Here is a 72,089-nt window from a genome sequence, read left to right as displayed (position 1 = left end):
ATCCTGCTGGAAGGAACGACATTCCATGTGATTTTAATGTGGCTTACAGTATTTGCCATTTCTCGCACGATTGCTCCCACTGAGACTTGAGCTTCCTATGACAGAATTAACAACAAAATCTTGCTCGAAATGATGCACTGTAGGTGGGAACGCTCAGTGGATCTGTGCAACTGTCAGCTGTAACAAAAAGAATCACTCTTCTCTACAAGAGGCAGAAGCAATGAATGTTTACTTTGTTGATTTCTGATCACCAGTTACTCTCAATCTTCTTATAAAATGGGCCTTTCTTAAAAACTGCACAGAAGCATTGCTTTGGACGTCTGCACTTTGTGGGTCAGTCTAATGACAGGTTCATTCATCAAGCTCAACTGAATTTATATCTGTGAATTGGAAAGAGATGCTAGATTATCTGGGTGTTAGTTCGACTTGAAAGAAATGGATTTACAAACGAAAGAGGAGAAAAAGAACCAAAAAAAGCAGCTAACCCTAACATGTAGACAGCATTTCAAGTAAATGAGTTTATCGAACTTGTAACTGTAATAATCAGTTATTTTATGTCATGCTGAATCTAACAATTGGTCTGTGAACAGGATAGAATTCGAAAGTAACTCTGCATCTGTCGGAGTTGGAGCATTTAAAAAAAGAAAACGCTACAAAATCTTTCCATTTTCACTTTAAAACTTTGTGTAAACAGGGGCTGAAGAAGAGGTCAATTAAAAAAAAATGTTTTCAATGGAATTGTCATATTTTTTGTACTCAGAGCAAAGGAAGGTTCACCGTAACTTGTATGTGAAGAAAATCCAGTGTGCCCAGCATGGCCTTCTGCTGTGAGTCAGAGGTATTACTGACCAAACCTTCTGTTTTAACATATCAAATCAGCAACATTAAATATCTAATTGAGGCACATAAAATATGTGACCCTCTTGCGGGAAGTGACAGTATTAATATAAGTAACTACAAATGTTACAATCAGTTCGTATAGCAGACAAATATCAAGACTTACTGATTTATGTAAAAGGGTCTTATGATAATTTGTTTTTCACGGTAAGAAGTGAGTCGTCACAGTGGTGGCAGGTCGCCACAGCAGAATGTGTTTTTTCGTTTGACGATCAGCTATGACAAATATGAATGAAACACTCTTTAACCAAAGCTTTTATCATTCCTATCCCTTTCCGGCAAATCAATTCTCATTCATATTATTATTGTATATTTGTGCTGTATTATCAGGAGATCTGAATGATCCATGTTTGAAACAACAGTCCGATTTTTTTTCTCCATATGCAACGCTGAGTTGAAGAAATCTAATTGTCCTCGACTTGATGGAAATCGTTGGAGAGAGCTTATCAGCTCTATTTGCCTGAAGCCACGAGCAGTGTTACGTTTTATAGCTCCTCGTCTGTATTTGTATTAGCAGGCATGGCACTTGTTCAGCCCAACAGTTAAGACGGGCAAGACAGGGCTGAACATGTGACTGTGTGCACGATTCCCCATGCAATTCATGTGGCACAATGGCAGGATTAGCTCGTTTCCATTCACCGCAGGGATTACATGGAGGGGGCGGCACAGACTATATCTGTCTGCGGTGCAGATGAGTCTTTCTCGCACACTTAAAATGATTTATGGGATGGAAAAGGCCGGGATACAAGCGAGCCAGTCAGAGGAGAAGGCACGTGGTGGAGCGCCTTGGGAATGAGAAGGAAGCTGGAAATGAGGTTGGTGTGAGTGACGGGCGGCTGAGAAGTCTGCGGAGAAAGAGTGAGGTCCATGTGGTACAATGCCTCTGAATGCGTGCAGTCCGGCTGTAATTACATCCCGACAAGTCGGCCGCTTTCTGAAAGATTTAAATTCATGAAGTGAATAATTGCGTTTGAATTGATATTCACACATGAGCATATTCATGGTCAGGACATTTTCAGGACTAATTTTGTACAGTCGACACTGAAGTCTCTGTAAAAAGGAGAAGACACAACTGTGCTGAGAGTGTCATATGTAGATGTTTGGGCAAATCTTGCTCTAAATCACAGACAAAGCCCTAAAGATGGAAGACTGTTTGCACTGGATTAGAGCTGTACATCCTGACGGGTGGTGTCCCCTCTCCTCACAGCAAGAAAATCACCCAGGTTTGCTTTTTTGTGAGGAGTTTGTATGTTCTCTCTTTACTTGGATCGGCTTTCTCCAGTTTCATTCCACCTAAAAAAAAAAAAAAGAATATGCTAAAAGGTCAATTGGTACCTGTAAACTTCCTGTAGGTATGAATGTGTCTGTATTTATTCTGTGATGGACATGTGACCTGACTTTGGGTGGATCCTCTTGTCTCTGGTCAAATAGGATTTTTTCCCCACTCAGTTCTAAGCACGCTGCAACAATGTATCACTATTAACAACATGAGAATAGATGAATCTGAGCTATGAGTAATGTGTTTATCTTAAATATCTCACATCATTTATGTTGTATTTTTCATACCAACCCAAACTGAAAAGAAGCGAATCGGAACATTTTGTTTGTTTTGTTTGTTATTAAAGCATCTAACTGTTTTCAAATAATTTTGTGTGTAAACTGGAAAAGCGGAAGGCAGGAAATGATGTAGTAGAGCGGACCAATCACAGCTCCAGTTACAAATATAGGAAGCTGTATACAAGGGTCCTTCATGGATCGACAAAAATGATTTTACTATTCTAAAACAAATCCATCCATCCATCCATCTATCCATCCATACATCCATTGATGGTTTTTCAAGATTTTTTGGCGCAGGAAAAACTTACTTGAGCTGACATTAGAGGATGGGGGTGGCCATTCAGTTCCATTCCAAATGATTTCACTCATTTCTCACAGGCTGTTCCTATGTAACTTCCAGTTCATACACACAATTCTCACAAACAACCTCCGATCATAGCCGATAATAGTAATATGTTGGAGTTAAAACCTGCTAGAAGGATTACCAGTCCATCACAAGGGAAACTTAGACAAACATAAAGTCACACACAAACATTAGCATCGGTGATCAACTGTCACCAAATTAATCAAAAGAATCTTGACATTTAATTGTGGGAAAGAAGTTGAAGTACGTGGAGAAAACCTACAAACGGGTCGATCATTCAATCTTCAGGCAAAAAGATTCAGGCAACATGGACCCTCCTTGCTTCTCACCACCTTGCTGTGACACCTTTGTAGACATGTAAGAGACATTCAATACAAATGAAATATAACTGTTCAAAAAATGATGTATAAACCTATGAATGCTTTTGGACAAAAGGTCAGTCAATCGTTTGATATCCTGTAAGTACTTTGCTATAGGAACCCTGTGCTTCTTGCTTCCCTGTGCTGAAGAGTGGCAGGTGACACAGAGACGTTTGTCACTGATAGATGAGCCTCCTCTTGAGCATGTCAAAAGGCCACTGGGCCAGATGGAGGCCTGATGGGTGGTTCTTTATTGATGGGCTCCACACATCAGGCGAACAGATCGATGGCGAGGAAAAATGACCTCGCCTGCGAATTTAGAGCGGCTTCGCCAACAAATCAAATGGCACCCACAGGACTGGCTACCGTGTACATTATCTGAATAAATATCAGAGAGTGATTGTAAGGTCTGGCTTCTGACTTTTCAAAACTCCTATAGGCCTGTACTGAACCCTCGCCAGCTTTTGTCTTGCAGCTGTAAAGCCCACAGCATTTTGCTGAGAGAGCCCTGATGACAGATTAGCAATTAGAGAAAAGCACATTTAATGATTCCAACAGGCCTGCAGCTCGGCCCAATTGCAGTCCAGAGGAGGGCAGTGGAGTGATGACACAAAGCCAATAGACCACAGCCGGACGGAGAATGCCGCTGTTGATGGAATTTAAACACAGAGGTGCCAGTAGGACTCAAAGAACGTTCAATTGCATTTGCTCATGATGACAGTCAATGAACAAACAGAAGCGGTAGCTTTTTACAAACTGGATTATTCTCAGTCAACAGAATTTTTGTATGTGAAATAAAGATGGGTGATAACAGCATATCAGATTTGTATCTGATTTATTGCAAGATAATAACTGTCAGATCTCATTTGGGGCTCTGCGTCTCAAAACAGAGGTCTAAACTTGTCTGTATTTAAGTTGAGCAATGGAACTGTAATAACCTTTGTGGTTTCTTTTCGCCAGGTCTGTTTTACCCAAAGTACTAGGAATATCGATTAAATGTGTCTCTGCATTTGTTTTGGCTATCTTCGAAGAGCAAAATAATGCATTTTAGTTCCAGTGGGCTTCAGCAGATCTTACATGGTGGTTCAACAGCTGGAGACATTTGCCCACCAGGTCTCCCAGCTTAGTGTAAAGATTCAAACTGATGGGAAGCGGCCAGTCAGCCCCAGTTCAAGGGGCTGACTGGGCATCGAGGGCACATCGAGGGCACAGAAATATACTTCTATGTTTATTTGTATTCATCCCATGATCAATTCAACATGTGTGGGAATTACATCTATTGATGCACTTCTAATTAAGCCAGCAAGTTCATCAACTGGGTTTGAAGTCAGTGCTTTGGTGAGGGAACCTTGCTATAATGCAAATGATGCTTGGCTGAGGTGATGCACCAGCTGTGATCTTGCTTTCAAAATGGATAATGTTGGCTTAATGTTGCAAATGAGGATTATATGAGCTGCCACCCACTACAATGCCAGACCTCTATCTTTTCCACCATCATAGACTGTATAATTCAATGAAACATGGACGTACAGAATGTATACGTTTACAGGATGAGATCAATAATGCTTTCATTAGTTATTGATTCTTTGAAGTCACAAAATGCATTAACACGGCTACATATCCATTTTTAAGAGTTAGTTATGTTCCCAATTCATCAAATAACCTGAATTCATGCCACCTCAGGACTACAGGAGGACTACTTAGGAGTTCTAATATTCCTCTCAGCAGCAGTGGAGACTAGTCGAATGTGTTTATAACAAATCAATCAAGCAAGCAAGCAAGCAAGCCAACAACTAACCAACCAAGCAAGCAAGCAACAAAGCAAGCAAGTAACCAATAAACCAATCAAACAAGCAGCCAAGCAATCTCTTTTATTCAACCATGCCAAAAACTGAATGTATGGTATCTGTATGGTATCTTGAAACAGCAGGCTTAAATAGCTGAGGTTTTTACGTGTGTAAATATAGACATGTATGTAAAAGATGTTGATTTAAAAGCATCAGCCAGCAAGACAGTCTCTGGACAAATAATAATGGACAATTACAGTGATGCACATGATTGCTTCCCCCACTCAGAACCTGCAAAGTGCAAAATGCAGTGGCACATGGCTTTCACTTTATTGAAACATTCATAAAACACTGATCTCCAGGGGTGGAAGAGTTTTAGTAATAAAATGTTTCCGACTTTGAAATGCAAAACATGATATATTTCTGAATACATTTTCAGATTCTACAATCTAGGAAGCACTTGCGTCTGACATCTTTCTACCAGAACCAGCTGTAAAGTCAGCTGACCCAGTAATGACACGTGACAAAATGTTCCCACTCTTGTTTTGTCACATTTGATTTGACCCATCTGAGATTAAAAATGTTTGGTTTAATTTAACATGACATGCTCACTGAAAACAACTGAGGCTTTATTTTTCCATTCACCAAAAAGAGTTGACACCAACGCGCACTCTCACACATGCTCAAGGGATGAATTCTTAATATTAATTCCTGCTTTATCCACAGAATGTGATTTTCTGCTCGCGCTGTTAGGGATTATTAGCAAAAGTGTATTATCCCACTCAGATTTATGCTCAGAGGTGAACTCACTTTAAACCCCTCAAACATAGAAAATACATCAGAATCCAAGTTTAACATGCAGAGAGGATGTATTCAATATATTATTAATGGTTCTTAATAATCAAGAGGACATTAAATGCAATTGGCTGTGCCACAACTGACATAATCTTATATGTTATGATTAAAAATATAAGGGAAAAAAAAGTATTTTTAAGCAGCAGCTACAGAATTATGTTAATGTAAACGATGATTCGTTTTGGTACAATATGTAGTTTCTAGTCCCCAGGCTTCAGATTTTAATCACAGCTGTGCAGACTGAGTCAAAGCAAAAAGAAAAAAAAAAACAAGCCTATGCTCATACGCAGGATTTAACAATTATAGAAGCTGATTTGCCAAACTGAATGTCTGCATAAAAACCAATAATTAAATTGTAATTTGCAAAATGTTAATGCTTCGGGTTAAAAACTGCGCAGCTTGAAAAATGCTATAGAGATATTCCACCAAATATATACCAGCCAGAGAGAAATCTCCTCTGTTTTCGGTCTTAAACATATCGTGTTTTTTATTAACATAAAACAGCTGCTTTCTACCATGAGTGGATCAAAACATTAAGTCTGTAGAGTTGTACAATGCCCATGGCACCACATTTGGCTGATTTATTGCCCTGAATTATTTTGACATCAGATTGTGTTTCACCTCATTATTTTGATATTAAATCACAACATGTCAGAAGTAAGAAGCACAAAAATGAAGGAAAGGTGACAAAAAAAATGCTGCTGGTGAGAATTGCATACAGGGATGGGATCTAAGAAATAAAAACAAAACAAAACATTGCATTCAAGAAGAAAAAAACAACATTATTTCAAGTTACTCCTCCAAAGGACTAAGACATTGACTTCATTTCCTAAAGTTTTTTTTGTTCTATCACAAATCATGCCAAAAACATTTTCACATATTTCACGTTTATGATGTAGCCCTTATAGAACCTCATATAAAGTAGCGACAAAACCACATTTAAATAGGGCTTAGAGATTAACAGATAAATAATACATCGCATTTTAATTCAAGTGACCTTCACACCAATCAGTCACAACATAATGACCACTACCACTTATAAGTGAACTGAATGGCACTGATTATCTCTTTCACATGGCTCCTGATCGTCGGTGGATATTATTAAGCTCCAAGTCTGGATCTTGTACTTAAAGTTTATGTATTACATGCACAAAAACAGGAAAGCATGGTTCAAGGATCTAAGTGAGTTTGACAAGAACTGTTGTTCTTGTGCTGTGTTCAGTCTGTAGAGTTAACTATTAATAAAAAGTGGACAGAACAAGGAAAAGTTGGCCAAGGGCGAGTCATCGGTAGCAAAGGCTTATTGATGCTATTGGTACCTGAGGGGTTCCATCTCACAACTCCCAGGACGTGAAGGATCAGCTGTTATTATCTGCCGCTAACAAACACCTTCTGAGGTCCAGTGGAGTTCAAGCTTTGACTAGTCAAACAGCTACACAACATGAGGCATGTGGTCATAATATTATGGTTGTTGATATATTTGTTGGATCCATTTACAATTAATGTAACTCAATTACGTCTACTATAGTATCGATCAATTTGTAGGACGAGACTGCTCCCTTAAATAATAGGTATCCAGTAATTCTTAAATGTGACATTTGACAAGTTAACATATTTAAACAGCAGTAATCACCCTTTCGTCCTTCCACACACACACACACACACACACACACACACACACACACACACACACACACACACACACACACACACACACACACACACACACACACACACACACACACACACACACACACACACACACACACACACACACACACACACACACACCTTTCGCAGCCCCCTGTGTTGGTTTAAAAGCGCGACGCGTCTACCTGATGTCATCATGTTTGGCCTTCGTCCCAGAGCTTCTGTCAGCTAAAGTTGTCGTTCCTTCATCACCAGCTGTAAGTCAGCACCCATTACCTCTCAGAGGCACCCTTCCATTTTCCCCAGCCACCCTCTCACCCATCTCTAATCACTGCCAAGCACAGCACAGGAATGCTAATGGTGCCCTGCTCGCGGGAGGACCAAGCTGACTGCTACGGGAAAAAAACTAAATAAGCGACTCCCACGTTCCCTGGCAACAACTCACACAGCATCGCCACCAGCGCTCATCTCGATATATACACTTATTACAGCCACTGCAATAATGGTGCTTTAGCTGGAATGTGAAAGGAATGGTCAAGGGGGCATTTGTGGTGATGGGTGAGTTGTTGTCATTAACCCTTGGGGCAAAAACTATGAGCCAGTCTTTTATTGCACACTAATAAGAGGCACCACAGTGTATACGGAGCTCTGTATCACCCATGTGGCTATTTATCCAGATTAATATTACTGTATTCCTGTGCCACTGCCCTCACTGTGGGAGTGTTGCAGCTTCAGACAAAGACAGCTCGCTGCTGGAATTAAAACCCATCGATCTGAGTCGAGGAACTGCAAGTAAAGGAAAAAAAAAACAGAAAAAGAGAGAATAAATTACCTTTTTTTTTTTTACACCAGCACATTATTGATCAGGAATGTTTGGGGCTTTTCCTTAAAGGCGCCATAGAATGAGCGAGAACTCAAGTAACAGAAGAACAAGAGAAAGAAGGATGGACACTTTCAAAAATAGACAGCAGTGGAAAAGGTTTCAATAAGATTCACTTTAAAAAGTTGAAATGGAAAAATAAATCCTCTCCGTGTTTCCGGTAATTCCTTCCTCTTGCCTGAGTTATTAATGTCTCAACCTTAATTACTTTGTGGACTGCGTTGAGTCAAGGCTTTTATCCCGAGAAGAACTCTTTCTGCGTCTTTTCAGTCGAACATGAAGAAGCTCTTCACATGCAAGCTTGTTTTTTGAGCGTAATTAATGGTCGGAGAAAAAAAAAAAAAACATGAATAGCAATGCAGCGCATATGTCATTCTCCCAAACGCCCTCCACTCCACTCCCTCCTTCATCCTTCTTGAGGGAGCACTTACACTGTTCGACGGTCGACGTATAATTCATTTGTAGGGAGGCTGTTAAGAAAAAAGTGGTTATATGTTTAATCATGAGGCTGGTGTTAAAGTGTGAGAGGTTTGTTAATCTCAATTCTGACCCCTATGATGTGTTGCCAGAGGCAGGACAGCTCCTCCACCGGATGTTCAGACATGGTTTGATTAAAAACGCGTACGACTGCCCCAAGCCCGCTGCCAATGTCAATCGTTTCCGATTAATGCTGCATTTAAGCTGTCCCTCAACCCATTTGTCCGGATGACAGAAATTTCTTGAAAAAAACAAAAACAAAACAAAACGAGAAAAAAAGGTGTCGCTTTCTAATTGTCCCCACCATTCTCAGCTGGAAAAGCTATGCTTTTTTGTTGCATAAATTGGCAAGCACGTCTCTTTACAAAGAAATGACGATAACAAAAGTGAATACGTGAAAAATACATCTGATAAATATATGTTATGAAAAATTTTTTATTTGAGCTGAAAATTCTTGAAACATTCTGACATTAAAAAATACAGAAAAACAAACTTTACACAACAATGTTTTCAACGTAATGCAGGAAACTTTTGTTGCATTTTGGGTGTCTGTTTGAAAATGGTGCCCAAGATGGAACAAGGAGGAACTTTTGAAATACAACAAAGACATACGGCATAAGGCATAACAACGTTTGTGTGACAGACTGATGGTCATGTGGGGGACTTTGGAAATAGTCAGTCACCTCTCATGGGAAATAATTCATTCTGTCCTTTTCCCTTTAGAGGGGTGTTTCTGTGTGTGTTTTCCTTATTTATTCACATGACAAAGTCATGACAGATACATTTCCATTTAATGAAATGGATTGGGTGTTATTAACAAGGGCAGGCCGATATTATTTGGCCCGATAATGGTACGGGCTGTGACGGCTTTGCCTATCGCATTACCACACAGCAACGGACCCTGTAATCATCACAATTCTTCAATCGATGAGGCGTCCATTCACTGCTCCAATTGACAAATTGACTCCTTCGCCTCCATCTCTCTCTCGCTCTCTCTCTCTCTCTCTCTCTCTCTCTCCCTCCCATGATTTCAATTGCTTCAATGTATTCAGCCATTAGACATGAAACAGAATGGGATTGTTCAAGCTAAGCAGTGATACTGTGGCTGTCCATTACTCTTTGAGGGCATCGATCACAATAATTCCAGTAAGTGTTCGGCTGCATATCAGCAAAGAGGCCAACGTTTGCTTTCTTTTCTTGCATTGGTGTGCATCTATTCATTAGATCCCCCCCCTCCTCCCCACCTTCTGAAAATATATTTACTTCTGCCTTGGTGCACACACAAAGCAATGATGCCCAAGTGTTTCCGCGCTGATGCTGCGATAATTAAGATGCTTTGGGACAATGCAGTGCGACAGCATCAGTGTGAAAACAACAGTTGACCAGCCTGCTGAGGTGCATATATATATATATATATATATATATATATATATATATATATATATATATATATATATATATATATATATATATATATATGTGTGTGTATGTGTGCATGTAACACCCTCTCATAGTCAAGAAGTTTGAAAAAAAAAAAAAGGCTCCGTTGAGTCTTGTTCTTGAAGAATAAATAAAGGAAAATAAAAAAAAGAAAGAAAATGTATGCAACCCCCTCCACGCCCACACCCACCACCAGTTTTTTCTATTGTTTACTTCCTTCAATTGTTTCTCAAAGCTTCCGTTTTCTAATCTGTAGCCTGGTTAACCAGCTGTTGTCATGGTAACATGACAGTACTCCAGTGCTGTAACGTTTTAAGTTCAGTTAGTTTTTATTGATCTCCTTGGGGAAATTATTTCTCTGCACTCAACCCATCTGAATTATAGTAAACCTTAACTGCGCATGCAGTGGGAGCTGTTAGGGGTCGAGGGTCTTGCTCGGGGATCCACAATAATAAATCAGCAAGCAACTGGTCACAAGACATTTCCCCTATATAAGATTTGCTGTAAAACATCTTGACTTTACAGAACGATTATGTTTTTGATTTGCATAAGTACATATACATGACCCACACTAACTACACTTCATCTAATTTAAGATCGTTGTTGCCTTCCAGCTCGAACATAAGAAAAGCAGTACGATATATTTTTTGTGAACATTTATCAAATTGTATTAATCCACTACAGTCCAATTCTCTCATCAATGCCCTCAGTGGCTGACACTGTGCCTCAACAGGAAACTCAGCACACTTGAGAGGCGTTGAGAGCCAACTGTCTTTCAGTCTGTATCATGATGTGTCAGTTTAATGCTCCGGAGTGTGATTACAGAGAACTTAATGGGAGAATGATTCTTTGGCTGAGTTGTAACCCTGCTTCGTTTAAGCTGATGGATGTATGTGGCGCTATATGAGGGGGTGGAGAAGATAGTAAATGATGGAGGTAATTTAGAAACAATGGCAGGTCCTCAGTCATCTGTCGCCATGTAGTCCCATTTCCATACGGTGTTATAAAACATCAGTTTCAACATTTGACTAATGCAAACTTACATGTTTGAGTTGTGCCTGCATCCATGGGACATTATGTTGACAAAAGATGACAGCAAATGGCGCTTTTGCTATCACTGTCATCACTTAGACAATTTTTTAAAGGAGCGAGTACATTGCTATGAGCAATAATTTGAATTTCCATTTAAATATTTTCCATTTTAGAGGCCACATTGAGTTGTAAATGTAAATCATTTATCATGAATTCATAATAAATGGCTCAAACGGTCCTTTTTTGCCGGATATTAAAGACATAAATGTTACTGGAGAGTTGCACAGCGATGTAGTGGTCAGCATTATCACCTCACATCAAGTAGACGCTGATTTGGATTTTTTAATGGGAATTATATGTCCTAATTAATAAGCATGCAGGATCAATGCCACACTTCTCAAAAATACAGTGAAATCTTTTGATGGTTGGGTTACTAACAAATGCAAACACAGACTCCTGTGCTACACACAGCATTTATTCTGCATGTAGCCACTAGCTTGCATTCACTTACACAGTCACACACTGTTTCAATGCTTTTAACTTGGTGCAAAATTCCCATGAACCCTGTGGTATTAAGTTAAAAAGTTAGTTGAAAGTGAAGCTGCTTTTATTATCCCTCTTGGGGCGGCCATAGTGGGCGATCTCTCGAAAGTATAACAGTTGTCGTACCTTGAAAATCCTTCACAAGCCCAAGAAGCACAAACAATGGAATTGTGGACACACAACAGCTGACAAACCAAATCTTCACGTATTTCATATTTACTGATTAGCCCAGGCCCTCATCTAAGAAGAAAACTTACAATCACAATCACAAACAAACATTTAGACATTGCGTTCGATATAGTAACATCCATTCACCGAATACGCACGTGTTTGGACTGTGAAGAAAGCAGAATACCTGAAGAATATCCATGCATGCACAGGGAGAACATGCAAACTTTATAGTGAGATTATTATTCTTGATTTTATTTCACCACAGTTCCAACTTCAGAAATGTGTTATTGTTACAAAACAACTCATTTTCCACTTACATTTCTTTTAATCTTGATTTCTTCATCCACCCCACACTTTGACAGGCACTGCTTCAACAGATATCAGTTTGTAAACAGGTTGCAGGTTCATTTGGGTCTCCCTATTAAATATTCAGCCACTCATACGAGCTGATCATCTTAAGTTCTGACTTATTTTTGTTGTGGTCTTCTCCTACAGGCATATTTAAAAACTGTCAGACATGTCAAGGACATAAAAGGGCCAGAAACTTCTGATTCTTGACCTCAATGATTTTCTCGTTGCAGAAGCCAAAAGCTTTATTTTCAGTTTCTTGACTAACTGCATGACATTTGCCTTCAGCTAAATCAAATTTTATTCTTTGCTCAAGCTGTTCCATGTGTCTTGTTTCACTGCTTGCACTGATAAAAGCAGAATATTTCCACCTGTTTAACAGCTGGCAAGGTGTTGTTTTCATCAAAAGTTGCTCTGTTTCATCTTCTATAAATGTGCATTTGATGATTGCGGCCCAAAAGCTTAATTTGATCTTCATCTGTCGTCAGCATGTATTTCCAAAAGGACACGGACTCAGTCAGATATTGCATTTTAAGTAGAAAACAAAGAGAACTCACCTTTGAGGTTTTAGTCAGATTAAACTTCAGCATGACAACCACATGCGCACATTGTGGAACAACTTCACTCGTGTCCAAACCTGCCTCACAAGTCCTGATGAAACTTTCCAGGAAGGAAAAGAGAGGGCGAACAATCTCCTGCAAAACTCTAATAAAGTCATTACATTTTATTTATTTATTTTTGCTGTTTGCATCAGGAGCTTTATTTAGTTATTCCTGTTCACAAAAGAAACGCATATAACTGTTTTCCTGGCTTGCTTTTGCATACAGCTGTGTATTTTCCAAAGCACTGAAACACATTAGATTGACTTAATGTATTGGTGACTAGAAATACTGACAATTGAGATAAGTGAATAAATAACAGTCGAGTAACACAAAGCAGGTGCCAAAGTCCCACACAGTGTGAATATTAGCGGTTTAATTCTGTGTTTGCGGAGAGTGTCCATGTCATGTTCTCCCTGTGTGTGCATGGGTTATCTCCAGGTAACTCCGCTTTCCTCCCTTATTCCAAAAATAGGCCTCTGATGCTGAATGAGTCTGAAATTGGCAGTAAGTGTGTGAGTGATTGCGTCTCTCTCTTTATTTGCCTGTGGTTAATGTCACCCTCACCCCAATGCAAATCATGGAAGGAAATGAACATCTCAAAAGAGTCTTTGAGACTTGATGCATGAAAATCCTTTAAAAAAAATAGAACTTTACTCAGTTCTTCAACCTCAGTCTGAGTGAAGCTTATTGCAAATCCATTTACACGCTTGTGGCCTGATTCATGCAGAAGTATATATATAAAGCAGTGTGAGTTGTATTGACTAAACTGACATTAGCCGATTTGGTGTGTGAGATATTGCACATTGCATTTGCTGCAACATGACACACCATAGCAGGAGTGACTAAAGAGCTAAACACAGGCAGCGTTCTCAGGCAACACCGGCTTTCAATTTTTTTGAAGTTCGCAGGTCAGACTGGCCTCCACAGGGTTGCCACTACAGATGGCTCATTAGACTAGTGTTTGATACAGGTAGCCCCCTCCCCTCCTCCTGCACCTCCATCTCCCATCCCTCCGTCCCGCTGTCATCCTTCTTTCATCAGTCTAACACTCCACCAGCTGCTCACATCAAGCAGCAACAAAAGTTCACACGTCAGGAAGAAAGAGGGAGCGGTGAAACACGTTGCGCGATGAAAACTGCTAATAAATAGTTCACATCACGCCTTTCACAAAAGATGCTGAGGGGAATCGCAAGCTCTTACTTACAAATCCTGTGAGCCATCAGGAACACGCCAGGTAGTCTCAAAATAGGTCAAACGACAGAAGCTAAACGTTTTAGAGGTTATAAACGACAAGTTACACCTAGTTGTATATGAGACCCACGGAAAGAAGATTAAAAGGAATGACAACACAAACACAGTTCAACTTTTCCACCCTTTTATGCAACTCATGATCGCGGGGGAAGGAAAGATGATGTACACACACTCATGTACAATAAAATCACCGGTTACCCTCAAAAAGCATGTTTTTGGAAGTGGGCTATATCAGATAAGGAATCTGCCTCTTAAATAAGTTAAGAAAAATATGTTCATTTATTAAAACAGAATATAAGCCAGTAACATAATGATATACCTTAACAAAAAGCCTCTTAGTGGTATAGTCGTATATAATATAGGTACATATCCTGCACTATGAAAAGCTTGTTTTAGAAATATTGTGAAAGGACTTTCATTCAGAAAGTGACTCAAATTAAATAGCAGTAGCTTAAGCTAATCATAACTCATTCTAAATTTAAAAGAAAACCTCAGATTGGGATTCGGAGCGTTACTTGAGGACACTAGCATATGTACAGGAGGAGCTGGATTCAAGCTGCTAACCATCCAACTGGAGGACAAGCTGCTCTCACACCTGAAGCACACAGCAGTCCCAGATAATGACCTGACTAGCAGAGTAAAATAGCAGATTATGGTGATAACTTTCTATAAATTCTGTAAACAAGCCATTCCTATCTTTGAATATCATGGAAGCCTAATTAATAAATCATCAGATGAAGACTTTTATATACAATGCTTGTAAAAAAAGACAAAAAACAAATGGTGCAGTGCTGCACAAAAGAAAGAGCCTGGTAATGAGGACAGAGTTGTTCTGGATGTTTGCATTGATTATCTCCTTGTTTCTATACAATATTGTCTTTGTGTCTCCTCTATTAGCAATTACCAAAGTGGGTACATTTACATGCGCATGCACAGGGTGACCTATATTATGTTCCGCAACATAAAATGTACTATAATAGAGGAACACGCTACACAAACTTGATAGATTCACTTCATGATTACAATGCAGTGCCTCACAATGCATCAGGCGGGAGGTCATGCATTGTCTCTCCATGTGCCCAATTGAAAGGGGTGTGTTTTACGACACTTTTATCTTAAATGTGTGCGTCTCTTTAAGTTTATTAGATGTTGTTTATGGTTCTGGAGTGCAGAATGCATGTCCGGCGTTCACGTGAGTTATTGTCCCGAGTGGAGTGTCTGTGTGTAGCTGTGCTGTGACGTGTCTCGTCTGCAGTGGTCTTGGATTCACAGGCAAAAGTCCTTGTTTGTGAGTGTGTCACTGATTAAATGAGCTTGATTGAAATGGTTTTGACCTGTAAAGAGTCAGCAGGATGACATTGCCTCATTGCTTCTGTAACGACAACGGTAATTTACCCCCCGGACATACACATACAGACACTCATGCTGCGTTTGGAGCCTCTCCAATGACGTAATGCATTTCCCAGCCCCTTACGATAACATTTCCCATCACACTGAAGTGCCTATCCAAGATCTTCAACTTGTGAAGACAACTCTGTGATGCATCAAAGTTGGTTTGGGCCCCATAGGGTAGGTCAGGCCTCACAAATGTAGCATAATCACTGTTTTGGACCCTATGAAGAGATAGATACAAACCCAAGGGTTACGATATTGAATTAATTAATTTCCTGTAGACTTACTCTGAACTCAGGCGGAACAACTTTCTAATTAACCCCAACTCTCAACCAAACCGATCTTTAACCTCAGTCTCATTAAAGATGTATTTACACAAAAAAGTATATTCTCTAATTAGGACGTGCAACTGTGCCTATACAGTGACACAAGTCCCTATTGGTTAGTGTGCAATCAGATTTAGATCCCCATAATCATAGAAGCATGAACCAAAACATTCACAAACATGTACATATAAGCAAGTCGATGTCAACAGACTCAAGCTTGACCTGCCATATATACATACATGTAACATAAAACTGTAACTTCATGGGAATATAAAAACCAAAACATTACATAACATTCACTGACAGAGGATGTGAGCACTAGTGACAGTTTCCTCTTTGTGTGTGATAAACTCCTTTTCTTCCTCAAAGCTAAAGTGTTCTAAGCAAGAGGAAAAGTGGTGTATAAGGACTTTAGAGAGTTTGACAGGGACAACATTGTGATGGTTGACAACTACGTCAGAGCGGAACTTCAGCCCGAGTGCAGTTTCTTGTCTGCAGTGGTCAGTACGCATCAACACTTGCTCAAGAAAGGAAAAGCAATGAATAGGCGTTCAATGTTCACTGATTCGTGTGGAGATACAGAGGTCTCACCTCCCAACTTCTAGGACTAACAGGATCTGGTGTGAACATCTTGGTGTCAAATACCAGAGCACATATTCAGATTAGCAGGGTCCATGCCTCGACTGGCCAGGGCTGCTCTGCATTTACAAGGAGACTTACACAATAATAGGTAGTTGATCAAAACCTTACGGTTTGATGGGGTTGTGTCGTCTCTGTGTCATATGGGAGAAATGCACTTTGATGCATACATATCTTCTGACATGGTTCAGAGATTCTTGAAAAAAATTTTTTCAGGATGACATGATCTGCTCTTCAACTGAACTTTGCCAGTCTGCTGAACAGTAATTGGATGTAACGTGTTTTCACCACTTCAGCGGTGTTTACAGTATCGGTCTCACACACACACACACACACACACACACACACACACACACACACACACACACACACACACACACACACACACACACACACACACACACACACATACACACACACACACACACACCAATTCAGCTGCCTTCTATGGTGCTCAACCTTCATTATAATTTGGCATTCAGCATATTGCACAAGGACACACATGTGGACAGGTGGGAATCTCAATCAGGGCAAAATCCCCTGAGTGAGCCACAGCTGCTCAACAATCCAGGATAAAGCGATGCCACCTGCAGATTATTTTATTCACAGTGATTTAGAGATCTTTTCACAACACATGAGTCTAAAAGACATTCGCAGCATTTTTTCTCAAGGCCTGATTGAGCTCTATAGATCTCTCCACAATGACAGCAGCACACACTTCATTGGCAATGAGAAGAGCACACACTAATGTCTAAATGTCAGAAGTTTAAATAATACAGGTGTTTCCTGCCACACACAACTATCTGAATCTGAAGGAGATATACCATACCTTTTTATGTTTTCTTTCTAACTCATCAAAAACCAGACACCCGTTTTACAGTTTTACGTTATTTGTTTGAGAACATCTCCGTAGTCGAGAGGCGATGTTCCTCAAAGATTATATGATCATAGAAACACCAAAATAGAATAAACTGTGGTAGAACAATACAATGCGAAACAAATCAAGAAAATTGTTAAATGACGGGAAAAAAAATTGTATATAAAGCTTCACAAAAGACATGTTTTGAGCTCCCATATAAATAATGTGATAAACTGGGCGAGGAACCCCGTAACCTGGGAGCTCTGACATGAAACCTCTGCCTCGTTTAATCCCCTGATATGGCTTTGGATAAACAAACGGAGCTGTCTTCACTCATTGAGATGAAAGAGTTAAAATAATCTAAAAATATGTCAGAAAACAAGTAAAAGTGCATAAACTCACCTGAGATGTGTTTTAACTTTTCCAAAATGCAGCAGATTCTTTTACTAAGATGTTGAATTATGAGCTGCGCTGGGAAAAAAAGCATGCCTTCGGAGGGAAAAAAGTGAATTTGAGAAAAACACTTGTGAGGGCAAATGAATGAAGATCAAACATGTTTGTGAAGCAGGAAAAACTGTGAAACTTTCCATCAATATTTAGTACGGTTTATTGGATGTCTGGCAGAGGGGAGATAGACTGAGCAGCAGAGAAATGCTTTGAATTTGATTTCAACTTTGTTATAATATGCTGAATATTTTATCACAGTTGTAGCAATTAAACAGCTCTAATTTCCATCCCCTGAAATCCAGGGTGGACTTTTCTCCTTTTTCTCTTTTCCTCTATTTTCTTTCTTTACAACTTCAAAGGAGGCAGACTGGCTATTTAGAGAACCTATCACTTCTTGGCAAGTGCTACTGAACACTTAATTCACCTTGAACTTGTAGTGAACTTATGGATTGCAGGGTTATAAGGATGGGGACCCAACAGAAAGAGTTAGGTTTTTTTTGTGAGAAGGAAATTACATTAAAAAGTCATTTATAAAATGATTGGCAGCTGGAAACCTCAAGTCATGCGCAGACAGACGAGTGACGTCATCAGAGGAGAGAGTGGAATTTCACAGTAATTTTTTTGTGAAAGTGAAGCAACATAAGGGTGGCACTCAAATCCCTGCAGAGAGAATTTAGCGCATAAATCCAATATCTTTATCTACCTCAGATTTACAGTTGGCCATGTTTAGACGTAGACACATCAGGTTCTCTGATTGATTGCATTCCCATAGGGTATCTTGATCCTTTAAATCGATAATCACGGCCCGTTATGCGGTTAGGTTTCATGTTCCCAGGGCTCTTTCTCCTCCACATTCCGTTTGCATTAAAGGGGCCTAAAAGAGGCACTGAAGAGTGATTAAACCTCCACCTCACAGTGGAAACCAAGCGAGCAGCTCCTGGAATTCCAAAAAAACCTCCTTTCCTTCGTCTCGTCCCGGAAATTTAGTCGAGGTTGGGTGAGTGAAAGTGCAGAGTTGGCTGTGAGAGAACAACGCATTGATTCCATCTAAATAGGAGTGGTTGTTGTTGTTTGGGTACAGATAATGTGTCTGAGTGCTGGGAGAGAGACTCTGGGAGATGGCTCACAACTGCCTGGTTACACCGTCTAATGAAAGCTTCATTTTCTCTCGCTTTTAGATCGGGTCCACCTCATCCATCACCAGAAGCCCATCAGAGAGAGACTGTGGGTAAAGTGTGTAGCCTGTGGGACTCCCTCCATCTTATCCCTATCTCTGGAAATTACAAAACTAATAATGGCACATGGCTGTGTATGACCACCAAAGGCATCATCTACTGCACCGAGTAGATGACGCAGTTCAATCTCTTGTATCGCGTACAAATAGTGCATATGGCATGATTTTCAATATTTATGCATGATTGAAAGACACTTTCAAGTCAGTTAAAAAAAAAACAGGTTGGTTTTGTAGCATGAGGGAGGTATGGACAAAAGAAGAGCCTATAGATACTCGGGGGAACTGTGGTGGTGGTGGTATGACTGCTACACTAATGAACCCTGACTTACCTGACCTCTTTGGGCTCCAGAGAGCGTAAGCACAGGCACACATACTGCAGCCAATTATACCTGACCCGGAGCCGAGGCACACAAGATTACAAGGGAGTGTGTGACAGACTGCCACTGATGAGTGTGTGTGTGCGCACACTGGTATTGCTATGAAATGGAGCTCTATCGACACCCATTGTCAGTGTCAATGAAAGTGGCCATTGGCTTGTATTCAAAGTCCCCTTCTCCCAGAGAAACGTGTTATCGTACTTTGTGCAGAGAGATTTATGTACAGAAATTAGAACCACATTCTGTTCTAATTTTCATCTATTGAGGAAGGGAGGTTTTTCTGTGCTCACTAGAAATCTGACTTCAGAAGACGTCACGTCCCACGTATGCTCTCATCCCTGTAATGTAAGGAGAACTGAAAATGGACCTGGAGGCTTGACAAGCTCAAGATAATTCACTCAGCTCCACAATCACATACATTTTGTTTCTTTGTTACTTTGACAAAACTGACACTTGAAAATGTTTTACTCAGACATAGATCACGTTTCAGGTGCATTGTCCAGAACTAAATTCTGGTGGGGCTAAGGATGATTGGCAGTTAGGATTGGTGTGTAAGTCACACATTGTCGTCCAATTCACCAGTAAAGTATCTATTTGCTTTCCTAAAAGTTGCTTGGAGTCACTAAATATAATTATATAATATCCATGATTGGCAATTCAAATGTAAATTACAGTAGAGAAATACGGTATTTTCAGTTTATAATGTGTGAAGGTTTCACCCCAGCAAGCTGAAATGTTGCATCAGGCTGATTAATTAGCTGTCTGGTTGCAGAGGGTGAACATCTCCTGCTCTGGCTGTAGCCGGGAGGAACTGCTGGACTAGAGCGCCTTCTGAATGCTACCAATTTAGAAGATAGGTAACTGCTTTCACATAAAAAAATCTCCAAAAGTCTGCAATATCCCCAGAAAATGTTGCATGGTTTGAAAAGGAACAAAAGTGGCTAGATAGGTCTGTATAGTATCTCATCATGGAGAATGTAAGGCCTATGAATAGTGGGATATTTGAGGCTTTGAAGAATACACTTGTGGGATCCTTTGTCGTCCTGGGAAATGAGAAAATATATGTGGGCTGCATTTATTGTCAAATTGAAAGCTCCTTTTTGACATTTCAAGCACGCTCATGATGCATAACAGGTTCAGATTCTTATGCTTGTTGGAATTCTAAGGACATGGTGAGATGTTTGACTATCAGACATTGTGTGTTTTCAGCAGCCACCCCCCGCCTTTGTTTTTTGAATTTCTTTACCAGTAGAGACGTTAAGCTCTCCTTCACCTCCTCCTCCAACAAGCTCCCCAGGGATCCCATCTCTCCCACCGTCTCCCATGGATACCTTAACTCTCTCTTGTGCTCATCACCGTGGAGACCAAGCAAGGCGTTTACTCCCAGCAGGCGTCAGTCCGGTGAACAGATCCACTACGGCGCAGCTTTATCACCTGCACTAATGGAGTAATTTGGCCGGTTCACGTTCCTTTAAACGCCTCATGAGTCCCTTTATTGGCAAGAAAACTTGAATGACTCCCAAGTTCAGTGTTTTCAGTCAGGACACACTTGATGTGGAAAGAGCTATTCAAGTCTCATGAATTTGCAGTGTTGATGATTCAATCAACATGTGATGGCCTTTGAAACTAAAGTTTTCAGCTCTGAAACTTAATTTTTTTCCTTCAGCCAAAATGAGTTCCAATCATCTAAAGGAGAAATAAAAAGGTATATTATTTCCCCTTGTAACGTGTGCATATCTTTTCTTTAAAGCATGTTTGGGATTTGTTGCCTCCTTTGCTAAAACAAAACTTCAAGGTTTCTTTAATATCCTGGTCGGCAGCACTGGCTGCTCACGATTTATTCAATTAACCAGGTCTCCTGCGTGATATTCTGTTGTTTATCTGAATGTGATTCCTCCACAGGGTTTCTCACCTCCTCCCACTCCTCTATTCCTCTGGCTATAACATCATGAATTTGCCCACAGTGGTGCCATTCTGGGCTTTATATTCAAGCAAAATGTATGTTCGAAGTGAGGTTTCACGCCTGTTTGCTGCCGTCAAAAAATATTACTTTCCCTCGACTCTTTCAGGGCTCTGAAATGAGAACATCCGCTGTTAAATGTACAAGAAAGTAGTCCTGCAGCAACAAGGTCAAAATTGTACTACAAATCCTGGTATTTCCTGGTAATCCTCAATAATCTTCCATCATGGATGATTTAAACTCAACAGCACATTCACAAGGGCTCTGCAATGTTACATATGCAATGCACATCCAGACATACACAATGAAGAAACCTCCTCCTGGGACACATTACCAGTGAGCTCCAGGGCTCTTCCCTGGAGAACAGCTGCCCTTCTTAACCTAACCTTTAAAATGGTCTGCCCGCTCTTTCACAGGGCGTGGACCTTTATGAGAGTGGCCTGACTTTAATTACACCTTAATGTGTTTGGGTTCTCATATGTAGTATCTAGTCTTACTCAGCTGAACATTGGAGCACTCGAAGCGACAGACACTAAAGCAGGACAGAGCTGATCATTACCGTCACGCACTCTTCTATTCACTCACACAAGGGCAGAAATCATTTTATTAATGGATTAGTCTTTTGGCAGAAAATTGGTTGGCTGCTATTCAGATAATATTCTTTTCATGAGCAGAAATGCAAAATGTGATGTGAGGATTACAATACTATTAATGATGCTGAATACATTTAAAGTTTGGGCTGCGGGTCACACAAAAAGCTTGACAGTGCAGTCCAACTCTTGTATTTTAAGTTGTTGCATGTTGTTGTTGTTTTTCATTTAGGAGCAGGTGAGAACACTGAGATACAAAATGACAAATCTTACCATGCTGGTCAAGCTTCCATCCCCACTCTGAGGTTAATAATTGTCGTCGCTACAACACCCACGGCAGGTTATCGTCTGAAAAGTAAATGTTTTGCTGACTCAGATGAAATCTTATTTTTCGATCACCACGGACAACAGAGTGCCCACCAATCACATATATGTTACTAAGAATGTGTACACTGGAACAATTAAATTGCTCAGTGAGGTTACATGAGTATTGATGACGCAAAACTAAATTCGATACTCGATTTCACTGATATTCTGCTCTGCTCCCCAGTGGGATCCGTATCATCAATATGCACGTTGTGGCTGTCTGTTTGATTATGTTGCCTTGTCATCAAGCGCATGTACGACATGCCCTCCGAAAAAATTATCAGTGCAGCTCACAGCTATCTGACACAGATATGTTTAGATCACACATTACTGTACAGCCAGCGGCTCCTCTGGAGGAACGGTGGTGTATTCAGAGCTCAGGGCACTGCTGTCACACCTGATCACATGCACATTTTTGTCTTGTGGACATTATTTCGAAACAGAAATGTTTGCATCGGACAAATCGAACATGATTCACAGCCTCTACTGTCAGACGAAAGAACATCTGTGAACCAAAACAAAACAGAAAAGGAACACTGTAGTTTCTTTTTCCTTCCTGGCTGGCACGCTGCCGCTGAAGCTGCAGCCGAATACAAGCTGACACCCAAATGATTCAGCTCCACTCTGTCCTCAGGTGCATCTATTGAGCCTCTCTTGATTTGCTCGGTGCCCCTCCACCCACTGCCACCATGAAGTCATCCATACTTCTGTACAATTAAGATTTAACTTCCCATCCAAAGTGGGCTCTCTGTCTTTGCGTTGGCTGTACACAGTCAGTGAGATGCAACAGAGTTAAAACCCTCTGCTTAACGGGCTCGTAAAAATAGAAAGCTACTGTGTACTGTGCTCGTTACGGCGGAGGGAGAGTGTCTGTGTATTGGGGTGTTTTACGAGGGATATGTGGCCTGGTGAAAGCTGGGAAATGTACGTTATAATGTCAAAAGCCATTGCCGGCACTGAACGTAGTTCACACTTGGGGGTCGAAATCCCCTTTTTATCCTCTAAGACATTTTTCAGACTTCAGGCCCACAGGAACTCCAATAAACTTCAACTATGCCTTGACAAAGAGCCACACAGGCTGGAAATCCTCCATCTACCACTCTTCAGATCTATCACAACAGCTGTGCAACATAACCAATCTTTTTCTTCAGAAATTAAGAAAGGAAATCAGTACTTCATGAGAAATTGGTTTATTTACTTCAATACTTAGTGCTGTCCATCAAAATCTGAATCTACAGCCAGCTGGCAGGTTTACTCTGCATAGCGACTGTTAAAGAGGGAAGCAGCTCGCATTGCTTTGACTGAAGTGAAGTAAATCTGCTTAACCAGTGTCTGTTAAACTCACAATTTGACAAATTTAAGGTGTAATGTGCAAGAGCCTGTATCAGCTAAAGATGAAGGTGTTTGCAGCAACAAAATATAGACCCACTTTTACATGTAAAATAACAGAGGGTGGCCACAAAACACTGCAATGTATAATCTGCCTTTGCCCATTATCAGCTGGGATTGGCTCCAGAAAGTTGCGAAGTTGGATAAAGTGCCAATAACTGCATAGCAATTTCATTGCTTTTGACATGCACATAAATGATAGTGGGGGGGAAACGCACGCACACACGCACGCACGCACACACACACACACACAAATCAACAACAATAGTCTCACAAGTTCAAGCACACCGCAGGAAAAATCCATTTTTACCGGCCACGTGTATCTTCAGTCACTATGTTGTAGCTTTAGTTACATTTAACAAATGTACATGTAAACAAAGTTAATATTCTTTTGACCATGTGGCTTTCTGGAATGTCTTGTTCTTTCAGAAAGTTTGGATCTGTTAATAACCTGCTGTGGAAGGTGCAAACAGATGAGGTATTATTACATTCCTCACCATGGTAATCTAACCACGAAGCACCACTAAGCACAAACAAAATGACTTTTTTTCATACTTTTCTTATAAAAGCATTTTATTTTATTATAAAATACATAAACATTATGCACATGAGATCTATCGTTCCTCATATTCCCATTTTTGAGTGCTAAATAATCCAAGCATATCAGGTCTTGTCGTGTCATCCAGCGTCACTGGACTTTCTTTCATTTTTGATCTGAAAAGCCTTTTTCTTTTCAAACTTCCTGTAACTGTTTCGCACATCCTTCCTGTGGTCTGTCTTTGGTTCCCATGGTATTTTTGACAGCTCCCTCTCACCCCCTGCCACCTTCCACACACTCCGCAGGTAAAGCAGCCTCTGGGGACGCCCCATGGCTTTCCTGCACTGTCGGGTATTCGGGAGCTTTAAACCCCCCTATGGAGAGATACTTGATCTCACACACGGACGCTTCCCCTGTCACACTCCTCCGTCTAATTTCTCTCAGTCTATATTAATTAACACAGAGAGAATCATCCAAACTGCAATCAAAATCCTTGATTGTTGCATGAAATTACAGGACGTCACATGGTATGCTCCATGGTAGATGGAAGTGTGGTTTTGTGTGTGTGAAGAAGCCAAAATGTGCTCACTGTTCTGCTGCACACAACGTGATGAGACCTGACGGGAGAGAGATCCACAGCTCCCCCTATCAGTAACTGGGAATAATACAGGACTAATATTCCCAGGGAGCATTGAGTTTTCTACTAACAAGTCTGTACACTAACAAGACATGCGCACGTGCAACACACAGGAGACTCACAGGAGCTGCTATTACTCCTGTGATTCCAATAAACTCTCCCAAGCACTACACCTCTCGCGTCACCCCGAGATTTGTCTCCGGTCCCTCTCTCTCTCCAGCCACCGTCCGTGTTCCCTGAGGTTAAAGAAAAAAAGCCTGTAAAGTCCGTCGGCCTGTAAATGCCCCATAAAATAGATGGTCCTGCGGTTGGGGAAAGGTTGTGCAAAGTCATAGTGACATTGCTGAGCCGAGGTAAGAGTGCTGATGGAGGCAGGTGATTGTACACAGATGAATATTCCACAGTGGCCGAGGAATATCATTAATCAGGAACTTACCTTTTCTGTCAAGCTGGGTTGGTCCCCTCCAGACAGACTTTGACTGAGGTCACGATGTGGCGACTATACTTGTCTAAGCAGTACATCTTTGTTGTTGTTTCGTAATTTGTTGTATTTTGTACAAATATCCACTCATCCATCTATGTGTTATGAGATTCTGTACTGAAATATTAGTTTGTATCAAGAACAAGTCTCCTAAAGTTCAACAAGACTGAAAGAAGCAGCAGGTACATCCTGCTGCTTGTCATTCAAAACTCTGATTAGCTGAAAACAGCAACAGTTCAATTATCTTCATTACATCTTTAGTTTGTTTAAAGGTGTATTCTTTTTTTTCTCCTTCGGCAGGTAGGCATTTTCAACATTTCTTATTGAAAAATGAAGACAGAGAATCCCTTCAAAACATGTTGAAAATATGCTGGGAAAAAAGCCTGCTTGCCTGGAAAGAAGAAAAGAGAAAAACAACAATGCTCATACATTTAGCAAAGATTGTTTGTAATTCCTGAAGTAGAATTGCAAGATCTGATTGAAAATAGTGAAGCCACATGCAAACCTTGGTGATAACAAGAAATAGCCAAACACTGAATGTTGATGGTAAGAGTTAAAATTCCCTGCTTCATGAAATGCTTTAAAAACTGATTCGTATAAAGTCTGGTCTCTTCAATCAGATCATATCAAAGAACTGGCTAGGATAGCTGGCTAGTCCTACTTGTCTTAAAAAAAACTGTCCTAAAGCTTATTTCAGAAACAGAAAATTGTGCACTGAGCATTACATAAGCAATTAAAGTATGAGAACACCAAAATATATGGAAACTTCCAAGTTTGGTAGCTTTGTTGTCTGGTGATTATAGTTCCAGCCCAATGAAGCTACAGCCTGAAGACGATTTTTTTGGGGGGGAAACGATCTTTACAAACGCTGATTATTTTACTTGAAAGTAACAGAATCTAGTGGCATATTGATTCAGCACGGCCACCAAATGTACAAATGTAGCACAACCTCTGCACGTGACTTCAACATAAGGTTATTCAAAATATCTTTTCAAGCAACCATTTTACTTCAGGCGCCACAGACTGCCCAGTTTAATCTCAATCGTCACGGACAAGTAAAATGATAGCATAACAACTGAAAAATATCGACAACTCCCTCTTTCTCTGCCATTTTCAGAATGCATGCCAGCTCTGTTACGCTCGCACTGCCATCTGTTCTCGATCTCAGTATTACGACTTCTTCTCTTCCAGAAGCAGTGCGATCCCCGGTGGACAGATTTGGAAAAGCAGTTACTTTTATTGAAAAATTGCAGTTAATGTGTTGTCTGTTGTTTTTACATTTTGCAAGGTTGTCCCCTGGGCTGCGTCGCCGCCGCGTGTCCGACGCCCCTGTTTCAGAGGATAATGTTGGGCAACATCTGGATGAAAACAGGTCAAAAGAAACTCTGGCTCATTGTTTCACTAACAGCCGCAGCTGTGATCAGGACATCCTTGTTAACTCTCAGCTTTTGTAACTTGGCGTGGAAGGTTGTAAAAGAAGGACAAAGCGAACACAACCACAAGCCCCCTCAAGCGCTTCCTCCCCTCCTCTCGATCTCTTTTATTCACAGGATAAACTGGCAGCAGAAGTAAATTACTTTTCAGACAGTGAAGGAAGGACGAGTGAGAAGAGGAGGGGAAGATGGTGGCTTCCTCTGCTCTGGGATATCAACGTTGTCTTCACTCTCCAACAATGGGGAGCTTTAGAGGTAGACTTAGAGAGAAATTGGAGGGAATAATGTGACAGCTTATGAGCGGGATTTTATAATCGTCTCTCACAGAAAAGAAATGGATTGTTTTTCGATAGTTGAATCAATCAGAGGTGTGGCATTAACTTGAGAGAACAAGCTTTTGTGTCCTTTTTGAAATTGTGCTTTTCAGAAGTCGCTTCAACACATTACATAAAAAAAACTGCTCAAAGTCTGCAGTTGTGCAACATTCACGCGTCGCGGTAGCACAAACAGAGGGAAGTCGGGTTGTTTACGCCGAACTTTCTGCTGGTGTTCTCTAATCAGAAATGCAAATGATTAGCACCTGAAAGAGCCTGCTGTGAGCCTGTCATCACACAAACTTGAGGGTTTTCAGGTTCTCATCAGTGTTTCTCCGACACATGTATGAAAGGAAGCAGCCAAGGCGGCGGGTTTGAAACGCCTGCGAAGTCTGCAGCTCTTCCCTGCTGGCAATGTGGTTTATGGTGCTGCTGATTTGTAATTTCCGTGTGCCCACAGGTCTCCCAGGGGAGCACGCTTTTGCTGCTTGCTCCCACTCTCTACATTAACTCCCATAAATGATTGAGTGGGCACGTGTCTTCTCAGTCTGAGCCTCTTCTCAGAACTCACTAATGCTATTAGACACAAAGAATGGCACAAATCAGGGGAGATATACAAAGTATTAGTCGACATGCAAATATCGCACGTGGAAACTCAATTCTGAGGAAGGAAGGGTTTACCACCCGAGGAAACGAGGAAGCAATCTGAAGACAGACATGATAAACCTCGTGGACCTGGTATTCATGTTGCTGTTGTCTTTCATCATGCCTGCAATGCATGCCCTGTTCAGTGCCCGCCCAGTGGGCCCGGGCCCTCCGAGCGCGACGCTCAGTCAGGCGGGAGGTGAACGTGCTGCTGGTGGCGGCGGGACTTCAAAGGCAGAGCTTGTCAGACATTCTCATCCATGGCAGTCTTACGTCGCGGTGCGCCTGCCTCTCGACTTGACAACCAAATGCGCCTCATCGGCTGCCTCCACTGCATTATTCATGGAGGGAGTGGAAATGGGTGATTCGAACACACTCCATCTATCTTGGATGAATGTCTCAGCCTTTGGCGGAGCACAGCGTGACGTGGGCTGCGAGCGATGTGTGTTTGTGCGCTTACCTGTATTTTGGGGTTTGTGTGTGGGTGGAGGAGTGGAATCAGGAAATCAAACACGGAATTCACTGCAACTGATTAAGAAAGCAAATGATGGTGAAATTATTGTCTGCTTATCATGCATTAAAGATGCCTCCTGTGAGTTCAGCCACTAGAGGGCACATTGTTCCTTATACTAGTGGTCTTGAACTCATGTCCTACATGTTTCAGATGTCTCCTTGCTTTGACATATGAACCACAGCAATAGATGATTGCTGAGCACTGCAGTCTCACAATGACCCATTTATTAAAATCAGCCAGGAGTTGTCTGAAATATAAACATAAAATCCCTCATCCACAGTCAGTTCTTTCCTGCAGATCATCATGAACTCATTATCCCGGCATCTTTTAGTTTAAAAAGTCAAGCTTTTACTGTTTTTTATTAAACTGATTCAGGTTCACAAACAGGTTTTAAACACATTTCAGTTATTTGTAATGAATCAGGCTGGATGCTCAAAATAATGAGTTAAAGATGAGATTTTAGTAAAATTACCACAATAATAATCATAATAATAATATGCCATGTTTGTTAATGGATGGAGTATTTTTGCTGTTCTACTTTTTCACATGGGTAATGAGATCGTGCAGTAATGAGTCACTGCAACAGTTTTGGTAATATATATTGCAATTTAGCGTCCAAGATTTTAATTAATGATTGTTTATTTTCTATACACTACTGAGTGTTTGCTTTTTAGATCTTCAGTTTGTCCGTCGAAGTTACAGCCACAGCCATATGTGATAAACTGAAATGTTTAGTTTTATGAACTAATAATTTAGGTGTAACATTAAGCACACACTCGATTACAAACTGACATATATTATAACTTTGAAATCAGCAGTCACCAATTAATGCTTCAGATGATCAGTCACATCCATACCTGTCTGAGGTAATTGGACTGACATCCATCAAAGTACAAATGAAATAACACATGCATGCAGGATCAGTATATGCTTGTGTAAATAATGAGTCCTTTAAAGTGAGATTGTAGGTAAAACAATGTGATGAAGAATATTCTTTTTTTTTCAACTATTCTTTGTCAACTCTGTTCACTTCTGTCCCTAGAAGGATTCAGCCTGTGTGTTACCTCAGCTTGGGCGATCAAGTACAAAATTGCTCACAGCCGCATGCATTGATCTGATGAGTTTAATCCATTTTGAGTATCGAGTGCAGGATATTTACTGACTTCAGGATTTGTACTGAATTGTGCAGGAGGAAGGTGAAGGAATTGATGTACTGGGTGACTCAGGGCACTGCGGATGTAGTGGAACAAACATAACATTACAGAATTCAAAGGGCCGCTCATGTTTTTGTTAAATATACGACATTGGCATAAAATGTTGAGTTAAATGAGGGAAAGCTTCAGGCTGCTCTGTACAGCCAGGTAATAACTTGTTATTGGCACGGTTAGGCTTGGTTGTAAAGGATCTATCCATTAGCTAATTCATTGACAGACTGATTCAGACAGAGGCTGAACTGAGCAGCTATGTGAAGGATTTTCATTCGATCAAGGATTTCTCAATGTGGAAATCTGAATAATTAAAATCACCTCAGCTCTGAAAAAAACAACCCTAAAAATGTGTCCAAGAGATCTATGTCTACTTTTTTAATTATATGTTGTTTGATGCTGAACGCAACAGTGATCTTGACACTCCTGAGTTTTGTGTAGTTTATTTTAACTATGACTCATTTGACTTTATAAATGAACTGAGCATGCACCCGACCGCCAAAATAAATAGTTCTTCTGCACGTGTGCAAGTGGATGGACAACAACAACAATGGCAGCCTTCAGAGTGATATGACTTCTAATCTACATTCTTTGAAGATTTGGGGCCTTTATAGTTGAGAGTCACTGTACTAACAACTTGGTTTTTGGTCTGTTTATATGAATGTCCTTGTATTGCCACTGATGTTTACAGTGTGTGTATGTATGGTTTCACTCTTAAAACCACCAACTGCGCCAACTCGCGGCCTGGCATGCCAACTATATCACTGTCAGCATTTCTGCATTTTCAGTATAAATAGACATCGTTTTCAAAATCCGATGAGTTGTCATGTAAACAGGGCCTCATTCTGTGTAATCGTCCAGAAACAGACCTAAACCCAGTAATGATAAGGTAAATATACTGTACAGTTATTGACAGTGTTTCTGTTTCTAATGTTGGTACATTTTCCAAGGTCAAGTTAAGACATGTCATCAAATTGGAACAATTTTTCGATATAAGGTTCATACGTCTCCTAATGAGTGGCTGAGAAAGGGATCTAATGTGTTTGTTTTGATCTCACCCCTCCTTCCTTGTAACCCTGTGTGCGACCTTTCCCCCGGCCCCACCCAAAGCCACGTACATTTTCTTTGGGGACAAAGGCAAGTCCCCGAATCCCGCTGTCTCTGTGGCAGCGGTCCGGTCCCAGGGTTGCTCCACACTGATCCCCCCCTCGGTGGGCCCCGCGTCCCCAAGACCACAGCATCAAAGAGCCCTCAGGTCAGGGGGTCCGAGCAGAACCTGGTTTAACCCTCCTGTGCCCTTTGCATCACAATGTCTCGAAGCGTTCCCACTCTTTAATGCTCACTTTCTCCATGATATGCGTATATCAATGTAAAGTCCCGCCCTGCCCCTTAACAACCTAATGTGACCCTCCCTCTCCTGCTCCATGTACAGATCCCTCTCGACTCTCAGTATGTTGGTTTAAAGGTCTGAACTTGATGACAAGATATCACATTTTGACTTTAATTGACAAAATTCATCAAATTTGCTCAAATGTTATTATTAATGTCAGAAAAGATCTTGTTTGTAGAATGATCAGGGCAGGAAACACATTTTTCTCTGCAAGTGTGGACACATTATATCAGGGGTTGTCAATACAGCACATGCAGCAGTCGTTTAAGTAATACACAGGATAAAAGCACCAGTTCCTATAAAGTTCTTAACCGTGTCTTAACTTGAATAACCGCATTTTCATTTCAGATTGTTTTGAAAGGACAATACTAAAAATAAAACTCTAAATGTCTTGCGTATATATATTTAACAACTATGCCTTCATATTATTGAAACTGCTTAAAGTTTAAAAATAGTGGATGACCCCTTTCTCATCTTTTCTCATCCTTCTGCAGGTTTGACTTATTCCACGACGCAGTTATCACTCTGAAAAATAAATATTGTAAGTATTTTCTTATTCTTTCAATACAAGCAAACTGCGTCATTCGTACACAATTTCTTTTCTAAAACTCACTTTGCTTGTATTTCAAACAAAGTGGCAAATCCATATCTATCCACTGAACCAATGTGAAGTGATCATGTGCCCACCATAAAGTTTTTTTGTCAAGCATCACTCAGGCCAGATGACATTTTAGACTGAAGGAAGTAAACGACGCAAAGTTTTTTGGGGGGGAAACTGATGGTCCCACCAACCACATTACTCCATCCATAAAGATGTCAAGGCATCCCAAATCCCTTTATCTCGCCGCTATTTCCACTGAGATGGCGATTATCCATGCCGAGCGAGACACATTATGCAACGGAGTAATAGACTTGCCATTCAAAGTTAATGGGATTATATTTCAGTCTGTGCTACTCTGACATGTCTATAAACAGGGATTTTTTTTTCTTTTTTTTGCCGAGGTGAAACTTTTGCCCAGATTTTGCAAGACACAATGGCATTACATTCAGGAAGTGTGGTTAATCTATTTAGAGGCATTTTCAATCGCTTACTAAAACCCCAACTCCCCCCTGTGGGGACTGAAACAGTTGTGCTGAACTTAAGTTCAGGAGAAAAACCAAAAAGTCACATGGCTTGTATAAATAATTAAAAAAAAGAAGAACAAAACCTGATTTGTTTCCAGTTAAACTGTTCACCCAAAACACCGTAGGCATTTCTCATGGTCTGTTTAAAGTACCGAAATTCATTACGTTATCGGGAGTTTACTTTTCATGTCCTGAACAGAAGGCAGCCATTTCAAAAGGGAACCGGTTAAATCAAATGGGAGGAGGAGAAGTGGAGGGCAAAGGGCATAGTCCTACAAGAGTTTCCTCTTTCTCCGATGCCCAATAAAGTTGTGAAAGGGCAAAAAGTGAATGGCAGGAATGGGGTCACCGAAGGGTACAATAGAAATCGAGCAGAGAGGAAATCTAATCAGCTTGGAGATGCTAATTTTATGGAGCACCAATTAAGGGGAGTTTTTTATGATACTTTTTTAGAGAAAACAAAACAGCGGCGCTGCACCCTCTTGGTTGGGGGGCCCCTTGTCGAGTGGCCCTTTACAAGTAAAATGCCCCCTCCCCTCTGCCTCAGTCTCGGCAGCATTGAGTCCAGTCTCTAATGGGATGGCACCTCCTTTATGCCTGCTCTTGCCCACATTGGGGAAATGAGGCAGTGTCTGTTTGTTGTTGGGGAAGGTTGTGTGTGCCGTTTATCACTGTCACATCACAGAAACAATCAGAAAGAAGAGGACTTGTGGTAGGGAGGGGTCGCAGGGACACTGCTGTCCAAGCTGTCCTGCTTTGGGCTTTACGACCACGGGCCCCACGTGGCGTGTACCCCACCCTGGACCCATACATCTCCATCTCTGCCTTTTGGGCACCGACGGCCCTTTGTATCGGCTCACTCCGGCTGCCAAGATATGTGTCTGCACTGCCTAACGGGGCCCCGGGTAGAAGCTGCTAACTAGACAATGACGGGAGACCTGAGACGGCCAATATTTAACCAGCGAGCAGCCCACTCACACCCCGACCTGGCCCCAGAGCCCCCTTGTGCCTTTGTGGGCTCAGGGTTAATCTTTTAAAGGCCGTAGCTGAAGCGCACCTCCTCCTGCCCACTGTCCCCCCAAATATACTGCCATGCAGTCACTAGAGCTGTACTTTTATGGGATCTTTTGTTTAAGAGCTGCGTCTTCTTCCTTTAAGTCTACGGTACTCCATTACTCTCTAACCCTTAAATCTTTTTTATGGATTAACACATCATGAATAATAGATCACTTTGAATATGAAGCAGGGACAAAGTTTAAAGTACACTTTGCTCTCCACACTTTAGTCACCGAGTAAATATGAATAAAAGCATTAATGGATGGCTTCTGAAGATAATACCAGATTAGGCAACTTGTAAAACAAACAAAACCACAATGACGAGCTGCTCCTACAGGTGGACAGTTATCTGATGCCCCTGGGTGCAGTTTTCCAAACAGCTATGATCTATTTTCCATTTTGTCTTCTTTCCACCCTCTGACCCAGTTCCCCTCTTTGTGCACACACAGGAGCAATACAACACAGTCCTCCCTTTAATTGCTTCTTCTCCTGCGCATGTAGTATTTATGAGACCCTCATAAACATGCATTGATATTTAATACTGCATTCAGCATGCTGGGTTTTTTTGGGCCGAACTTGCAAGACAGGAAAAGCGAGACAAAGAATGACATCAATGACAAAGGCACCATAAATCCACTCTGGAGCCTGATGCTACTGAGAGGCCGTAAGACAGCGAGCTGGTGCAGCAGCTGAGAAACAGACGTTACTGTCTGAACTGTGAGGGGAAAAATCTCAAGGCGAGCTTTCCATTTCACAGGAGGATGGAGCCATAAAGCTGCAAGGTGCTTTGTTCTTATGAAGAACGAGTAAAAAAATGTATGCATAATATGTGGTGAGACATTTTTTTTTGTTATGGTTGCTGATTCATTCAGATGATGCAAAGTGCCACAATGAAGAAATGAATGAACACTATACGACACAGCTTTGATGATCCATCCATTTGTTCATGTTATGCAACCAATTTATTCAAGTTAACATCACTGTGGTGGGCTATCCCAGCTGACAATGGATGCAACCTTTACAGGTGTTGGAAATGTGTGGTGCAACGTGTTAAAAGGGTTAAATCATAGATGTCACGCACAGATGGGGACTGGGGGTGAATTACATTAAATTGTAAAGCTTAATAATGATCATGTTATGCAAACAAAAGCAACAAGACCAATGTTACTAGTGCATCGGTATAGAGACCAAGGCTTACAAGTAAAATCATCTAATGAGCATACAACGAATGGAATTTATTGTCTACAAATACTATGATGAGATATCTTTAATTTATTCAAAATTTACTCTGTGACAGTGAGTTTAGAGTTAATTGGTTCAATTTCCATATGTGACACATGACTCGCATTTATAAATACTATTGAATGCTTTTACAGCATTAAGCATCCTGTGAATGTGTCATCTATAAATCTGTGGTAAATTCTACCCTGCATTTGAAATGATTTCATTATCCTTTGAATGTTCTGTTTGTTTCTGCACCTTATATCTTTTGACTTGCTGCTGCACAAGGTGATGCAAATGAACTCGCCTTGTTTTAAGTTGCTTGCTTGGGAAAGCCAAATAATGATTTGTAACACAAAATATATTTAGATTTGTAAGTGTAACATTTCACGTTAATGAACACCCAAGAAATTACTACACAGCACATCGGCACTTAAAGGTGATATTAAAGGTATCGGTAATGATGTTGTTTATATTATCGAGCTTTATAGCTCCTCTGAAATGGCTACTTTGCCATAGAAAACAAATAAATAAGGGAAAACCTCCATCCAAACAATGTAATTGGAAGTTCGGCAACAATAATTTAAAAAAGTGAAGAGAAGCATGCAGGACCAATAATATAAAAACCCCAAGATGTGATCAAAGATATATAACGCAAAAAAGGCAATTGAAGAGTTTTAAAACAAATAGTTACAGTACCGTGATGTCGTTTTTCGGTGTTATTATCTCCATCCTTACTAGCTGGGAAGAGATTTCCTCTTGTGTAGGAATGATGAAGTGATGTAACCAAATTCTACAGTTCTTATTCTGTAAAAAAGTACTCTGTGACTCTTTGCTATGTTTCTTCTCCTCTGAAGAAGAAGAAAAAAAAAAAAAACAACACACACATTTCATGAAGCCAAATCCTTTAGAGTCACATAGATTTGATGAAGCCAGCCTGTTATTCAACGCTTCACCAACTGCGGTAATAGAGAAGTAATGAACCAGTGACTGTCATTGCACATACAAAGTTGTGAGTATTGCTTTTAATAAAGACATGTTTTATGATTTTCTAATTTTCTTCTTTACAAATCTAACATTATTTTTACTGGCCAACATCTATTACAGCCTTTTGATAAAAAAACACCTTTAAATTACAATGATATAACTTTTCAGACTCATAATGAACTCTAACCTTTACTTGTTGATCACGGCATTCATGATTGTTATCTCTGGTATAGCATGCTGGTTTAGATCATAAGTAAATGTTCTTCATATCAACAGGCAATTTCAAGTCTGGGATTAAAAGAATAAAAAGACATATGGAGGTCCACAAGGGTCCAGCCCGAGCCCAATTCTGTTTTAACTTCTATATGCTACCACGGCTAACATTTTAGATATTAACAAAATGCGCTATTATAACTATATAGATGACACAGAGATTTACATCACTCTCTCACCAGGAGACTACAATCTGACTTTGGTGAGCAGGCTGACTTAGGGACGTGCCAAGGTATTCTTCAGCTTGAAGATACAACTGAAGTAGTGGTTTTTAGAGCTAAAGACAGGAGATTAACAGTGAGTGCTCTGATTCAGTCTGTGATGTTAAAAATGTGATGACAAAGCCAGAAATCTGGTGCATCTATGCATCTATCTTCAGTTGACAAAGCTAATTCAAAACGCTGCTACTCAAGTCCTGTCAAACACCAAGACAGAGATGCAAAAATGTAAAATGAGCGTTTACATCAGGACTATAACATTTAACTGTGCTACTTAGCAGCAGCAGGTATCTCAGGGATACTCTTTACTTGACAAACAAAAAAAGTGAAGACATCCCACACTATACCAATATGAGCCAAACACCACTGGAGATCACTGAAAATCATGGTCTCAACTTGTTTTGCACCGTCATGGGATACAAAAACCCTAACAACCTATAATTGTGTATAATTCTGGTGCCTGCTTTTTTTTTTTCTCATAGGAAGCAGACGTGCATCAGATCCTGCAGTCGAAGCGTTCAGCCAGCTCAAGACACAGGGTGATGATGTGCCACAGGATCTCCTCATCAGTATTCAGAGCCAGCCATATGTGAATTAAGCCTTAATGTGCGCCCGTAATCGCCCACCTGAGCCCCTTGGGTGGCTCGTGGCGCGAGTGCGCATGTGTGTGTGGCGCCATGAAAGGAAGTGAGAAGCAGGGGGCCGAGAGAGCAAAAGAGCACGAGACGAAGAGAGAAATGATGAGATCAAAGTGGTCTGAAGGAGGATGTCAGAATTTTCAGTAATTGACCTGAAATGCAGTTTCATCATGCAAAGATGGAGCGACAAAGAAAATCTCACATCGTCACAGTTAATGTGTGGTTAATGCCAAACCACAGAGCCCAGTTTAAAAGTCCACGCAGAACGTGTGCCCATTGAGCTAAATTGCACTTATTCATTTCACTGAATCAAGCAAAGAAAACAAAGCAGCCAATTGTGTGTCACTAAGTCGTCTGATGCCTTCGGAGGACATAACACAGACACGGTGGATTCAGGGAGGCTGCTGAGGCCATACAGAGAGCGAACATGTGGGCGCACACACCATTGATCGGCTCGTCAATCACTGGCCAATGAGGACAACCAGCGGCCACCAACGCTCAGGTTATTGTGCGCGGCGACCCCGGGGGTCAGTGGTAAGTAGCCGAGGACCGAGCTCCACTAAAAAGGACGGCGTCATGTACTTTCCACATACAGTGGCGTTGCCGCCGGCACCCTTATGAATAGACACATGGCAAGCCTATCCACAGATGGGACGAGGATGAAGTGTGGAGAATGTAGGGATGGGGGGGGGGGGGGGGGGGGGGGGGGGGGGGGGGTGCTGTTGCCGTGGTGAAGGAGCACAAGTGGAGGTAACAGACTGAAACAATGGTGCTGATGAAAGGCAGGAGTCGTGCCTGGGCTTTGGGGAGGGAGATTACTAAGCGAGCGGGTCCAGTGTTTTTTTTCCATCATGCCGGCTAACATAGAGACGAGGAGGAAGGAGGAAACAGAGGAAATGGGGGGGGGGGGGGGGGGGGGGGGTAGGAAGGGCATTGAGTGGCAGAAGTGTACATAGAAGCCAACACAAAGCCACCCCCATGCATCAGTGAGCAGCCAACTGTTCAGAAGTGTGACCCAACACAATGCTAAACAGATACACATTGTGTATCAGTGTGGGCATCTGTGACGGCTTGTGGACGTGTGTGTTTGAGAATAATTGGAGTTTATCAAGTAACGATCACCAGCTATTTGTCATATTTACCTTTTAATAATACACTTACTCTATGTAAATGTAAATGTAAAAAAATGTCAATTACATTTGTTTTGATTACTGTATTATTGCAAGGCAAAAAAAAACTATGATTGGTCATGAGACCTTACAGTAGTAGTATATTAGCTTCCTTTTATTTAATTCAATGTTTTTTTGAAAGTATTACTTTTTATTCATTGTTATTTATTAATTTGATCACTAATGTCTCATATAGTTGTTTTTCTCTGGTGGTTTGTGTTGGCATTTATATAAAATCATGTATAATTGTATGGCTTTGTGAATATATATGTTGGTGTGTGTATGTACACGCTTACATTTATTGAGGGTCGATGTCAGGTGTCTATTGTGAAGCACGTTAAATACCTGTTTGTAACCACAATCCCCAAACTAAGGTTTTGTCACAATTAGTTAGCACAATGAGTAATGTCTCTTTAAACATGATTTATTGTAAAAAAACTTTAAATCCATCCGAGTAAGTAAATAAGAAGAAAGTAAGCAAATCAGTCAGTAAGTAAGTAAAGTTTATTTATGAAGTGGTCTTCACAGATAAAAATCACAAAATGCTGTAAATAAAATGAGACCAATAAAAGCAATTTTTGAATTTCATAAAATACATAGTAAACGTTGAAAAAGTGTATCTAGAAGTGTTCGAGATGACTTTTTTACCTGCACCAAAGCTCACAAATGAACCACACTAATAGAGCTATTGCCCTCAAAGTCCTTATGAATCTATGCATTTGATAGTTTGAATTGTTTGATTAAGTGACACTTGCTGATTTCAAACTCTTAAAACAACAACAACAACAACAACAACAACAACCTAATAATAAAAAAACAACCATCATGATATCATTGTATTGGGAAGCTAATCAGTCATCTATCCAATGGGACACAAATTGCCATTTTGGTCAGTTTTTGACTTTCAAATAGATTTTTAATGTTAACATTTGTGTTTTTCAGATTGACTCTGGAAAGTCACAAAGGTTAAAAAGAAGTACTACAGTATATGTCTTGAAATATTCTTTACAACAAATATGTGCTGAAATTCTCCTTTTCTAAATATCTAGGGTTAAGGAAGCCTAACTTGATTATGGGCTGAGGTCAGGTATCCATATAATATTATAGTCAACATGCAACAGTAGTCCACGTACTTTAAGTCAGGAGTGTGATAGCCAAATATACACTTTGACAATATGAGCTTAGATCGGTTTAAAAACTTTTCACATGACGAAGCATATTTTTGTTTTTTCTTTATGACATGACTTAATTTATTTAGTGGTGACAGTCCTCAGGAGGCCATCATCAGTTTAGTCCAACATCTGGACCTGATCTCTTTACCTCCTGATGACGGTCTGCTCAGCAACCGGTTCTCCTCTTTCCCTTTTCACTCTCTCCCCCACTGTCTGTCCTCCCCCGGTGTCCCCCCAGGGTAATTGTGGGGTAATTTATGAAGCTGTAGCAGCATGGAGCAGGCCAGTGTATGGGACAGCCTGCTGACCGAGTCCCATTCAGGTCCAGAGGAGAGGGCCTGGGCTCCTTTTATCCAGCCCATAATCAGCACATCTCCCTGGGCCTGGTTCCCCCTCCTGGCTCCCTTCGTACCGAAGCCTTCCACAGCATGCAACCCTCCACGGCTGCTTAAAGATGAAGGGGAAAGTTATTGGACTCTTTAGTGACTCATAAACATCCTAGGGGATTTTCATCGAGTCTTTGTGTCTTTTTGTTGTGGCAGAGATAATGCAATTGTTTCGGGCAGTGTAAATGAATAAATCAGCGAGCAGCAGCGAGTTTGTCCCGGCAGCCAGAGATAACAAAAGGCAGCACTCCCTGTGCTCAGGAACACTTGTCGGCCCGCTCTGACACTTTGTGAAACAATTTTATATCTCTCTCCGCAGACATCAGTACTCAAGACGCTTCGATCGAAAGATGAAGCAAACCAAACCAGTTCCTCACGTCGGCTCCTGCTGAACACTAGTCCTGTCCCATTGTGACCTCAACGCCTTGACACGCAAGCAATGTTGAGAAAATTGAGCTCGACACCGGCTGCTGTGTGGCCACATGCCCAGATTAAAGCTCAGTGTGTGTGCGTGTGTGTGTGTGTGTGTGTGTGTGTGTGTGTGTGTGTGTGTGTGTGCAGAAGCTCGCACCACTGATCCTGTTAAACAATGACCAGCAGAGAGTGAAAGAAGCCTCACGGTACACAGCACAGGTTTGCTTTCTGGCTTAGTACTTTATTGAGCCATGATAGGCCCTAATCTTGCTTGATCCTCTGTCACTACAAGCATATGCCTGTGATAATGCCCTTATTTTCTGGTCACCTGAGCACTTTCATTGCAGTGCACCCCGTGAGGCAGAAGAATGGGGGTCTCTAAAGCCTAAAAAAGCATCTGTGACTGAGTCCAGAATTGGATGAAGGGTCCTGAAGGGTGGCATCCAGAGAAGAAAGTCAAACACTCTAATACAGGGTTAAAAATTGAGGGATTATGTGGAAACATGAAGGGTGGCTACGCTTTCATTTGTGAAATGCAAAGCTCAGAGAACCTTGTGTCTCTCTGTGTGGCCCGTTGCCTCTGCAAACACATGAATAAGAATAAGAATAAAGAAGAGAATAGGATTTATCTGGATCATGCATACAATAATGGAGTAAAAGAAGGACTGATTACACTCCATTATTCAGCTGGAGACTCTAAAGAACCTTATACGTGCTTTCAGCTTTCACTAATACACAACTGCTGCTTTTAGCTGTTTTCCACTGATGCAGTGTCTCTATCCCCATTTATTTTATATGAGTGACATTCTCACTAATCGAACTTCATGTACAGTTAATAAGTAGCTTGGCACATTTTCTAGGATTTATAAATACTTTGTTATGACTATTAAAGGCACATTATGGATCGTTTTCATCTCTTCTGAGAGAACAATACACAATGAAAACTGTGGCACAGAACCAGCCATTAAAAGAATGAAAATATGGACCATTGTGTCCAACGTAGTTAATTAGGACCTGACCCAATTAGCAGAGAAATGTCCAGCAGCCATGTTGGCTCCGAGCCTAACGATGGGAAAATCCATATGCTCCGAATAAATGGCCCATGTTGTGCTCTCAAGGTCCCCCCAATTACAATATAACCGAACATTGGCAGGGCCAAAAGCACCCTGCCGGGCCCCTCATGGAGCTCTGGTGGGGGGTCCTGAGGGCCCTCTTGATTCCCACTCCTAACTTTGTGATGGTCCATGTGTGCACTGGGGATTGAGAAGGACCTTTTACTCCAAGCTTTCCCATGCAGCGGCACGCAGAGCAGGACGGATATTGAGCTATATGCCGACAGAGCTAAAGAAAGCAATGCATAGAGATAGAGAGACATTCCCATTGGGATAAGTTTAGACTCTAGGAAACACTAACAACAACATAAATAACATATGTAACAGAGGCATTGATGAATTTGTAACAGTCTTTGGCACAAGCTGTGAAACTTCAGAAGTGCGAAAGAGTTACTAAATCAATTTCTGTAAACTTGAATGCAGTACTTACTGGTCACATCCTTTCAACCAAAGTATTTATGTTGCAGCCAAGCCAAATGGATTGACATAAGAAGCTTTCCAAAGTAAACTTTCTAAAAAGTATAAAATATATAATGTCATGTAAAATACATAATATAAATTACCTGGATCAGACGTGCAATCAGTGAGTGTTTCTGTCCTTTTCCCAAGACAACACCAACTCTCAATGTATGTTTATATTCAATATGTCATGTAGCACATGCTGGTAAAATGATACACATAAACTACATTGAACAAGTCTGAGCAGTATTAGTGTTGTCTACGAGTTAACACTGGTGCTAAAATTAAAACAAGTTGTTTGATAACAGTGGATGAATTGATGTAAAAGCAATTGTGCCTGTTGTATTAAGAGATTTAAATGTTTTTTTAACCCATAGATATATTACAAATATGTATTGCTTTTTAAATATAAAGTAAAAATGTAACTTTCATCCCTTGATAGGCCATGAAAGTCAAAAGATGAAACTCGGCAATCATGAAAATGCCCGCGTTTGGAGAACATCTACAGTATGAATGTTGGGTAAATATAAACCAAAGCATTTCTACTGTGTACCACGCAGAGAAAAGCAAACTGCCTCTTAGATGAACTGCCAAATACAGACAACACATTCTAAATGTGACACTTCTGAAGGGTTTGCTTTGTTTGAACCTGGTATGTCTTTGCAGTTATTATGCTCCAGGGAAGATTCAACGCAACACAGCGGTCCAAAGTTCACAGAGCTGATGTTTTTGCAAATTTCTCTTTGCTTCTCTTGGAGAGCATACTCCACGAGACGACTGTTATTATGCTCTCAAACCACTGGCCCTCCAGCACTGGCTCACTGGAGGCTTTGCTTGGCAGAAGCAGGGCAGGAAATTCCTAAGAGGAGCAGTGAGATCCAGCCTCTGAACGTTGTAGAGGAAGAGGCTGAAGAGTCAACCTGATCTGGAATCCACAAGATTAGTTTAGCAGCTACATGCTGAACATCAAGCCTGGGAGGCATTAAACTTCTGCATCTTGAATTAAGGACCATACCGAAAACTAATCTTACTGATGTAAACAGCGACTGAGTACCAGCTGCCAAGAGACAAACTTTCTGAAAAGTAATTCTGAAAAATGAAAAAGTACTAGTGTCTTCACATTCTACAGTTGAATTGAGGGAAAGACAATATCTTGCCCACTCATCTGGTATCTTTTTAACTATCTCCTCCCCAATAGAAGGACCCCCTTCCAGTGACAGTGATGTGATTTCGCAGACGGTTTGAGGAGCCCAGTCAAACTCATCTGACCCCTTTTGTCTTCGGCTCCTGGTTGGATTGTACCTAGTCTGTCATTAACGCTGCTCTTTACATGTTTAAGCACCTCATATGGTGCCTCATTCCTTTCCACAAAGTGTCTCATGGATACCATATGTAAATAAGGCCTCGAAGGCATCATGTATCTGCTGTATTGGAGGAGAGCAATAAAACAGCCGGGCCTGGAAACTCTTTGAAGCTTCACACTCTCACTTTCACTCTATTTTGAAAGTCAATATAGAGTGGGAAAAAAAACATTATTGGAAAGATCAAACTTCAACTTCTAAGCATATGGATCTAGTTTTTTCACCACCCCATACACTGTAATGAAACTTTTAACAGTCCTAGTTAAATCTCTGCATAAAGCTTAACACAACATGTTTAGGTTAATGTGTAGGGGGTATCCATCAGCGATGGGGGAGTTAAATGTGGGTGTGGGAAGGTGAAGTGGGGGCTGCAGGGAGGCGGTGTGGGGGGAGGGAGGGGGGGTGAAAGTGTGTCCCTTCTGCAATTGGCTGTGGCCCTAAGTGTCTCATTATGCAGCTTATTGTTCCTTTGTTGCGTCTGCAGTATAAATACACCCCAGTGGGCCCACGGGGTGACAGTTTAGACACACTCACTCCTGTGGGCAGACAGATCATCTGTTTTGATCGTCTACTTGAACAGAAAAAAAAACTTTGAGCAAACTCCACAAGCTCAGAAAACAAGAAGAGATTGAAGATTTCAAGTCCTAAACTGAAGCTCAAAGAGTTACTGCTGGTGTTTTCGGATCATTTTCTCAGTTTTTCTTGATTTTCTTTTTTTTTCTGCTTTTATCAGAATGGATTCCGACACTGGGTCCAACTGCAGCCGCTCCTCCTCACCGGATCTGGTGGTGGATGACTCTGCTGGGAGCTTCTTCTCCAACAAGATGTTCCAGCGATACTGCCAGACAAGGACAGACAGCGACGGCGGCCAAGACAGGATGGATCACTGTGGTGGGGCGGCCGGTAAGATCAAGGACAGGTCCGAGCCCAGCAAAGAGGAGATGCAAGACATGAGGCTGAAGGTCAACAGCAGGGAGAGGAAACGAATGCACGACCTCAACCAGGCTATGGACGGCCTGAGGGAGGTCATGCCATACGCTCACGGACCGTCAGTGCGCAAGCTCTCCAAGATCTCCACTTTGCTGTTGGCTCGCAACTACATTCTCATGCTGTCCAGCTCTTTGGAGGAGATGAAGAAGCTGGTTGGGGACGTTTATGGAGGCAATGCTGCTGTACAGAACCGCACTGCTGCCCACCCTGCAATTACCCCGACAGCCGCCGTAGCTGCCCATCTTCCACTCCATCCTCTGGCCCAGTCCCTCCACTCGCTAGTGGGCAGCACTCCTTCCACTCTTCAGCATCACTCGTCCTCCCCTTCCTCAGTCCCGGCGCCGCACTCTCCTCCGTCCGCCAGCTTCCTAGGTTTTCACGCTCCGGTGCAGGGTCTCCTGAAGGACCCCCTTCATCTGACCAGCTCCTACAGGCACTTCCCCGGCATGCCCTGCCCATGCACACTGTGCCAGCCACTGCCCACCACCACCTCGACATTACACAGCCTGTCTATGAACAAGTGAGCAGTCCTCTCTGAGTAGTGATCTGCTTGGATCAGCCCAAAAGACTCAAATAAGACTGATGACAGAATTAATAAATGAATGGCTGATGCCAGATCTTGTACAAATTGTGCATATTTTGTTTCATAGAAAGTGCTGCTATTTTTTTATCAATTGTTTCTTTTGCATCAAATATAGAGAAGTATTGTAAATGTACACAGGATTTTTTATCAGAGAAGCAAAACCTGTAATTTATCTGATATTCAATGAAACACTGTCATTTGGTACCACTGTGTCCTTTTGTACCAGATTTCTATTTTCCTAAATTAAAATTTGGTTTGAATAATATTTGCTCTGTGCTTTTTTAAATTGTGATTTTTGTTTATTTTTGTGGATGTCTGGTGGCAACAAGTTAGATTTACACACATATGTGCCACAATAATTCTTTGTAGGAGTCACCCACTTGGGGTAAATATTCTAATTTCTTTAACTAAACAGAAGGGGTTGTATGGGGGCCGGATGAAAAAATAAATATTTAGTAAATGGTGTCATTAGTTGCTAACCAGCTTGGGAGGAAAAGAGGGACAGAAGGGCGAGACAATACGCCAACACAGAAGCTTAATGTGGTGTTTCTGAGCCAGGGGACCATCCATCTTCACCTCAACAGGGTGTAGGAGATGAAAGGACAACACAGGCGCCAGGACGGCGCGTCACTTTTTTGGTCTGACACAAGCAAGGGACATAGCCATGTCCTCAGCTCTATGCCAGCCATTTGTCACTGTCTCATAAGAACACGGGTATAGGCAGACAAAGGGCATGTGATGCAGTAGGATTTGAGAAAGTGGCTTTTAAAGCACTCAAGGTCCTATTTTTGCTGATTCTGTCATCGCAGTATCCCAGCAAACTTGGTTGCATTAAAAGTCAAACAAGACCTGATGCTTCGGCCATTTACTCAAAAAAACCCCACAAAAAAACCCCCCACAAAGTGATATGTACACTATGCACCCGCACTGATCACCATGAACATGATTCAGTCAAACAACACAACAATGGCCAGCCTTCACTTAGCAACAAATCAAGCGTGTAAAATACATGCTTATCCTCCCACGGCTGACAGATGAGCTAGAGATCAGGAGAAAAATGAAGAGATGTAACTCATTCACACCCACCTCCCCTCTCACCCCATCCTCCTCCCTCTGAGAGCCCTGAATAGGTTTGAACAATAGCCATGCGTGGGACACAAAGGCCGAAGGAGTCCAAGCTCTCGTGCCTGTGACACAGACCCCCTCCATTCAATCTACATTTCATCATGGTAACAAGCGCTGTCGGGCCAAAAGGCATGACACCCTCGCTCACCACAAAGGCGGTTAGCTCTAATATATGAGGCTATTGACACTGTAAAGAGCCCCTGTCAGTGCTGGGGGATTGTCAGCTGTGGGACGTCTCAGTGGGGGGAGGCAGCTGCCAGCCAAACCAAGCAGCAGAGCTTCTGTCGTGGGGACTGGCGCCACGGCGTCACCTGGTCCCCAGTCCCTTGACACAGAGACCCCCAGTCCTCCCAGAAGGGCAGCACTCCCTCCTTTTATTGGGGCACAGGTGGGAATGGGAAGCAGAACACATTGTGGAGATTAGTGGGGATCTGCCTCCTTTTTGCTCAAGGTAGATAATTAGAGACACTGACTTGTGCAAAGCTGGTGTTTCCTGATCGACACCAGATGGTGTTAACCCACGGTGTGGATTCAGCAGTCTGGAGAGGGTGTGCGTGTGGGTCTGACGGCTGCGGTGTGTAATGGATATGCTTCTTAAATCATACAATATGGGCATGTCCTCTGTGTCCCATTATGGTTAGCCACTGCTGTCATCACCACACTCTTCAGCATACGCCAACCAGCAGTGGCAGCACTGGTTTTAGTCATAATGTTGTGCACAATTAAACACAGTGATACATTTCAACCTCGGAGGAACAAGTAACTCAATGCTGATTAGTGACAAGTCAGTGACCTGCATGCAAAACCAAACTTAATAGTACTTTTTTGAGACTGTTGTGTATAACAGGATGTATAATACTTCATATGCTTCATATGTGCTCATCTGTAAACAACTCAACTTTTGGAAAAGCATGTCTGTAAATTATCAAGCCTCTAAAACTCTTACTCTGAAATTAGTCGGTAAAGAAACAACTTTTTGAAAGTTCTTTCTCAATGATTCTCACCATGCAAGCTGAATAAAAGGAATTTGAACTTTATGCTCTCGCTGCACATTTTGTGATGATGTTGAACTATAAAGGATGTCTGTGTTAACATTGCACAAATAAGATGCAATAGTCCTGATAAAGTAACCTGACGAGCTGAAAAAGATGAACTGATTCAACAATTGGAAACCTTGGAATCAAATGTATGCATGTTTCAGTGTCATGTTCAAATAATTGGGTTCACCTGAAAATAACTTGTTGATTAAACTGGAATAATCAAGTAAAGCTGTTTTGTCCAACTTAGGTGACGTTTACGTGACAGTTTTTCAAGTTAAAATGCACAGTTTTTGTTTAAGTAAAGTTTCGCGTTGACAAGGCAACATTTAGAAAATGATGTCTGCTTACCACCACATGCATGCAGAGAACAATATGACATTTGTTTCAATTAGATAACTGTAACAGGTGTGACAGTAAGGAACTCCAGTACCTAACCAGCACACACCAAAAAAGTTTATAATGTAAACCATCAACCAATAATTGATAGTGAGCAAAAACCTCTTGATCTTCCAGCATGAGTGGGCATCTCAGCTTTATTGGATTTTAAAATCTATTCAGTTGGTATGTTTTGTCAGATCTGCAGGTGTGATGAAAATAATCAAGCAAAAGAGGGAATGCACTGACCAGAGAGAAAGGTTGAGACTTCCACCTCTTTTGCTGATGGCATATGGCTGCAGAAAATTGACATTTAAGTACATTAAAATTGTTTTAATGAGTAAAATTAACATACTGCCCTAATTTCAAAATCACTTAAAATGGTATTTAAAAATAACAAGAGGAATTGATGAGATGAGAGCAATCATAATGAATATTCTCTTTAAATTTACTAACCTCATTGTCTTTGTACACAAATTAAACAAGAATCTTGAAGGTCAAAAACAGAAATGTCACAAAGAGCACAGGGGGCTCGTTGATGATTACACCCCCCAGCCTTTGTGTTTGAGATGTCCAGACTCATGTAGACAGATGGATAAGTTAACTGCTTCAGATACTGATCAATAGAGAAGTGCTTATTCCAAGTTGGCTCAACCCAACCTGCATTGACAGAGTTAATTAGGGGCCTGAAAGACCCAATTAACGGGATTGAGGGGCTGGACAGGGGAGGCATATTGGAGCACATAGGCACACATTGTGCAGCGTCTGGATAAGGAGGAACTTCAATTAAGAGAGAACACACTTCCACAGGCTTGTTGCCTGTTCTTCCCCATTTTGTACTCAGTAAAGCCTTCACCCCATGTCACCCCACACCTCCTCCCTCCCATTTCCACTCAGAATACTGATGAGAGGGGAAAGCACAGCTGCTGGGGGTCAGCGTGCATATGCAATACGGCGTGCACATACGCTTCCATGCACGTCCACAGATGTACAGAGAGAAGGAGATTGATGAGGGGACCCAGGCTGGAATTGCTAAATGCTGATTAGTCAACATAATGGCTCAGGAAGGAACACTTTGGTGCAGATACATTTGTTTGGTTTCATACACAGTTTATTGGTTGAATTAGTTTTAATCAAAAGAAAATGATAAGCATCTGCTTTAGTTGTTAGTGTCTCTCCGCAAAGCTTTGGCCTACAATCTGGTGTCTCTAATGCACACAGTAATGTTCCCTTTATACACAAACAAAATTTTATCTACAAAGTGCACGGTGCACAGATTTAATTAAAGCTATTAGAACAGACCCAGGCAAGAGGATTACTCAAATTAGTAGCTACACCTACAAACAGAAATACCTACATAAAATGTAATACAGTCTGTATATTCCAATACAACATAGAATACATCTGAATAATAATTTAAAAAACGCCAATATACAGTATACAAAGGTTAGAGAAAGTTCCTAAATATTAAGAAGCTATGGATAAGGACAAGGCAGGACAATACCTGTAAAGGTTATAAAGACGCATTTGGGAATTAGAAAGCAAGTTCAAGGTTTGTGGCTGTGTTTGACTGAAAATGGATTAAAAGCTGCACAATTATTCTAAAACATGAAAAAAATGTAGTCCTATGCCACAACTGGTCACATGTGAGAACTGTATGGTATAAGTTTAAATCAATTCATGCTAAATACAGAAAAATAAATAGATTTGATAAATAAACTAAAGCTGTACCTGTCTTCCTTTATTGAACAATTATTTGAACATTTTCAGTGAAGACTAAGCTGTGGTTTACGTGCAATGACAGTGAAAAATCGTTTGTTTGCTGGGATTTGGCTCTAATGCAAAATGCAACAATAAGAAGGATAAAGCTGTGAGTATTAAAATGTAGATTAGTATATCCATCTTCTTTTTAGTTTATTCCTGATACACTGGACACAGAGACAGTCACCCTAAAAGAAATCTGCAGTGTGTCTTACTTGTTAAGGCCTGCAAATGTTGCTTATATATTTCTCACTGGGTTTTAAGATTAATCTTCTGAGATAGAGAATGTGTGCTTTACAAGAAGCTGCATCGCATCAATGGAGTTTAGACGCCTGTATTTTACCTTTTTGATTGCAGAGACGTTGAAGGTAAACAATCGCTCAGTCTGGGGATCCGGATTAACTGACACTCCTGTTAACTCGTGACCAACTTCCGTTACCGTCCATTGTTGTTGTTGCTGCTGGTAACAGCAGATGTTCAAACCACGACTGAAATTCGAAGCTGTCCTGGGGAACGCTGTTTTGCCGCATTTGCAACAAGAAATTGTGAGACTTATTTTGACAACTGCTATTACGAGCAGTGACGACGAACGCCAAAGGAAGTTTGTCACCAGTCAACACGGAAACCAGTTAATCCGAAACACCGACTCTACCAGACATTAAGCGCACTTATGTTCAGTTTGGTCCTTTGTGGCCACCGTAGATAGTGCAACATAAGTGAAACGTATGTTGGTTGAAATAATAATAATTAAAAGAAAACCAAAAAAAAACATAACATAATGAAACACAAAAGAGCCGAAATTGGGTGCATATAGGAAAATGTCAGCAGAATAGGGACTTCCATGAGTCAGTAAATCGTAGTTATTAAGCATCGCGTGTGTAACGGGGTCAGAGTTCAGTCTGTACTGATGATGTCATCGTCTGAAGATGGCTGAAGGGTGAGAATTCACAGCGAATTAGTTTTATTTTTACACCTTGATGCCACCAGAAGCACTCGCACTATGCAGGGATTGGGTTTTTCGCCCTGTCGCGTATACAAAGAGAGTTAGTGTGGTTGCTTTGCTGGAGCTTTGAGCCCTGCAGCCTCCGGAATCTATCCAGGAAGTGGGTTTGTTTACCAAAACAGAGGCACGCCAGCGTTAGCATAGCCTGTTAGCTTCTGTGTGGCGCTGTTTACATCGCACAGAAAACGCTCCCCAGGACCCACCGAGCTGTTTTCACTCTCCATTTATACACGGAGCATTTATGCTCGACTTGACACGTCGCGGTCGTGTCTTGTTCCGACTCTTTCTCTCCCTCCGCGCGGTTAGCTGACTCGTCCCCTCGCCGTTTGGCTCGCTGGACACCTCGAAAATGTCCGATGGCTGTCAGTAAGTCCCGATCACAAACAAGGAGCGGGCTGTGTGATTGTGTGCGGTTTCTATTTTGTTTTCTAGTGTACGTGCGGCTGCTAATGCTTTATTATTGTGTGTGTGATCACAGAGAAGGCTGGTGGGGAGGCTGGCTTCAGCAGAGCTTCCAGGCCGTCAAAGACAAGGTAAACCACCAAGTCAGCACCTCCTTAAACACACACTCGAGATGACTTTATTCTGGCTGGTTTATGCTTTATAATCTCAACCTAAAGTACCCTTTTATCGTTGTATGCTCTTAACTTCTACATGCTCTGTATTGGACGCTTTGGGCTCATGTTTACCTCTGGCATTACAAAGTGGTAGTGCAGCATTGTTGGATCAAACTGGCAGGCACATTCCAAGCTGTTTGCATGTACAAATTACTGTGCTCTGGGAAGTCATCCAGTAACAACAGGCTAAGGTTATCACTGAACAGCTATGGGGTGGAGACTTTTGAATGTACACCTGCAGCTGCCTGAATCATGTCACAATACTGGAAATTCTGTAAGCAGGAGCAGCAACTTTTAATGGCCTTTAAAAACCAAATTGAATTGACTTAAAGCATGTTTATGCTTATATTTTACACTACAAAATGCTGCAAAATTGTACGCGTGTACAGCGTGCCAGCGTACAGTTGTCAAACTGGATCTGGCTGAGGACTGAGGCTATTTTAGGGGGCCCGTTCTAGAGATTTGTGCATGTCAAGTAAAACCACAATAAGATGCGTCCTAGAATCTGGAGCAAAACCTGAAGCTTGTACTACGAAGCAAGATTAACATCCCAGGATATCTCTCTGTTATCTGGATCGACTTCCCCAGACATTTGCGATCCTTGATAAACAGTACTACCATGCCGGTTATCAACTTTGTAACTCAACCCAGGGTTTTACCATCATTCCCATCAGGGTGCGTTCACATAAAAGCAACGGTGTGTGCAGCGTCTGACCAATTGCAAACATGGAGAGACCCTGCATAGCAGCTTAATTTATGATGGAGCTAAAAAATGTTCTACAAATATAGGAAGAATTCAAATACATCATCCTGGCAAAAAAAACAACACTGTTGGTGCAGCAAATGCCAGGAAAGAATTCTGGCAGAAAAGTGCTGCCTCAGTTAACATGTAGCTTTGTCATCATCCAAGGACCAATCGATCAGATTGTGAGACATTAACGGCTGACCCTTTCCAAGTAAATCCCCCAAAATTGTGAAGAAATTTCCCACCAACGTCAACAGGGTCCTCTAAGAGAGAATGGGAAGGTTATATTTCAAGAGATCTGATTGATGAGTAGGCGGAGCTTTTATATCTTGATATCTTATCCAGAACATAACCTGAACATTGATGCACTCAATGAGGCTCCAGGTACAAAAGATTGTGAACAACCACGTCATGACCTCGTTATTCCTTCAGCGATGGAGCATGCCTGTTTTCTGAAGAACACTTTGAACCTGAATCTATATTTTGTTTTGACCACTTGGTTTATTTTCCTTCTCACAGTCAACTGAGGCCATAGAGTTCATAAAACGGGACCTGACTGAGTTCTCCACCGTGGTGCAACATGACACGGCCTGTTCGATCGTTGCCACGGCGAACGCTGTCAAAAACAAACTCGCTGTAAGTTGCAGCTTTCAGTTATGATGAATGTGTCCCCAATAAGGACCAAATGCATCTTTACCGTGGTGCTTGTTCTACTTGCAGGTCGAGGGTTCATCAGACACCACGGAGAAAGTGAAAAAGAGCCTGTCGAGTTTCTTGGGGGTGATAACGGACACGCTCGCTCCACCGCCCGATAAAACCATCGACTGTGATGTCATCACGCTGGTGGCAACACCGGCAGGGACCACAGAAGTTTACGACAGTTCCAAGGTGGGTTTCAAACACCGGAGACACGACACACTGTCCGACATTTGTCTGTGTGAAGCAGACGGTTCCCTTTCTCCTCTTGTACAGCACTTTAATCTGCTTGTTCTTTGACATTTGTGAAATATTAAGCCAAGTGTTTGCTCAGAATAGAATTGATTTGTTTTGCCATAAGTGGATTGTTGCGAACACATGATGTGCATGTGAAGCCAACACAGCCACTGATAATCTTTGTTTGTCCTGCAGGCACGTTTGTACAGTTTACAAGCTGATCCAGCGACGTACTGCAACGAGCCTGACGGTGAGACGGCACACAGTGAAGCTTATTGTTGGTTTTTTTGAGTGTAAACAGTTTAACAGACACACCGTGGTGGTTTTGAGGTAACAACGCAATTTTAAATGTTTCTGGCCTTTTTATTTTCTTCTTTTTTTTTTTAATGACCTGCACACGATCAATGAAATTGATCCCGACAGCATTTATTTCATTAGTGTCCAGAGCATCACTAGAAGTAGCTTCACGTCAGTTGTTAAAATACGTATTGTGAAGATTCTACAGTGAATCAAGGTAGCTATAAGAGTTTGCTGAGAAGGTGAGCGGAGTTCAAAGTATTATTTTTCTTGCAGGACCCCCCGAGCAATTTGACAACTGGCTGTCCAGTTTCAGTCTGGAAGAGAAGCAAGGAGAAATCTCAGAGCTTTTAGTCAACAGTCCTTCTATACGAGCCCTTTACAGCAAAATGGTAACAAATCAACTCACTGATTGTTGTCTGTTGTTTAATTTTGACATAAACAACCTATTGTGTACTTATTTTGTGGAACAGGTGCCAGCAGCTGTAGCTCACTCAGAATTCTGGCAAAGGTATTTCTACAAAGTCTTCCAGTTGGATCAGGTAATTGTGCTTTTTTTTTTTTAAAGCATTTACTATATTTTAAAGTGAAAACTACTGTGTTCTGTTTTGTGTCGGTTTGGTGCCATCTGCTGGCTAGTTTTGGAATTTTATAATTTACACAACACAGGCACAAAGCAGAATTGAGTTTCACACTCGGGTTCTTTCTGTGTAAAGTTTGAATGTTCTCCCCATGTGTGTGGGGTTTTTCTCCGGGTACTCCGGTTTCCTCCTACAGTCCAAAAACATGCATCCAAGTTCAATTGGTGACGCTAAATTGTCCCGAGGTGTGAGTGTGTGTGGTCGTTTGTCTGTGTGTGTTTGCCCTGTGACCTACTGGCGACCTGTCCAGGGAGAGAAAGTGGGAAGATAGATGGATGGATAATATGTTAACATGCCATTCTGTTTTTTGTTTTATTTTTACCTTGATATTACTCACTCGAGCAAACTTACACATAAAAGACTTGAGTGTATGTCGATGTTACTGACTATACCAAAAAGTTTGTGACCATAAAAAACTCAAAATGTATATCAGAATAGCACGATTGAAAACAATTGGTTCAAAGGGTGTACATTTTAAATGTAATTCTACAAAGGTGCTCATTGATTCTTAACTTTTATCATATTATATTAAAAGAATTGCCAAATATGTGTTCATTGACTTTCAAATGTTAGAGCAAATTGAGATGAAGAGATGTTGTGTGTTGCACAATAACGGGGTGAATTTCTAGAGTAACCAAACACACTGATCTCTTCCAGTATGTCGATTGTTTTTAACGATTCTCTCACTCTGTGGTTGTCTATTGTTCAATCATAAAAGGTGGAGTGATTCTCCTTGTGCTCTTTTTTAAAATATCTACATGAATGTTTAAAAAAAAAAAAAAACTTCCTGGTTGTTCCTGCCATTTAGGAAGAGGCGAGGAGATTGGCTCTGAAGCAGAGGGCTGAGCAGGCGAACATGGAGACGCTCGGCTGGGAGGAGGAAGACGAAGGTGCGCCGACGTCACTGTAATGTGATTACTGTTGACCTTCACTCTCAGATGTCTCACGCGGTCTCTCCGCTGATCCCTGGCAGATGATTTCCTCGGCGCTACGTCGCCGTCATCCCAACTCAACTTCACGCCTCCGCTGGACGACGGCCCCACACCCCAGCTCCACGCCACTTCGACGGCCCCCAAGAGGGAGACCCTCCTGAGCCCCGTGCCGTCCCCCGGCGAGGAGCGCGACGCCACGCTCTCGATCAGCAGCGACAGCGTCAGCCTGCCCACGCAGGTGGAAGCGCGGCCCCGGGCCGGCGCCGCGGAGCTGGCAACGAAGCTGACGGAAGCCAGCCTGGAGGACGTCGCAGACACGACGCGAGGCGAGAAGAAGCACGGGCAGCGGGACTCGCCTCCTAAAGTTCAAGTGGACGCTGGAGCTCGGGCCGAGGCCGCCGTTGACGGTGCGTCGACGCGAGTCCCCGCCTCCAAACCCGAGCCCGCAAAGGAGGAGGGGCCACAGGACCTGAGAGTGTTTGAGCTGAACTCTGACAGCGGGAAGTCCACGCCCTCCAACAACGGCAAGAAAGGTACAATATCCCCGGGATGTTTCCATTTCCCACTTAGATTCCTGCCGTTCTTCTGCTGGGTCGAGAGGCGAAATTGAAACGGGATTAAGTTCAGCGGCGCGGCCGCACATTTTCCACTTAACAGGCTTTAGGGGAAGCGGCAGAGTGAAGGTCACAGAAAGCTTCAGATTGTCTTTGTGCCTCCAGGGTCCAGCACAGACGTGAGCGAGGACTGGGAGAAGGACTTCGACCTGGACATGACTGAGGAAGAGGTTCAAATGGCGCTCTCCAAGATCGAAGGTTCTGGAGAGGTCGGTGTCGATCACTTCTGCAACTGAATGTGTAACTAAAACGAGATTTAGTTTTTTGGACGCCTTTATTTATTGGCATTCATAACAAGGTCTGAAAACACGGTTTTACAAACTATCACCAACAATACTGTGCATGTTGTGAGCCTCTTCGGGTCTCAAATCAGGTCACTTTAACTTGGTTGTAGCAGAAAATGTCCTTTATCCAGGTGACTTTGGTGCCTTCTTGTCATCTGCAGCATTTCTGCAAAATAATTCAATTCTATTTGTGAAATTTGCCCAAAAGTTCATCAAATGATGGTTTCAAATACTTCAAGTGATGCGTTTCCCTCCCATCTCTTTTCTAGCAAATGTAGTTTAATAGCGGCCAAATCAGAGATTTCTTTTTTGGAAGTGCTCAGAATGGAGTTTATGAAAACTGGCTGCATTTCAAAAGAAGAAAATAAATGACCTGATGCTTTGGGATCTGTTTCACATTAATGTTTAGGCCCCAAAACACTGAAGAATGCGGCTGTCAAGGCTGTAACTAATGTGTAATTAATGTGTATTTAATGACATTCAGCAGCCCGATAAATAAGTTTTGCTAAGAGAACCACAACCTTTCCTGTTTTTATATTAATTAGTTGTATATACAGTATTTGCAAAAACGATTAGATTCTGACAGTGATAATTACTGGTAGTTTGTCTAAAGATGCACAAACTAAAAATATACAAGATATTGTACATATGCCGCCAAAAAAGGCTGCAATTGAAATAAAAAATAAAAAAGTCTCCATTGGGAAAATTGACTTGACTAACTTTCTTTCTTTCTTTGTCATTTCCACCAGCTGGATGAAGACTGGGAGAACTGGGAATGAGAGCTACCGCAACACAAACTCGGCTTCGCCATTTAAATAAAAAAAAACCCAGGAAAAAAAAAACTAGTTCTCAGCAGACGAACCATGCCTAATGTGTTTTAACTCTTTGTCCACACTGTCGCCATGTCATGACTGTCAGTAAGGGATTTCTGTCCTGCAAGTCTGGACCACAGCGGCGAACCTGTCGCAGGGTGAAAAACAAGAAAAAAAGAAGAAAAAAAAAAAGCAACCACAGGAGAGAGGCCAAGGCAATAAGAATTCAACTTCGATTAGCACGAGAAGAGCTGCAACTCAGATTTCTTGGAGTAATTTCTTCTTACTTTTAGCGAGAATAAGACACTAGTTTAGGACAGGCTGGAGGAATTCTGACCGTTAAGCTTTGAGGACACACGAGTCGGAACGGGAAAGGTTTCTCTGCAGCAGCAGAGGAGGAGCTGATTTCTTCTTCTTTTCTCCTTCTGCCATTAATCGCACCGTGTACGTTGCGAGTGTATTTTTTTTTTTAAGTTGACGACTTTGAGGCGGGCTGTGAAATTAGCCATAAACTCTAATGCTGCTTGTCACCTTTCTGAGACGAAATACTTTGAAAGTGATCTCCGTTTTTGTTTTTGTTTTTTGAATGATGTTCAATTCTACCTGTTACCTTTCTTTCTCTGGCTTTTTTTCTCATTATTATGCAAGTGAATCCCAAAAAAAAATGAGAGAAAAAAAAAAAGTATCTCGGCCTTCTTTCACAAAGCACTTTTCATCTCGGATTCACTCCCAACTGTAGATAAATGGCCTTGTAAAGCACACGGCAGTGTGACGGCATTCTCCAAATGTTTCTTTGTTACATCGTCTGAAAACCAACCAGCCGACATTTTCTCATCACTCCCTCTCTCTCGCTCCCTCTCCGTCTCTCTTTCATCATATCCTGTGATTTAATTTAAACCCATGAGCTCATCGCAGGCTGATCCTTCCTGTCACATGAGTTGTTTACCTGGTTGTCTCGTTTGCGCAGAGGGAGTCGTTAATGAACATCGGCTCATTTTAATGTCTTGATGCAAAGTTATTTTCGCTTGAATTTGAGGGCAGCATCTCTTCTCATTTCACCTCTAATGACAAAAGTGTGACATTTGCGTCTGTCGGCTCACGATCGTAACGAATAGCTCCGCAGGCAGCGTGCCAAGTAGACCAACGAGCAGCAGCTTTTTCTGATTTCCTTTTTCCATCGTCTGCAAAGTATCTTGAGACAAATAAGCCTAGAGGTGTAATATTTATACTAAAACTTAATGCTTGAATATTGTGTGCTTTTTTTTTCTTTCCCAATTGCATGTCAGTGCAATAACATCACTGGTGTGTTTTCTTTTGGGCAGTGGGGGGGAAACGGGCTTTGGCTGCTTTTGTCAGGTTCTGACGATGTTTTTGCATGTCAATGATTCTCTCGGCTGTGTTCGGATTGGAGCTGTTCTACACGTCTGTTTTCAGAGCTGTCACACTCGTTTGCTGGTTTGTTTGTTTTTTTTCCTGCCAGGGCTTACACTATCTTTTTCAAATGGACATTATTAAAAGAATTCATGGCAGAAGTGGAGTTTTGTGTGGTATCTTTGCAAACACACGCGACGCAAGAACACCTGAGTTAGATTGAAAGCATGACTCATGTTAAAACTCTCACCTGAGATACATTCTTCAACAAAGGCTGTGTAAAAGTCAGTGGCACATTAACAGTGGTTTACTTTAAGAGCAGAAAACCAACATGTTCAGACCCAAACTGAATTCACTAGTAGATGACTACAGAAGCTGCAGCAGACTTCATCCTTAGTTTTGTAGCTTTTAGAATTTATTATTATGCGAATGAAATTAATGTGCCAGTGACTTGAGCAAGAAGTGTAGACTTAATTTCTTTGCTTCACTTTGTTTTTCATTGTTACGATGTGATGACAGAAAGAGTGCATTGTACCGCTCAAGCTGCTCACTAACTGGACTAAGAAAGTCGATGTTGAAAAGGACAATCGAAGGGAATTTATTAAAGTTGAAAGCGGAAACTATAGAAGTCATATTCACCCTCTAACTAGGAAAAAGTTGAAGTCTAAATATTAAAAATGTCAGATTTAATTTTTATCTCTTCTCTGGATGTGCCGGTGCTCTGCGCTCTTGCTGCGGAGTCTTAGTGGGATTTATACAGAATGACAGTCACAGTCTGTGCAAGTCATTTCACTCGTACTTAAACTCTGTGAGACCCTCTTCAGTGGCATTTTTCATGTGAATATTTTACAGCAGTTGGGGCTATAATAGTAAGCGATGGCAGCTTATGAATCTTTCTGCCACCAGGCGGCGCAGTCGCTCCATGCAGACAGTCCAGGTCGCAACCTGCCACTCCTTTTCTCTCAGCTGCAGCATCATCAGACATGAGCCTCATGTTTCCTCCGCACACCCATCACTCAGATATTGGCTGGTAATTTTTGTCATTTTTATTGGGTTATTTTTTTCTCTCTTCACGCAGGGTCTCACTCATGTTGCCCTCGCTGAACTCCCCCGAGGAGGAGGAGGGGGGGGGGGGGCAAATCGATGAGGGAGGAGGGGAGTTGGTGATGGTGGCATCAGGCGGCCTAATGTAGGTCACAGAGGGAGGGACACCTGTGCAGCCGGCTGCCTCTGCAACATGGATGCTGCTTGTAAAAGATGGCTCCTCTGTGTGTGTGTGTGTGTGTGTGTGTGTGTGTGTGTGTGTGTGTGTGTGTGTGTGTGTGTGTGTGTGTGTGTGTGTGTGTGTGTGTGTGTGTGTGTGTGTGTGTGTGTGTGTTCATTCACTCTCTTATTCATACAACATAGGCTGTGTGAAAGGAGGAGCAAAGACAAGGGAAGGGGAAGAAGAGGTGGGGGGGAGGGGGCGTTCTGATGACTTCCAAGATGATGAATCAGACAAAAAGATGCACGGGCGTCAGTGAAGACTAAAAGCGTCTGCACAGAGGAAACAGTCACAAACGCTTCCGATTTCCACAACTTATGATGAATAAACAGGACCTGGAGTCTCGGTCTGCTGCCCGTGTGATGGCGGAAATAATAATGAAGGATCAGCCAAGTCCAAGGGAAGAAATTACTTATTAGGGAAGGGAGGGAGCGACAATAAAAAAAATCCTCAAGGGCAGTTTTTGAGAAGGTCCACCAATAGATCATGATGAAGGCTGCTAATCCATATCATTTTATAGAGTTTGAATTGCACTATTTTGTGTGTATCACCGGCTCAAGTGCTCCATCATTTATATAGATACAGTTCCTCAAACGATGGCTAATTTTGTGTTTTTTCAAAGAAGCGGGGGCGTGCTCCACTTTGTTCCTTTCTTCAGAAGAGGCCCGATTCACAAGCCATCCAATTGTTGACCTGCTTATCTGTTCAAAGACAGCTCTTGTATTAAAACTCACCCCCGGAGCAGTAATGGATTTAACACATGCTGCTCTAACTGAACCCCCAAATAACACAGACCCCGTATACATTACATTCTTTCTTACTCTGTTCCCACTCGGAGGCCTTAGTCAGCAGAAAGGCTGTAAAGGAATTTCCTGTTGAAGCCCACCGCTCCCTGTGCCTGGCAGCGTGTGTGTGTGTGTGTGTGTGTGTGTGTGTGTGTGTGTGTGTGTGTGTGTGTGTGTGTGTGTGTGTGTGTGTGTGTGTGTGTGTGTGTGTGTGTGTGTGTGTGTGTGTGTGTGTGTGTGCGCACTTTACATTACTGCTGCCTCTCACCGATGTCCTGTACAGACCTTTGGACAGACGTGGAGGGAGGTAGGAGGTGGAGGGAGGATGCCAATCGAACTGCGGAGAGAAATACTTCCCTCCTGAGGATCTCTGCAGCTCCATGGTAATCCATCCTTGACTGAGGGCTTCCTGCCACTCGTTGCTTCCCTGAGTCCACATGCCGGTGCGGATCCCGACCAAATCACACACATACACAGACCTCTAGTATGTCACAAACACGCACACAAAACAATTCACACAGAAAGAAAGAGAGGGAGTCAGGGTGAGGTCATTGTCTTGAGAGCGGGCATTATTCTGGACACCCTAAAGGGAGAAACCCTGTAACCCCTTCTGCCTTTCACTGCGCACAAAAGACTCCCTTTGAGGGAGGAGGCAGCCATGGAATGTGTTACCAGGGTTTTCTATAACGACTGGCCTCCATATTCACACCCATTTTGTCCATGCATGTGTGTGTGTGTGTGTGTGTGTGTGTGTGTGTGTGTGTGTGTGTGTGTGTGTGTGTGTGTGTGTGTGTGTGTGTGTGTGTGTGTGTGTGTGTGTGTGTGTGTGTGTGTGTGTGTGTGTGTGTGTGTGTGTGTGTGTGTCACCAAGGGGCCTTCGTAACACTCTTTTGTCCATCGTTCAGGTCGAACAAGTTTCACCTACAAACTCTAAGCTGCATAAAATGCAAATCAGATGATGTAAGACTCATAGCAACAAAAATGACACAAAACAACATATTAGGTGTTAAATGTGCAGGTGATTGATCAAATTTGAAGTGTGTTTATATTTTGGTAACACATCTCGTGTTCATGTTCTCCCCACGTAAGCGAAAATGAGAAAAAAAAAAAGGTGAAATGGATGAAGACGGTTCGTACAAACGTCACTGGATCAATAATCCGTGGGTGTCAAACATGAACCAAGAGCAAGAATAACAACAGAGAAACTGACTGCAATTCTTCAGTGAAATTAAATATATTTTGTTAAATTGTCCATGAGTGTTCACACTGTTTTAGTAAGAGTACAGCTCATAAAGTAACACTCCAACTTACAGTATATCTGAACAGCAAATAGCAGAAATTATTATAATTCTGCTTTTAATGTGAATATCTTCAAGATGTGTTCATACCTCTTTGAGCTGACACCGAGAGAAAACCTCTGAATTCTTTTGTAAAAAAAAAAAAAAAGTGTGATTATAATTTATTGCTAATTATATGCTTTGTTTCTTCTCAACTGAGCTCAAACTGGGGGACCTGAACTAAAGTTGTGACAATGCAATCAGATAGAAGCATTTACATGACACTGTTTTGATCAAAATGGAATTTAATTGGATTACTTATGGTCCAAGTAGGAGAATATTCTGAAAAGACTATAATCTTTCTTGTGTATTGATCCAAAGTATCTAAATATCACAAGAACTCATGCTGTAATGTAAGCAGCAGTGCTAGCCTATATAGCAGCCTGAAAGCTGCCTTTTAACTGTGTGCTGATCACAAGATTAATAGTTCATTTTCTTTTTTGCCCAGAGGAGTTAACATGCATCATTTCCTAGAAAGAAAAAAAAGAGAAGTTAAAGGCACCATGGGACAGTTATTTAATTCACTTCACTTCATCTTAAATGAGATTGGGCTCAGAGAAACAAGCAGCAGCCTTTTGTTTATGTGACAAAGTTTTAATAAACCGCAGTTATTTCCAACAAACAGTCATGGCTATTTTTGTTTTTGGTTGAAAGCCTGAAGGTCATTAATATCTAGGGTGTCGTTTGTCAGTAGGAGTGGTGGGATTTACATCCTCCCCCTGTCAATATATCTCTCATTTTGCTAAATTCTCACACACAAGTGGTTAAAGCTGCCTCAACGGCAGACTGAATGAAACACATTAAATAAATGTATTTCAGAATCTAAGTAAAACAGAACGGATCGGTTGTTTTAGCTCACATTAGAATACGAGCAGTTGGGATCCACAGGTAATGAAAATCATTAACCTTATACCAGTCACACTGTTGGTTTTACAGCTCATTTCAAGAGTGTGACTTAACTCCATTACATTTTACTTTATATTTAGTCATAAGAAAGTGTGTTTTAATGACATAAATTCCTGTAAATATTGTCTTTTGGCCTTTTGTGAAAGCTCACCTTGATTTACCATTACTGTTACTGCTGACAAGAGAAATAACCTCAGATTTGTTGAAATTTTATACTGAGTCATGGCAGTGAAGTCCCCCTCATCTTTACCGCTGAAAAACCCAATTATGGCAGGATGATTTCTTTTTGGGAATTACACAACCTTTACAGTTTTATTTCTACAATTACAACTTTATTTTGATATATGTCTTTTTCCTGCACTCAATTTGATAGCGGGACAATATGATTTGTACAATATTTGCACATTTTGCACAACATTCCCATAACTGCGACTGTAAAATTGTGTATATGTGTTGCAGATGCATCAGCAATTTCAGTTATCACCACCATCAGAGAGGAACTGACATCTTTGTGTGAACTACTTATCCAACATTGTTTCTTCTCTACAATGAGAGAAAATGCAACCACCAGGCAGGGTGGATGCATTGCTGCATCTTGTGCCTCCCCCCCAGAAAAAAACATCTAAAGGACTCTTGAGATGCCTCAGGATTTTTTCCATGACAAACCATCGCCTTTCCCAATGTCGGGTGGTGGGAACTGGCCACTTTGTTTGTACGAAGCGGTGTCTGGGAGGAATGCAGGGTTTAGTCCGGGAGGGGAAGGGCCGGGGGAAAGTATGATAACTCCCACTCCATTCAGATTTATGGTGAAGACAGAGGGGCTCCTCTGGATGCATGTCAGGGGACTAGTAGAAGCCGCCCCTCTGCTGCGGGCCTGCCAAAGCAAATGTTTAGTTGAACAACCCCTGGCTATTCTTCTCTCTTTCTCTTCTCGGTGTCTCTCTCACCCATCATATGGGAAAGTCAGCAGCGGTTTTCTTGGAAAGCTTTTACACCGTGGTTGCATGTGCGTGGTGTCGAGTACGAAGCCCGATTACAAGGCGGACTCGGACGTCGTGATGACTGATTTTGAGAAATGTGTGGAGTCTGCAGAGGTCGGGGCACATCGTCTTTAGCACGGCAGGGTTGAGTTTTAAGAAGTTTCACCTTTTAAAAGGCATTAACCTTGTGAAGGTGATTTTCTTTTTCGCTTCCATTAACAGCTTGACATTTGGGGAAATGAGCTCTTTAGCTTTCTTGCATTGAATTAGATAACCACACTGATACTGTGCTCTTTTCCGCACTACAGACAGCAAGCCATCGTCAGTTAGCTCAATGTCGCTGTAAAAAACGTCAACATCAAGACTGTAAGTTTGTCCAGAAGTATTGAAACATTAACGGTTGCACCGTTGCCAAGTGAGCAGGTTTCACACGTCACGCCAGTTAACCTCTTTCATACCAACAAATTGGTGTTTTCACTCAAATTCTACACAAAGAACAAACCACCAATACTGCTTCTGGGTTTTAACAAAATCAGAGTGTTGAGTGCATTCCTCAGACAAGAAAATGGGACAAACGTGAGGTCACTGTGACCTTAACCTTTGGCCTTTGAATACCAAAAGATAAAAACTTGAATAACTCACCACAAGACAGCAACAGGATAAATGATGTTTGGCAAACATTTGTGGGAAAATTACAAAACCCCAAAACAAAACAAAAAAAAAACACAAAGGATGATCCTCAGATTTGATTTGATAGAGATTAAAACAAATCCACATTAAACTGGATGAACAACCAAGGAATTAATCTAACTTTGTGATTGTAGTCAAACAGGATAGGAAAATGTTGAGTGAATTGTGGAGCTGCCTCCATCACTCAGACTTGGGTCGCCTTCCCCGACACGTCTTCCTTACTCCCTGCAGTGTAAAACACGTTTGATGGAGGTGACACGGTGGTGTAGTGGTTAACACTCTCACCTTACAAGGAGATTGTTTGGTTTCCGGGGCCATTCTCTGGGGAGGTTTTCTTTTCCCTCAGTCGGTTCAATACAGTCAGTTTATTACAATTCAAAAACTTTCTTGTCAACTTAATGCTGGCTAGTCTGAATCCAAAAAAACCAAACTATGTTTACCCCAAATTAATAACTGCATACATAAAACAGCAATATTGTTATATTATTGTAAGATTATGTCACTTATACCAGATCAGCAATAGATTTTACTCAGCAAATAATTTGTCCAAGCAGTAGTTGCTGTAACAGCAGTTAGTAAAAACAGGAATAATTGTGTCTGCCTTGCTGTCTTATTCCCACAGCCATAGGGCATATCTGTACAGTGAGTTCCTGTCCCAGAGGCAGAGAAATAACTCCAGCACAACAAAAACACACAAATCTTAAGGTGCCTGATGAACTGACAAAGTAACATCAACAATCGCCACGCGTGCTCGTGCTTTAAGTTTAAAGAAAGAAGAAACATATGTTTTGCACGTTGTCTGTCACTTCATTGACATTTGCTTGAGGCAAATATGTTCCTAAACACCTTTGTTAGAACAAAGTGTGGCTGAAACAGTATCTTTCCTCAGGCGAGTATGTGATACAGTTGTGCTAACACGTGTGCAGGAGGGAATCCAAGACGTGTGTGTCTGTGTGAAGATTGTAGGACAACTCGTCCACACAACTGCAACCCCGGACAACTTGTCCAGGGGCAGCACCATCAGCAGACAACTCATCCATGAAGGAGATTTCAGAATTTTTTAAAGAAAATAAATCCTGTAGATTGTACTCTTATGTATCATTTCTAATTGATATTTTATACATGTATGTCAGATGATGGAATTACATGATGCACCTGAACGCATCACTCGAAGCTGTCAGCTATGAAGCGATGCTTCAACTTTTCAACTGCACAGGCGCTTTGTTTCCAGAAATACATTTCTCAAAACCTTATTTCAAAAGACCGTATCTGAGCCAGTGCACAACTGTTGAGTTCGCACTCTGGGCAGCTGCCCACTTCGCCCACAGCAAAGTCAACCACTGCTTATGTTTTTCTGTGTCAAATGTACTTAATATTCTATGTTATTGTGTCAAATACACTTAATGATCTTTCCAAATGTGTCAAATATACTTTGAAATCCAGTCCTTCAAATCAACAATGCCGAAACAAAATAGTCACGTGGATGAGTTGTCCCGGGTTGAAGTTGTTGAGTTGTCCGTTCACCCTGTGTGAAGTAAGAGAAAACACGACGGGCCTGTTATATAGCAACCTCGGGTAATCCTAATCCTCGCCTGCTTTTGTGCCCAGTGTCACCCTCAATGCTGAAAGTCTTCTCTAGCTCTGGCTTTAGCCTTGACAAATGAAAGCAAGGTGAAGGGACAGTGAGCCGCCACACAACTGATGCTGCGTGGCCTCGGAGAACCCGATGATTTCAACACTGCGGCTGGCGGCAACCCCTGGAGAACTCTACTCCTCCTCCACCGTCGCAATCCAGGGGATCCGATTGACACCGAAAGAGTGCCATCTGCCCCTCCACAAGATTACACAGTGCACTGGGCCAAGAAATCCTCCAGCACAGCAGATTAAATATGAAATATAGGGCAGGAATAGTTGCGCTGCTGCGTGGCTAGATTTTGTTGTGCCATCTCTCCTCTTCATGTTTGCCCTACTAAAAGACTTTGCTTTCCCTGACTTGGGATTTGCAATGTTCTTTGTTTGTCTGACTCAGTCATTCATTTTTGTGTGTGTCTGTGCATGTTTGTGTGTGAGGGACTGTGTTTAATGCTATGAGAATTTTTTTGTGTGCCATTCTTTTTGTCCCCTTCCCACCTTTGTGTTGTTAATTTAGCTGGTGGTTTATTTGAGTAATGGCGGCTGAGAGAGAGAGAGAGAAACACAGAAAAAGAGAGCAAATCAGCTGAAAACTGAGAGTGAGCAAAGACGACTACTTCGTCAGAAAACGGTTACTATAGAAACTGTGCCTTTCTATTCTCTCCACTGGTCTATTTGGAGTCGCACATCTTTGAATAGCAGTGGGGACAAATTAGCACCACCCACCCGTGCGTTGTATTCTGCATCTTTACTAGTGAGGCCTGAAAGTTATAATGCAAGTTCCGTCAATGTCAGGACTCCCTCTCTTTACCCATGTCTATCTCCATTAGCAAGAAAAACAAAAACAAAATAAAAGCCTCATTATGAATCACTATGAAGACTCTCATCAAGGCCCTTTTTTGCAAGAAGCCCGAAGAGCCATCGACATTACTCATTTGCAAAGGATTCAAAGGCCCAGTTTTGTGTTTCTCCTCCTTGTTGTGTGAATGAAAGTCCTCGTCAGACTGTGAATGTGCCAGTACTACGGAGAGGGGGAGTGGGGTGGGGGTGGGTGGAGGGGCATCTCTTGGCTGCATCAGAAAGAGCTTTCTTCACTATGCTGAAACAATCCAGACCCACACAACCATAACCCTCACAGCCACAACTCTTCATCTTCCACACATGGCTGCGATCGAAGCTGTGTGTGTGTGTGTGTGTGTGTGTGTGCCTGCTTCTCCTCACTTAATGTCTCATGCCTGGTGTGTGAGCGTGTCTCATTTGCTCAGGTTTTCAACGCCAATATATTGCATCACCCGATGCCAAAGTTTATTCATACAAGAGCTTTTATTTGACTTTTTTCCTTCACGACGGCCATCCTCAATGTGGTTTTCTGTCAAAGGCCTACATTGATGTGGCTCATCTGGATTTTTCTTTTACAGCTTATTATTTTTCCAACACATGCTTTTTTTTTTTTCTTCAGTTTCAGCATGTTCTACATCACAGTGTTGCTCTCCTTTCACACCCCTCTCCACCTTTTGCCTCATTACTTCTGGACGCCAAGATGTTTTCGCTGACTGCTCATTGGTTGATTACTCACCACGAACTCATGTGGCACAATTGAATCACTTCTGCTTATTGAGGAAGCACTCACTGCTGAGGCATCTGGGGAATGCTCTTTTTAACCAGCCAATTGCAGCCAAAACATCCATGATCCCAGCACACAAAGAGATCCTTCTACATTGCCCTATTTGCCCCGGAGGCGCCTCAGGGAACGCTGGCTTTTTCTCCATTCTTGGTTGACATCGACCCATATATACATGAGTGGCCAGTTGAGGTGTTATATTTGAAATTCTATCTATCTATCTATAAAAAAAAATGTTTTAAAATGAAGATACATTTCTACTCATTAGGTGAGAAACCTCAACTGTTGTTTTTTATTGTTTTGGTTTAAATCAAGCTGTTTTCTCTGACTTTTTCTTTTCCCCCAAACAATACAGGGTGTAGCCATTGCTAACTGGCTTCTGTCCACAGCTGCAGATGTTTGGTCTGACGGAATCCATCATAAAGTTTTCATATACATATCTGAGTGCTGTATATATAAGTAACAGCTGATGTCTGTCCTTAAAGAGCGTCTCACGAGACAATCGTCAGTTCCTTTGTTTCCGGCTGAGTCGTATGGTATCGTTCAGAAAATGTACTCTGGTCATCATTTCAAATATTTGAAAGAAGAAAAAAAAAACTATCCAGAAAACTACATGTGGAAAAGCTCAGCCGTCATCACCAGCTGTGCTGCTGAGGTTTTATTCCTACTCTCACAATTCCAACTGAAAGTCAAAATCACACATAAGGATCATCATGTTATCAGGTATCACCCACATGTGCACTGGATGCTGCCAGCATTCACCTTGATGGAGCAGAATCTTTTGCTTATACCATGTTAAGGCTCGATGTATGCATGGAAACAGATACAGTATGTACAATTCAAACATTGGAAGCATCTCTTACTTACATGTGGCCAATTCACCAAAGAGAGTGCAGCTTTAAATCAACTTACAAATCACAAGAAAAACAATGGGTTTAGTTCAGAGCAAAAATGGATGTTAATAATAACTGATTGATATTGAGAAAGAGGCACAATCGGAGGTGGCAGTAAAGCACCTCACAGCATCAAAGAACACTTAAACAATTTTTTTTTCACCGCTAATCTCAGAACTGCCCCCGTGGCTTCTAGTGGTACTGCTCCATTGGTCCATAGAAATACAGAACTAGTTCAGAAGTGGTTTCTTATGTAGCTGTATAAATATCTACCATCGACCATAAATCAGCCTTAGGGCAACTCTCCGGTAATTTTTCATGCTCTTCCAGGTCTGCCCAGGTCTCCAAGCTAATGTCAGATGCCTGAGGAACTTTAAGTTCCTTCTCAAGGTGTTCAGAAACATTAACACTGAGAGACTTTTTGCTGGTTGGGTGGTCCGCTGGGCGGAGCGCTCCATCAGAACCACCGTCCCCAACCTGCAGGACAACTGCAACAAACGATGCAGGTTAAAGATTGCAAGTGAGCCCTCCCACCACAGCCACAGACTTTACTCCCTGCTGCCGTCGAGGGTGGCGTCACCACTGCCTGAAAGCAAACACAGAGAGAATGAGGAGCAGCTCCTTCCCTCCGCCTGATTAACATGACAAACTGCCTTTTGCATATACCTTTCGCACTATTTGACACTTTGATTTATTTGTCTATTTGCTTTGCTTATTATCTACAAATGTATATATCTATATCTTGTGTGTTTAAATGTTCATTCTTTTATTCTTATTAACATTGTTGTTTCAGTCTGGAACAAATAAAGGACTTGAATCTCGATTTCACTCAAGGGCTCTCCTGGTGTCCTTAGGGTGAGGCCAATCCTGCTTGTTTCATCTTATATGCCCCTGCCCTTGCTTAGAGAGCTCTTCCTTTTATATTTTTCTTAGAAAACGAGATGTCTCCGTTGATGAGCACCTCAAAACTCCATGTTTCTGCCTGATACAGATCTGATCTACGTGCCCTGGTCCTGTTTGTTGGTCTCATAGCACTGTTTTCCTGCCAAACTTTGCACACCGTTCCTCCAAAGCCCATGTTTTGTTCCAGGTTTTAGCATGTTCCCAAAAACATACATAGCCCGGGGTTGTTTTGTTCAGTTTAAATCCTATGTCAATGTTGACAGTCATGTGCGCATACCATGAACGTGCACATCCTCACAAATTATCCCGTGTCATCCACTTCAGAATACAGGTGTTTGCCCTGTGGCATTGTCACAAATAAAGACGAAAAGTGACAAAACAAGCTAATTCAATCCTAAACATACAGCCTTGTATACATGTTGCAAATGCAAGCCATACTTATGTAGCTATGATGACAGGAAGCAAAGAGGCCATGTATTAAAGTGAAAAATATGAGAAAGTCTTTCAACACACTTTCTTCCAAAAGACAGTTGTGCCATTGTTGTTCAAAATTAAGCAATTACGGTTTCTGTGCATACCTGTTGCATATGTCAAGGTGATGTGGTTGACACACGGAGTCATTGTTTTGTGTCGTTAGCAAATTATTGAGTAGATTTGCTCAGAAAGGAAGGCTACAAACCGATAAAGATACAAAGGATTAAGGATTTATACAAATGGAAATATTCTTTATACCACAATACTGCAGCAGGTCCAGTTTTGATGCAGGTTTCTATGCCGATTTAGACATTAGCGGCTCAAAAGCTTCATAAACAAAATACATGCCATATATATCATACTTACAGACACCCCATCTCAGCATAGCATGCCAACATTAATAACAGAGAAAAAATATGGCTCATTCAGAAAAGAATATGATCAGCTTTGCAAAGGTTTTGGGAGTAAATCAAAGTTGAAGAATAATGAATTTCACAAGAGATGAAAAGTCACTGCATCACCAAAGTGCAGTTTTCCCAAAGAGGGACATAAATCTGTGGACCAAACTTCATGGCAGTTGAGCCAATATGCTTGAGAGAACACTGCTCATCCATCTTCTATATACGTACCAGGTTTATCCAACTTGAAGTGGCGGGGAGTTGGAACCAATCCCAGCTGACATTGGACTAAAGTCAGTTAGAACCTGCACAGTTCGGTTAGTCCAGTCCATCGCAGCACAAATACAGACAGACGTTAGAAACACTACTTCAACTAACACACCAGTCTTTGGATTGTAGAAGGAAGTCGAATTATCTGGGGGAAACCCACACATGAACATATGAAGGTTGAGAATTGAATCCATCCAACAATTATTAAGAAAAAAACAGGGCTGGAAATGACAACCCTGTGGTTTGTCCCGCTGCTGTGCCTTCTGAATCTCTCTAGTCCCTCCTAAACATCCACTGATATAGATCTCTCTGCATTAATATGGTGGTTTGATTATCCACTGCCATTCCCATTCCCATTACCACGGTGTTTAGAAACAATTGGCAGAGTGAGGAGGAATAAAAGTACACAATGAAAAAAGAGAGCGAGAGACCTCAGCAAGGTCCTCAGACTTTTTATTACCTGGCCATTTCCCTTTTCAGAATGACAAATTTATATTCATAGTGCTGCTGTTAAAATAAATATCAAGTCCTTTAAAGGTTAATGAAATAGCTCTGGCACACTCCTTCCACCATCGCCAGATGCCGGCCTCCCGCTGGCTGCCATGGCAACGCACCCACTGTTGATTTATGCCTCAGATAATTTGACGGAGCCCACAGGTGCGACCACAAACACGTAAACATAAACACTGACACATGCGGCCTCCAATCGCACGTGCACACGCTTCAACAGAAAGTCATTATCAAGCGATTTTCCCGCCTCGATTTATTATCCCCCTCCAATTTGCCAAGTCCGACCACTGTCCTTCATTCTCATTCAGACTGGCAGCTTGGCCGGCTCTCGCTGCAGATACACTTCCTCAGGTTACACACCCACACACACGTTTTTGTCTGTCACTTGCCAAGCATAAAGCCACACCTCCATTAGTGTGCAGAAACAGGCAGCGTCTCTTTGTTGCGGAGGGAGGCGGAGTCTGTACGCAGAGCTTCTTCTTCCCCTACATCACCCTGCTGTCTGCAGCTCGCCGCAGCTCGCTAATCCTCATTGGAGGATCGTTTCACCTCGGGGTCCTGCTGAGAATGTGAAACTAATCCAGCCAAATGGGTTTCATCAACTCAAATGGGAAGGTAATGATACCTCTGACACATTGGGCCCCTAAACGTCTCCTTCACTATTTTTCTTCCTCTCCTCTTGTTTCCTTCTGCCTCTGAGAGAACTTCGGTTATACAGCTGAGGACGGGCGGAGTCTTAGTGTGTCGTACCGTTTACTCATGGCATGCACGCGCTCCGTGCACGGGCTCACACAAATGGAATCCGGGGTCGAGGAGCGTCGAGAAGCATCCTTCCTCCATCTGACAACTCATATCCTCCCTCGTTGCCTCCCAGAGGCCTTACTGCATGGTCACCCAATAGACTGGATCCCCACACATACTCGCAGGTGACATCAGCAGATGGACGACGGGGATGGGTGGGTGGGAGGGGGGTGCAAGGCCAATGGCTCCTCTTTCACCAGACCAGTTTGTTTTGAAAGTGCACACACACACACACACACACACACACACACACACACACACACACACACACACACACACACACACACACACACACACACACACACACACACACACACACACACACACACACACACACACACACACACACACAAAACCCAAAATCTCCAACCCCAACTGTAAAAATGATGGATGACAGCGTGAAATGCGACCTTTCTTTTTGCATTTTCATTCTCTCCCTTCTCTCCGGCTGCAGCCCACCCGCAAGTGTAATTAAATTTTTTTCCAGCGAGAAATGAAAAATGTTCACTGCGATCTCAGTACATTTGTGTAGGGTGCAAACAATAAGGGAGTATCTAAAACAAATTACACCATAAAATGTTATCTTGAATTTTTAATTATTATTGGTTATATTTATATGGTTCTTTTGATTAAGTTTAAACTTCTGTTCATTTAGCAGCAGAACATTAACTGTATAACAGCTCCAGTAACGAGAGCTCATTTCGGTGAAAGGAGTAACGTTGTTTAATGAAGTGATACAAAATGAGTGTCAGATAAAACGATTAGAAGCAACATTACAGGGCAATGACCCAGGTGAATGTAGGGAGGATATGACCCCCATCCTCCCTCCCCCCAAGTCTACATGGTGGAGGTGGTGGAGCAGAGTGACGGATGTCTGAGGGGAATGTAGGATAAAGTCACTGACCAGACTCACAGAGGTGATGATGATGGTAATGAGGAGGAGGAGGAGGAGGGGGAGGAGGAGGAGGAGGAGGGGTGCACACTACAGTCTCAGAAAGGGAGACATATTGTTTATGTTGTATTTAAAGGGTAGCTGGGTTGAAGCTAATTAGAAAAAAAAGTGGTGATGTTCAAATCAAATGATTTTAAACACCATGCAAAGGTTGAAGTGAAGAAAATAAAGAGGCAGAAAAAGTGCATTTAAATGAAAAGTAAATGGACTTTAGCTTAATTTGCACAGGATATACATCAGACTAGATACATCTAATCAATTAGATCCCAAAACATTTTGCAACTCTCAATCAACAATTTCAAACCACTTATAAAGTTGCTAAAAAACCCAAAACTAAAACAAATACCTATTATGACCATTCGTCTTCAGATATGTTCCCATTTCAGCTCTTGTGTAAGTTATCTGTCATTCAAACAATTTAAACCTATGAGCGCACCAAATAGATCGAGCCTTTCAAAACTTCAAACAAACTGCAGTACTTTGATGTGATTTGAATGTATCACTAAAGAAAATAAGCCACCCTCTTAATACTTGAAGAAATGAAAACAGGAGTATACTAACAAGGAATGTCACGCAGATCACCGTACACAGTGATATTGCTATTGCCCACATGCTTCCTCCTCTGGACCATCCATCCATCCATCCATCCATCCATCCATCCATCCATCCATCCATCCATCCATCCAGACCTGGCACTTAGTTCATCACTCGCTATTGTAAAGAGACGTTCGGGTTCCACGCCACTCTCCAGTAAAAGCATTTGCCTGCTTTTGCAATCCTCTCTCATTTTACCATGTGCTGTCTATTTGTTGTCTCCCGCCCTTCATCTTGACTTTTACTCACTGTGGTGTAACACCGCTCTGGCTGACAACTTTACAGAACCACATTTAAAGTTCAAGAGTTTTGGCCTCAAGAAAAGTTACGTCAGTGACAATCACCCAATCTACTGAGATCCGATTTTGATCAGATATTAAAATGAGGTGTCTTTGAAGAGAAAAAGCAATGCGTAG

The 72,089-nt window shown here is 41.7% G+C and overlaps 2 protein-coding genes across 2 annotated transcripts; both read left to right on the top strand.

The window, feature by feature from the left end:
- Positions 1-43,274: 43,274 nt before the first annotated feature.
- olig4 (oligodendrocyte transcription factor 4) lies at positions 43,275-44,054 on the top strand (the record flags this gene model as incomplete). Its single annotated transcript, XM_080512407.1, has 1 exon — positions 43,275-44,054. The coding sequence occupies one exon, from the start codon at positions 43,275-43,277 to the stop codon at positions 44,052-44,054; it is 780 nt and encodes a 259-aa protein (XP_080368533.1).
- A 5,287-nt stretch (positions 44,055-49,341) lies between these two features.
- bsdc1 (BSD domain containing 1) lies at positions 49,342-56,818 on the top strand. The gene is made up of 11 exons (XM_080512476.1): positions 49,342-49,783; positions 49,896-49,950; positions 51,299-51,415; positions 51,500-51,667; positions 51,908-51,962; positions 52,286-52,401; positions 52,483-52,551; positions 53,459-53,540; positions 53,624-54,115; positions 54,302-54,405; positions 55,230-56,818. The coding sequence occupies exons 1-11, from the start codon at positions 49,767-49,769 to the stop codon at positions 55,257-55,259; spliced, it is 1,305 nt and encodes a 434-aa protein (XP_080368602.1). The 5' UTR covers positions 49,342-49,766; the 3' UTR covers positions 55,260-56,818.
- The last annotated feature ends 15,271 nt before the right edge of the window (positions 56,819-72,089 follow it).

The sequence above is a fragment of the Blennius ocellaris genome, assembly GCF_963422515.1.
Source record: "Blennius ocellaris genome assembly, chromosome: 17".
Taxonomy (NCBI): Eukaryota; Metazoa; Chordata; class Actinopteri; order Blenniiformes; family Blenniidae; genus Blennius; species Blennius ocellaris.
Note: the sequence above shows the minus strand (reverse complement) of the source record. Positions and strands in the feature narration are given on the sequence as shown.

Coding starts and splice junctions, on each gene's coding strand:
- bsdc1 (XM_080512476.1), top strand. Junction 51,416..51,499: donor CTGTCAAAAACAAACTCGCT/GTAAGTTGCAGC, acceptor TTCTACTTGCAG/GTCGAGGGTTCATCAGACAC. Junction 54,116..54,301: donor CTCCAACAACGGCAAGAAAG/GTACAATATCCC, acceptor TTGTGCCTCCAG/GGTCCAGCACAGACGTGAGC.